Source organism: Phyllobates terribilis, unplaced genomic scaffold (genome assembly GCF_046119375.1).
Source record: "Phyllobates terribilis strain yellow unplaced genomic scaffold, ASM4611937v1 Scaffold_1__5_contigs__length_1240528914, whole genome shotgun sequence".
Lineage (NCBI taxonomy): Eukaryota > Metazoa > Chordata > Amphibia > Anura > Dendrobatidae > Phyllobates > Phyllobates terribilis.
The window spans coordinates 702,210,889-702,282,977 of record NW_027362761.1 but is presented as its reverse complement, the minus strand read 5'-3'; the positions used below and the strand labels follow the sequence as shown (position 1 = coordinate 702,282,977).

The 72,089-nt window shown below is 45.6% G+C and overlaps 2 long non-coding RNA genes across 2 annotated transcripts; both read right to left on the bottom strand.

Annotated features, from left to right (window-relative positions):
• Positions 1-27,731: 27,731 nt before the first annotated feature.
• Positions 27,732-43,703, bottom strand: LOC141170214 (uncharacterized). The gene is made up of 3 exons (XR_012252310.1): positions 43,655-43,703; positions 40,764-40,850; positions 27,732-27,758 (listed from the first exon to the last, which is right to left on the bottom strand). It is a non-coding gene; the product is annotated as an uncharacterized lncRNA (long non-coding RNA).
• On the bottom strand, positions 43,696-68,716 carry LOC141170203 (uncharacterized). The gene is made up of 3 exons (XR_012252309.1): positions 68,594-68,716; positions 43,839-43,944; positions 43,696-43,766 (listed from the first exon to the last, which is right to left on the bottom strand). It is a non-coding gene; the product is annotated as an uncharacterized lncRNA (long non-coding RNA).
• Positions 68,717-72,089: the final 3,373 nt, after the last annotated feature.

Sequence of the window (72,089 nt, the reverse complement as noted above, 5' to 3'; positions counted from 1 at the left end):
GGTAAGGAGAGGGACAGTGTGGGGGTCATATTTTGTGTAGGGAATATAGTGATGGGGCAATCAGTTATTCAGGGGCTCAGTGTAGGGCAGATATTTTTATTCAGGAGCATTATAATGACACAATTATCTTTAAGGGCATCGTGTGGGGATGTGTTGCAGAAGACTGGAGAAGATGGAAGTCTGCAGAGAAGAGCTGTGAATGGGAAAAGTCATCATGGCGTCTAGACAAGTTGAAGAAGAAAACTATGAGAACAACTCCAGAGACCTCATCATCTATAAGGTACCTGGATACAAATGTTATTTGTGATACTGACTTATTCTTATGTTTTTATTTGTTAGGAGCATTAAATGGGTTATCCAAGTTTGTGATGAGTCTTCTGTAATTCTGTGACTGCAGACTTCCGACTTCTCACAGTGCGCACTGCACGCTGTCAGGATTCTCTCGTGCCGGCGATTTAAATACATGTGGTCACATGCTGACTAGACATGCGTATCCTCACTCAATGACAATGAATTGAGTGAGTCCGGACACATCTAGTCAGCATGTGGCCAGAAGTATACAAATCGCATACTTGTGCTGACATGACCGTCCACTCTTGCCACCGGCAAGGGAGAATCCTAAAATTGTGTAGTACATGCACTGTGAGAATTCAGAAGCTTGCAGTCTCTGAGTGACTGCAGACTTTCATCTCAAACTTGGACAAGCCCTTTAATGATAAAATAAAGCCCTGTAGCCAATGCTAACAGCGTGTAATATACTCACTGTAAGGGCAGGGACACACTGCCAAATAACTTGTGCGATTATTGAATCGCACTGAACGGACTGGCTGGAACCTCTCCTGACCTGAACATGACAACGTGAGGTATTTCTATGCAGCTGTCAAGCTCAGGTCAGGAGGACAGAGAGCCAGTACGAGGTTTATGATCTGATCCTCGCACAAGTTATGTGGACGTCTGTCTCTGCCCTTAGGATTCAGCTCTGTCTGCAGGTTCCAGCAGGCATCACACGGCCCCTTCACTCATATGTGATTTTCACACTTACGGTCACGTGATAACGAGCTTTTCATATTGCTTCTCTCAGTTTTTTACTGAATATTGAATTAGTGAGAGCAGCTCATTGGCACGTGACTAAGTGTACAAATCACATGTGTGCTTGGGGGGGGGCGCCAAACTGAATTCTTGCCCCGGGTGCCAGAAAACCTAGGTACACCTCTGATCACCACACCCAGAGCCAGACGGCTTTCCCTTTTGTGTCCTTGTGGGGGATGAGGAGGTAGTGTCCCCTGAGTCGGACATTTCTGAGTTAGGTGTGACCAGCGGGAATTTTGGGTTTGCCCAACATAGGGACCTAACTCTGAAGGAAGCCTTCAATAATGTCACGGTCATAAATGGAGTGGCACAGGAGCCCGGGGCTGACACCAGGTTTCCCTATTTTATATTAAGTGGGGAATTGTTGAACCGGGTCACGACAGTGAGGGAAGAGCTGGTGGAACAGTTAATAGTGCCAAGTCCCTATAGATGGAAGGTGTTGGACATGGCCCATTTGCATATCTTGGGGGACATCTAGGGGTGGAAAAAACACAGGAACGGATTATGCAGAGGTTCTATTGGCCCGGGTGTCACCGGGAAATATTAAAGTATTGCAGGTCCTGCCCTACGTGCCAGATAGACCGCCCCCATCTCTCACTTTCGAAGTCCCCTCGTGCCATTGCCCATTATTGAAGTGCCGTTCGAGAGAATCGCCACGGACTTGGTTGGTCCCCTGGTAATATCTGCTCATGGCCATCAATATATCTTGGTCATCCTGGACTATGCCATACGCTATCGGAAGCAATTCCCCTGAGAAACTCCTCTGCAAAGAGTACAGCCCGCGAATTGGTACACGTTTTTTCGCGGACAGGTTTACCAAGGGAGATTTTGACCGACCAGGGAACACCTTTTATGAGTAAGGTGATGAGCGAGTTATTCAAGGTCTTGCAAATCTCCCAACTGAGGACTTCAGTGTACCATCCTCAGACAGATGGCCTGGTGGAAAGATTTAATAAAATGCTAAAGAATATGCTGAGGAAGGCCATATAAAAAGACGGTAGAGACTGGGACTGTCTCCTCCTGTATCTGTTGATCTCCATCCGAGAGGTTCCACAGGCCTCTACGGGGTTCTCACCATTCGAACTGCTGTATGGCTGACATCCGCGAGGTCTCCTGGATATAGCAAAGGAAAAGCCTAAGTCACACCCTACAAAAGCGTCATCGAGCATGTCGCTCTGATGCAGGAGAGGATTGCAAAGGTGATGCCCATCGTCAAAGAACATCTCCACGCACAAGAGGCGCAGGCCAGGGTTTACAACCGCTCAGTCAGAGTGCGGCAATTCAATCCTGGTGACAGAGTCCTCGTTCTGATACCTACCATGGAAAGCAAGTTCTTGGCCAAGTGGCAAGGACCGTATGAGGTTGTGGAAAAGGTTGGCAAAGTGAATTTCACCATCCGGGATGATGTAAGCCATACCAGATATATCATGTCGACCTCATCAAGCCGTGGCAAAACAGAGATGCAGTGGAAGCTCCATGCTTGCTGGTTAAACCAGAAGGTGAGGTTGGAGGGGTCGCCATAGCGGAGACGCTAACGAAAGAGCAAAAACAGTAGTGTCGGGAGTTGCTGCAGAAGAACAGGGACCTGTTCTCAATTCCTGGGTTGCACAAGCGTCATAGAACACGAGGTTCTGATGGAGCCACATGTGCGGGTGAACTTGAAGCCCTATCGGATACCGGAGGCCCGACGAGAGTTCATCTCTAAAGAGGTGGCTCGTATGCTGAAGCTCAGTGTCATTGAAGAGTTCAAGAGCGGTTGGTCAAGCCCGAAGGCGAGTGGAGATTCTGTAATGACTATCGGAAATTGAATGAAGTCTCCAAATTCGACGCATATCCCATGCCACGCATCGATGACCTGATCGAGAGACTTGGGCAAGGTACATAACCACCTTGGATTTAACAAAAGGATGTTGGAAGATCCCCATGGCAAAGGGAGCCAAGGAGAAGACTGTTTTCTACGCCGAATGGGTGCTTCCATTATGTCCGGATGCTGTTTGGACTGCAGGGGGTCCCTGCAACCTTCCAGAGAGCTATGAATCAAATCCTTGCACCTCATAAGCAATACGCCGCAGCATACCTGGACGATATTGTTATCTTCTCCCGGACTGGGAGAGTAATTTGAAAAAGGTCCAGGCGGTGTTTGATGCTCTAAGGAAGGCGGGGTTTTCAATAAACCTGAAGAAATGTGCTATAGGGAAAGAACAAGCCAAATATCTGGGTTATGTAGTAGAGAGAGACAAGATAAAATCTTAAGTCAGTAAAGTGGAGGCAATCCAAACCTGGCCGAGACCGCTATCAAAGAAACAGGTTAGAGCCTTCCTGGGGATCGTGGGATACTACAGGAGGTTCATCCCAAACTTCGCCATGATGGCAGCACCCCTGACTCACCTCCTTAAGGGGACGAAATCTGCTATGGCCAAGTGGACTGCAGAGGTGGAGTCGGTCTTTCAAGAGATGAAGGTGGCGCTGTGTAAGCAACTGCGTCTTTGTGGCCCCAATTTTAAGAGTTTATACTCCAAAAGGATGCCTCAGATGTCGGTTTGTGAGCAGTCCTTTCCCAGGAGATACACGGGGAAGAGCACCTTGTTCTCTACCGGAGTAGGAAGTTGTCCTCATGTGAGAGGAATTATGCAGTCATAGAGAAGGAGTGCTTGGCCATAAAGTGGGTGGTGGCCACATTACGGTACTATCTGATAGGATGGAAGTTTAGATTGGTATCCGACCATGCCCCACTCAGATGGCTGAGGGAAACAAAGAGTAGAAATGCTAGGGTCACCCACTGGTTTTTAGCCCTACAGGATTTTAACTTCCATGTAGAACATAGAGCAGGGAGGCTACATGGTAATGCTGATGCCCTATCGAAAATCCCCCGTCTGGTAGTAGAAAGTGCCAAGCCCATGGCTTTAGACAGAGGTGCGGAGGTATGTAAGGTGACTAATGGTCGCGTAGTCGATGGGAGGTATGTATCACAGAGATGGCTGGTCTCTGTGAAGTAACCCGGAGTATTTTCTCTAGTGCACGCACGCACTAAGAGGACTAATTGGTGCACCTGGGAGCCGGGTTAGTAGGAGAGAATGGGCCTGTCCAGCAATCCACATACCTCACCTCTGGGTGTGGTTAACAGACTATAAAATGGAGGCTGTTTGGCACATGGTCTGTGTGTTTGGAGGGAGAAGGTCTCTTGTGTATGTTTTGTCTCCAGACCAAGCCAGGACACTGGACGCTGCACCTACCTGTGTGAGCACAGTGCAGGTTAACCAGAGTCTTTGCTAAAAGGACTGTTTTCTTTGCTTTTTGGCTGCACTAAAGGCTGTTTGTTTGCATTTTACTTTCTGGACGGTTTATGAAACCAATAAACCGTTCTGCACATTTAAAGGAACAGGTCTCCTGTTTGCCTCACATCGCACCTGAGTGAGTACAATCCCTACAGTGTATATAGAGTTTATGAGCCTGTGTGTGTATTATACCTTATACCTATATATATGCTGGAGATGTCATGGTCAAGGTCACATAGCAGCCCATTGTCCCCTGACCAGTGAGCAAATGGACTGTAGCATGGGACGCTGGTGTTCCTTCTAGCCTTATCCAGCTTGCAGCGTGGACTGTCCACCCAGCAAGGGGCACTAAGCTTGTCCTGTAACAGTGAATGGCCTGCAAATGACTGGACTGCTGGACTCAAGGAGTTTGGTGACCTTCGTGAGGGACACACTCCCTCTCCAATTGATCCCTGGAAAGAAGGTTGGCGTCCGCTGCATTCACAGGGACGCTAGAGACTATCCGGTGGCCACAGTGGTCATTGAGACGGCCCGAGGTACTGAGTCCCATGAGGTCCCAGATTTGTTGCACCCAATCATCATTGGCCGGGATTGTGTGTTGTTTTGGGACTTGTGGGGGAGGGACAGAGACTTGGATTACTCGAGTAAGAAAAGGGTTAGCCCTGAAAAAGTCTCACCAACTTCAGAGTCTGATGGGTTTCCCTTCTGTGTAAAGGGAAATGAGGAGAAGGTAGTATTCCATGAGGCAGACATTCCAGAGATAGGGGTGACCAGACGAAAATTGGGGCTCACCCAACAGAGACCTTTCACTAAAAGAAGCGTTCAATAAGGTAATCGTCATAAATGGCATAGCACAGGAGTCGGGTGCTGACACCAGGTTTCCCGATTTTATGTTGAGTGGGGACTTATTGTATCGAGTTACTAAGTTGAGGGAGGAGATAGTGGAGCAATTATTGGTATCAGGACCCTATAGACAAAGGGTGTTGGACAAGGCCCATTCACATGTCTTGGGTGGCCATCTGGGGGTGGCTAAAACTCAAGAACAGGTCATGCAGAGGTACTATTGGCCCAGATAGCACTGTGAAATCCTAAAATATTGCAAGTCCTGTCGCACCTGCCAGTTAACCGCTACCACATCTCTATTCCAAAATCCTTTAATGCCAGGGCAACAGAGAAACCAAGTTAAAACTCCATGTGTGCTGGACAAACCAGAAGTTGGCACTAACGGCATCCCTGTGGCAGAGACCCTGTCACCAGCCCAGAAACAACAGTGCCGAGAACTGCCTCAGCGGAACCGGGGCCTGTTTTCGGAGCTACAAAGACGTGCGCAGGTTGATGAACAAGGAATCCTGACAGAACCACATGTGCAGGTGAACCAAATGCCGTATAGAATCCCCAAAGTCTACTGCAAGGTGATTTCGAAGGAAGGAGCTAAAATTTACGCGTATCCGATACCCCGCGAGGATGAACTCATATCAAAGCTAGGTTCAGCCAGATAAATCACCTCCCTGGACCTGACGAAAGGTTGCTGGCAAATCTTCTCTCAAAGTACCAAGAAGGGGATGACCTCCTCCTTTTCACCTGATAGTTGCTTCAAGTATACCAGAAGCCCATTGGGCCTGCAAAGAGACCCAGCTACTTTCCGGAGGGCCATAGACCGGATCTTAGCCCCTCACAAAAAGTAAGCTGCAGCTACCTCGACGATATTCTGATAATTCAGCACGGATTGGGGAAGTCATCTGCAGACGGTCCAGGCCATGCTGGATGCGCTGAGGAAAGTGGGGTTTATCATAAACCCAAAGAAGTGTGCCCAAGAAGGGAAAATACCTGGGCTACAGGACTTCATTTTTCATGTGAAGACAGGCCTGGCAGGCTGCATAGTAATGCAGATGCCAGTGTAGACTCCCCTGTTTGGTGACTGAAGGCTCCAAAACCTACGGCTTTGGGCAGAGGGGGGGGGGGGGAATATGTGACAAAGTCCGTGGCAAAGTACTAGAGGGGAGATGTGTAGCACTGAGATGGATAGCTGCAGTAATTGTGCATATGAAAAAAGTAACAGCACTCGAGTGGGTTAAGCAGCCATCTTGGTGATGATTGAACACCTGTATGGAGGGAGAAGGTCAGAGGAGAAAATACACAGCCTTTCAGGGCATTTGTGTGTGTGGTGGGCTGGAGGTGGAAGCTCTGAGCTGTTGGTGGCACACATGCTGGACATATGGAGATTGCAGGTCTCCTGGTGTGAATTCCTTTGTTAAAAGACATGGACGCTGGACTAAGCCAGGTGTGCTAAATAGCACTAATGTATGGACTTGTTATTTCATGTTTTACCTTCTGCCAGACAAAGGCTGTATTTATGTTTTCTGGTGACGTGATTAATGAGGACTGCAATAAAAAAGCCGCACTTTAAAAAACAGTAACTGTGTCTTCCTCTTTAAGAAGCAGAGTAAATCGATCTACCACAGTATATATAGTATGTGTGCCTGTTTATATACTATGTGCATATATATATAGTATATGTGCCAATGTATGTGTATGTGTGTTTAGTATATGCACATATATGTGACATGCAGAAGTAGTGCTGTTGCTTCAAAATAATCCAGCAACTATTAGAAGTAACACAAGCACAGGAGACAGGAAGTGTTGTGCTTCAGAAGCATCCAGCAACTAGAGGGGTTAACAGTCACAGGAGACAGGGAGGGTTTTAGCAGAGCCCCAGGGGGATTGTGGGGAACTTGTTATTGTAGTCTGGCTAAAGCCGAAGAGAAAGGTAGTGTGTTATCGGTATCTGACAGAAGGCAACTGCGCAGGATTCAGATCAGGAGAGAAAATAAACACAGGTCAGATAAACTCCCTAAACTAACAGTGCAGATTATTATCAGGCAGAAAGATAAGGACTGGAAGGAATTGTGTCACAAGGATCATCTCCCTCATAAAACCCTCCCCCCCTCCATCTCCATGCAGGATAAAGAATGCTGTGTACTATTGTGTCCTTGTGAAGGAAAAGCCTGTGGTTGTGTATGCATAGAAGTGAGCTGCTAAGAGATCTAATCTATGCTGAATCATGCTACTGAAGAGACTGTAATACTGTGCCTTGTGAAGAAACGACTGTATTATTACTGGAGCCGGTTGCTCAAGAAACACAGACTGTACTGTAATTAAGATTGTTGCGGTAATATCCCTGAATTGCACTGGCCGTGCTTCAGATTCCACTGTTAAACTGTTGAAAAAGACTCGTCAGATGTGTCTGGTCAGCAATTGAATCTATTGTGTACCTGAGAGAAGCTGCAGCCTATGGTCGCCCTGAGTAACGGTTCCCCCAGGATTCCAAAGAATTCATAAAACCCATCTCGCCCTATCTGAACCTAGCAGCGTGCGTGTCACATTAGTGGCCTGTGTGGGGAATCTTGAGCGGGAATTAACGTGTAGAGGGAGAAGAGGAAAAGTGTCTGGAAAAACACAGCATAACAGCACCTCAATTCAACTCTGCTACACCAGTTAACCCCTTAATAACATCTGACGTACTAATACGCGTCTGTGCCCTGGGACTTAAGAGCCAGACCCGTATTAGTACGTCATCGCGATCGCGCGCGCACACAGGCACACAGGGTGTCACAGCTGACACCCGGTACTATGTGCAGGGAGCGGTCCTGCACCGTTCCCAGCACATTAACCCCCGCGATGCTGCGATCGAAGTCGATCGCGGCATTGCGGGGGCAAGGGGAGGTGATCGGCGATACTCACCTCCTCTTCCGGCTTCCAGCGCAGTCTGCAAAGGCTTCCCGGGTGTTGCCATGATGACCCGATGTCGTCATGACAACATCCGGGTCACCAGAGAGCAGGAAGATTGCTTGGACATGCGCAGTGCATCTCCAAGCAATCTTCACACTGTGCACTTCTGACAGCCTTCATGGCACAGGGATGGTGCTCCATTCCTGTGCCATGCAGGCGATCAGAAAAAAAAAGTGAAAGTCCCAGAGTGGGACAAAGTAATAAAGTGTATAAACTGTGTGAAAGTGGAAAAAAAAAAAAAAAAAAAAAAAAAAAAAATGTGAAAAAATATTATAAAAAAATAAAAAAAATAATACACCAAAAATAAAAATATAATGTACCCATCAATAAATATTATTATAAAAAAAATAAAAAAAAAACAATAAAAGTACACATATTTGGTATCGCCGCGTCCGGAACAACCTGACCTATAAAACTGTCCCACTAGTTAACCCCTTCAGTGAACACGGTAAAAAAAACAAAAAAAAAAACAAGCAAAAAACAATGCTTTATCACCATACCGCCAAACAAAAAGTGGAATAACACGCGATCAAAAAGACGCATATAAATAAAAATGATACCGCTGAAAACGTCATCTCGTCCCGCAAAAAACAAGCCGCGATACAGCTCCATCAGCCGAAAAATAAAAAAGTTATAGCTCTCAGAATAAAGCGATACAAAAAATATTTTTTTCTATAAAATAGCTTTTATTGTGTATAAGCGCCAAAACATAGAAAAATGATACAAATGTGGTACCGCTGTAAACGTACTGACCCGAAGAATAAAGCTACCTCATCAATTTTACCACACGCGGAACAGAATAAAAAAAAAAAAAAAAAAACAATTCCTGAATTGTTGGTTTTTGTTTATTCTGCCTCCCAAAAATCGGAATAGAAAGCGATCAAAAAATGTCACGTGCCTGAAAATGGCACCAATAACAACGTCAAGTCATCCCGCAAAAAACGAGCCGTCACATGACTGTCTGCCAAAATCTGGAAAATTATAGCTCTCAAAATATGGCGATGCAAAAACTAGATTTTACAAAAAATGCGTCTTTTAGTGTGTGACAGCTGTCAGTCATAAAAACCCCATATGATTCTGGCATTGCTGTAATCACACCGACCCGAAGAATAAAGTCGTCTAATCACTTATACCGCACAAGGAACGGCGTCAAAAATAAACTCTTGGGTTAGGATTGGGCTAGGGTTAGGGCTGGGTTTGGGGCTAGGGTTGTGCTAGGGTTAGGGCTGGGGTTGGGATTTTTTTCAAAAGTAAGAAAAAAAGATGACGATATGGCTACTATTGTTGAGAGCAAGTGCTCGCTACTTGAGTTTGCATCGGGTGCTCTGGTATGCATTGAGTGACATGCTCGAGTCTCTGCCCCATATGCTTCGCAGCCAAAAAACTTTACGGGGATTGCCTGCCATGCACGAGCGATCCCCGCATGTTTTTTTTTGGGTGTCTAATAACCGTGAAACATGCGGAGCAGGGACTCAAGCATGTCACTCGAGCACACGCTGTACATGGTGCATACTTGAGTACCCGATGCAAACTCAAGTAGCGAGCACTTGCGCTCAAGAATAATGACAACTTATTCAATATGATGACCTAATGTAAACAAATTCTGTGTCGTACCTCTGGGTTCAAAATGTTCACTATACACCTTAATAAAATCCTTGAGGGGTATAGTTTCCAAAATGGGGACACTTGTGGGGGAGCTCCACTGCTTAGGCACATCACGGGCTCTCCAAACGCGACATGGTGTCCGCTAACAAATTGAATGGAAAATCGGCTCAAATTGTTAGCGGACGCCATGTTGCTTTTGGAGAGCCCCTGTGTGCCCAAACATTGGAGCTCCCCCACAAGTGACCCCATTTTGGAAACTAGACCCCCCAAGGCACCTATCTAGATGCATAGTGAGCACTTGGAAACCCCAGGTGCTTCACAAATTGATTCGTAAAAATGAAAAAGTGAAAAAAAACCACTTTTTCATTTTTATGAATCAATTTGTGAAGCACCTGGGGTTCCAAGTGCTCACTATGAATCTAGATAGGTGCCTTGGGGGGTCTAGTTTCCAAAATGGGGTCACTTGTGGGGGAGCTCCAATGTTTGGGCACGCAGGGACTCTCTAAATGCAACATGGTATCCGCTAACAAATTGAATGGAAAATCGGCTCAAATTGTTAGCGGACACCACATTGCGTTTGGAGAGCCCCTCTGTGCCCAAACTTTGGAGCTCCCCCACAAGTGACCCCATTTTGGAAACTAGACCCCCCAAGGCACCTATCTAGATGCATAGTGAGCACTTGGAACCCCTAGGTGCTTCACAAATTGATTCGTAAAAATGAAAAAGTGTTTTTTTTTTCACTTTTTCATTTTTACGAATCAATTTGTGAAGCACCTGGGGGTTGCAAGTGCTCACTATGCATCTAGATAGGTGCCTTGGGGGGTCTAGTTTCCAAAATGGGGTCACTTTTGGGGGAGCTCCAATGTTTTGGCACACAGGGGCTCTCTAAACGCAACATGGTGTCCGCTAATTATTCAAGTTAATTTTACAATCAAAAAGTCAAATGGCGCTCCTTCCCTTCCGAGCCCTACAGTGCGCCCAAACAGTGTTTTTTCCCCAAATATTGGGTATCTGCGTGCCCAGGGGAAATTGCACAACAAATTTTGCGGTCCATTTTTTCTAGTTACCCCTGTGAAAATAAAAAGAATTGGGTCTAAAGTAACATTTTTGTGAAAAAAGTTAAATGTTCATTTTTTTCTTCCACATTCAAAAAATTCCTGTGAAGCACCTGAAGGGTTAATAAAGTTCTTGAATGTGGTTTTGAGCACCTTGAGGGGTGCAGTTTTTAGAATGGTGTCACTTTTGGGTATTTTCTGTCATAAAGACCTCTCAAAGTGACTTCAAATGTGATGTGGTCCCTAAAAAAATGGTTTTGTAAATTTTGTTGGAAAAATGAGAAATCGCTGGTCAACTTTTAACCCTTATAGCTCCCTAACAAAAAAAAATTTTGGTTCCAAAATTGTGCTGATGTAAAGTAGACATGTGGGAAATGTTATTTATTAACTCTTTTGTGTGACATATCGCTCTGATTTCAGGGCTTAAAAATTCAAATTTTGAAAATTGCAAAATTTTGAAAATTTTCGCCAAATTTCCGTTTTTTTCACAAATAAACGCAAGTGATATCGAAGAAATTTTTCCACAATCATGAAGTACAATATGTCACGAAAAAACAATCTCAGAATCAGGGGGATCCGTTGAAGCGTTCCAGAGTAATTACCTCATAAAGTGACAGTGGTCAGAATTGTAAAAATTGGCCCGGTCATTAACGTGCAAACCACCCGCGGGGCTTAAGGGGTTAAAGGGGATGTTTCTCCAGGAGCTAACACAGTTTCTAACAAGGTTGAAGCTGGAGGAGGGAGGGGCAGCACCAATTACAAAAAGCGGGAATTTCAGTTCGCAGACAAAACTACAGGAATTGAAATAATTCAAAGCCCTAACAACGGCCCTGCAGGAATCGACCAAAACCTCTGAATGGGTGACACACTTAGAACCTTTACCCTGCTCGGGTTAGATAAATCAGGAAGACAGTCCTCTCTAACACCACAAATCACCATACAGAAAGAATTCAAGATCCTGGGACAGATTAGAGAGTGTGAACAGAAAGAGAAACTGTCTTATATGAACTTGTTGGGACAGATGAGATCGTCCGGGGAAATGGTGAAAGCGATCAGCCCAGGACTGAACCTCCGTAGTATGCTAGAAATGAAGAGTCAATTGACTTTGCAACAGCTGAAGATGATTTTAAAAGGGCACTAGAAAGAAGCGAGTACTTCAGAATTGTTCCACAGACTCATTAACCTCTCACAGAAAAATAATGAATCACCTCAAAGTTTCTTGTTCAGAGCAATTGAACTGAAGGATAGACTGTTGTTTGCATCCAGAGATGTAGAAGCGGAGAAGTTTGATGCTGGACTAGTCCAGAAGAAGTTCTTGAGATCATTGGGAATGGGGTTAATCAGCAAAGACATCAAGTTGCAGCTGAAATAGTACCTAGAAGATCCTGTCAGTCATTCTGGACGAAGTCCTAATTGAAAAAAAATAAATGAGGCAGCTAGTTTGGAGTCAGAGAGAGAACAGAAGTTAAAGAAAGGCTCTGCTCCTAAAATCACCAAAATGTGTCAGTTGAAGTTGGAGACCCCCGTTTGCAGGTCCGAAGATCATCATGGAGACCCTCCAGTGCCACCTCTGAGAGAGAACCTTAAATCACCAACAAAAGAGGACAGCCAGCGCTAACTGGGAGGAAGTAATAGGAGAACTGCGAGCCGAGTTGATTGAGGTGAAAAAGTTGATTCGTTCCAGGCCAGAACACGTATCCCTCAGACCCAGTTGTGGGTTCCAAAACAGAAGATACCCAGCTTGTGAAGTTTGCCGTTCATCAAATCAGAGTACGGTGTGTGTCCACTGTCTAAGATGTGGTGAGGAAGGACATTATGCGAAGGAATGCCAATGGTCACGGTCATTTGGGCTAAAAGACAGGAGGTTGCCAGTGCGGGGCGACTGGTAACCGTGACACGGAGGAGGCCCCAGAAGCAAAACCAAATCTCACCAAACCCCAGAACGGCGCATGAGGTAAAACGGCTGCGTCACTACTATTCCCAAGTGTGTTCCCATCTACAACAGCTGCAAGAGAGATAGGGGCATCAGTTACTTAATGCCCAGTGCGGAGGTCAAATTATATACTCCTGGGAGGAGGATTCCTCAGTCAGTAAAGATAGCCTCATCAGCCTAAATCAGTGAAAGGTACCTTATACAGTGCCAGCTAGATGGACTCCTGGTAAAAGCACTGTGGGACACAGGAGCCCAAGCTAGCCTTTTAAATGAAGAATGGAGAAGGCGCTACGTGCCAGATACCTTACCTTCAGTCGCTAAAAGAACTCTTAGGACCAGTGGAACCCCAAGGCAAAGCTGTCAACCAGACCGAAATCCCTTTCTTAGGCAGGATGGAAGGGACTTTCCAACTGAGGGCCACGAAGACCAGAAACACCATTGAGCTTTTGGTACCTTTTCTTGTGACCAGTGATCAGAACGTGGCAGAGGATCCTATCCTGGGTTATAATGTAATCAGTGAGGTCATCACGAAACACAAGTCAGGGATGCTGGTGGTGGATGCAATTGCCACATCACTTGCCATACCCAACGCCATGGCGGAAAATGTGATTCATAGAGTAAAGAAAGCACAGAATACAATGGACCTGAAAGAAGTCAAGGTAGGCTGGTGCCCAACCATCATCCCTGCAAACCAAATGGTGGGGGTGAGGTGTGGAGTCCGGGTAGAACTGGGAAGAAAAGTCCAGAAAAGACTGTTCGTGTCAAAAGACTCCTCAGAACTTCTGGAAGGCCTAGTTCAAGGTGAGACTGTGCGTACGATTCCTACTGGTAGGTTTGCTCGAGTGACAGTACCGGTAATGAATACTACGAAACAGGAAATTAGACTGGATCCAAAGACTGTGCTAGGTCACATTGAAACCGTTAAAACGGTATATCCAGCCAGTGTGAGGCCCGCCCAGGGGTCTACCGTGAATTCAATCTCCCCACCAAGGAACAGGAGTTGCCCAGGGGAGGAAATTGCACGACCCACCTCAGTGTCCTGGGATCCCCCAGTATCCCCGGAACACTTGTGTGCTGAAGATATAGCGATAGCAAAACAGATGCTGAGAGAAAAGTGTCATGTGTTCTCCAAGATCTAATCAACAGAGGTTGGGTCCAAAAATCAAAGTAGTCTTATTCCTCTCCTATTGTTTGTGTTAGGACGGTGGATGGTACGTTGAGACTCTGCTGTGATTACCAGGAACTAAACCGAAGTCAGTACCTGATCGACACCTGATACCAAAGATTCAAGATATGCTAGATATGCTAGATAGCCTATCAGGAAGTACCTGGTTCTCTGTCCTCGATCAGGGTAAAGCATACCATCAAGGGTTTGTTGAAGAGTCCAGTAGACCTTTGACAGCACTCATCACCTTGGGGGTTATATGAGTGGATCCGCATACCGTTTGGGCTCAGTTCAGCTCCAGCAGAATTTCAGAGGAGCATGGAGATCTGTTTGGAAGGACTGAGGGATATCTGCCAGCTAAACTTGGATGACAATGTGGTACACAGCAAAACCTTCCGGGAGCATGTTGAACACTTGAGGACCGCATTACAGCGGTATCAACAACACAGAGTTAAGTTGACCCCAAAGAAGTGTGAACTGTTCAAAAGGCAAGTCCGATTTCTAGGGAAAATTGTGTCCGGAGAAGGATATACCATGGACCCAGCAGAAATCGCTCTGGTACTGGCCTTAAAAGACAAGCGGCCCTCTACAGTCGGGGAGTTGAGGCAGATCTTAGGATTCCTCGCCTACTATCGTACTTCCATTCGGAACGTCTCCAGGATTGCCGCCCCACTATACCTCCTCTTCGGGGGATGACAGAGTCAACAACACCCACGGAAAAAAGAAGAATGCGGGTAGGACTGGGCTTAAAAGAAAACGCTGTTTCATCCCAACACCCCATTCTCTGGACAGCAGACCACCAGGAGTTATTGGAAGAACTAGAAGACTACCTGGTAAAACCACCCATCTTGGAATATCCTGATTTCAACTTACCATTTGTTCTTCAATGTGACGCTTCTCAAGTTGGACTGGGAGCTGCCCTGTATCAGCATCAAGATGGAAAATTGAGAGTCATCGGTTACGGTTCTAGAACGTTGACAGACGCCGAGAAGAAATACCATCTACATTCCAGAAAATTGGAGTTCCTGGCTTTGAAATGGACCATCTGTGAACGATTTAGAGATCATCTCTACTACTGCAAAGAGTTTGAGGTATACACTGACAACAACCCTTTGACCCATGTCCTCACTGCAGCCAAACTGAATGCAAAGGGTCAGAGATGGGTCGCTGAACTAGCGGATTTCAATTTCAGCATCAAGTACAGGCCAGGAAAATGCAATGCGGATGCTGAGGGATTGTCAAGAATACCAATACAGCCTGAGGAGTTCATGCAAGAATGCTCGAAGGAAGTCAATCTGGAACCAATTGAGAGCACTACCCAAGCAGTGCAAGCTTATCAAGAGGAAGACACACCATTGTGGTGTCCGTTGACGGTGGAAACCACCATAAAAGCAAGAGAACAAGCTCACCCCCAGTCCATTCAACAACTACCAAAATGAAAAATCCGTAGAGCACAACGGGAAGATCAGATAATTGGTAGAATACTACTTTATGTGGACCAAAATAGGCTTCCAAGTAAAAGGGAGAGAGATAATGAGTCACCAGCAGTATCTGTTTTAGTTAAAGAATGGACGAAGCTCTTCCTCAGTGAAGACGATATCCTGTAAAGGAGGACAAAACAGGCAGTTGGTACTACCCAGAGTATTCCGTAGGTTGGTCTTCAAAGAACTCCATGAAAAAATGGGACACCTAGGAGTGGAAAGGAAAACCAACTTGATCCATGAACGTTTATTCTGGCCATACATGCAGAGAAATATTGAGAGGTACGTGACCAGGAAGTGTGGGTTTCTGAAAGATAAACCCAACACATCAACCCGGGCACCTATGGGCAACATCCAAAACTACGTATCCATTTGAGATGGTCTCAAACTTTCTACATCTCGAGACATACAAGGGTGGTTACGAATACATCTTGGTGGTGATGGACCATTTTACTCAATTTGCCCAAGCATATGTCACCACCAATAAATCTGGTCAAACATGGCAGAGAAGATCTTCAATGATTTTGCTTTGAGGTTTGGGTTCCCTATGAGGTTACACCACGATCAAGGAAGAGAATTTGAGAATTAGCTCTTTGCCAAGCTAGAAAACTACTGTAGAATTCAGAGATCCCACACAACGCCCTATCATCCAGAGGATAATGGACAAGTGGGACGTTTTAACCGGACATTATTATCGATGTTGCGCACTATAACAGCTGACGAGAAGAAAGACTGGAAGAGTTCTCTGTCAAAAGTGGTACATACCTACAGTACAGACCAAAAGTTTGGACACACCTTCTCATTTAAAGATTTTTCTGTACTTTCATGACTATGAAAATTGTACATTCACACTGAAGGCATCAAAACTATGAATTAACACATGTGGAATTATATACTTAACAAAAAAGTGTGAAACAACTGAAAATGTGTCTTATATTCTAGGTTCTTCAAAGTAGCCACCTTTTGCTTTGAAGACAGCTTTGCACACTCTTGGCATTCTCTTGATGAGCTTCAAGAGGTAGTCACCGGAAATGGTCTTCCAACAATCTTGAAGGAGTTCCCAGAGATGCTTAGCACTTGTTGGCCCTTTTGCCTTCACTCTGCGGTCCAGCTCACCCCAAACCATCTCGATTGGGTTCAGGTCTGGTGATTGTGGAGGCCAGGTCATCTGGCGTAGCACCCCATCACTCGCCTTCTTGGTCAAATAGCCCTTACACAGCCTGGAGGTGTGTTTGGGGTCATTGCACTGTTGAAAATTAAATGATGGTCCAACTAAATGCAAACTGGATGGAATAGCATGCCGCTGCAAGATGGTGTGGTAGCCATGCTGGTTCAGTATGCCTTAAATTTTGAATAAATCCCCAACAGTGTCACCAGCAAAGCACCCCCACACCATCACACCTCCTCCTCCATGCTTCACGGTGGGAACCAGGCATGTAGAGTCCATCCGTTCACCTTTTCTGCGTCGCACAAAGACACGGTGGTTGGAACCAAAGATCTCAAATTTGGACTCCTCAGACCAAAGCACAGATTTCCACTGGTCTAATGTTCATTCCTTGTGTTCTTTAGCCCAAACAAGTCTATTCTGCTTGTTGCCTGTCCTTAGCAGTGGTTTCCTAGTAGCTATTTTACCATGAAGGCCTGCTGCACAAAGTCTCCTCTTAACAGTTGTTGAAGAGATGTGTCTGCTGCTAGAACTCTGTGTGGCATTGACCTGGTCTCTAATCTGAGCTGCTGTTAACCTGCGATTTCTGAGGCTGGTGACTTGGATAAACTTATCCTCAGAAGCAGAGGTGACTCTTGGCCTTCCTTTCCTGGGGCGGTCCTCATGTGAGCCAGTTTCTTTGTAGCGCTTGATGGTTTTTGCAACTGCACTTGGGGACACTTTCAAAGTTTTCCCAATTTTTCGGACTGACTGACCTTCATCTCTTAAAGTAATGATGGCCACTCATTTTTCTTTACTTAGAATTTGTATTTTGGCAAGAAAAAACTGCTAACAGTCTATTCAGTAGGACTATCAGATGTATATCCACCAGACTTCTGCACAACACAGCTGATGGTCCCAACCCCATTTATAAAGCAAGAAATCCCACTTATTAGGCTGAGTTCACACGATGCGTTTTTCATGCGTTTCCGCGGCGTTTTTGCAGTTGCGTAAACGCCGCGGAAACGCATGAAAAACGCATGGTAGAAGGGCAGCAATGTTCCCCAATGGAAATCCGCATGTGCTGTGCCCATGATGCGGATTTTTCCGCAGCGTAAACGCTGCGGTCAAAAATCCGCAGCATGTCAATTAATTTTGCGGAAACGCTGCTCTTTTGCCGCCATTGACTTGCATTAGACCGCATGGAATCCGCATCACTGTATATGTTGATGCGCTTTTCATGCGGTCTAATGTGCGGATGGTACCCGGGTGTGGATGAGAGGACTCTCATCCAGACCCAGGTACCAAAAGAATAAAATAAAAAATATATATATTCTCACCTTCTGACGGCCCGCGCTGCGTCCTGCCGGCTTCCCGGGCACTTCGCGTTTGAATGAAGAAGGACCTTCGCTGACGTCAGAGTCATGTGACGGGTCACGTGACGCTGACGTCGGAAGGTCCTAAAGTCTTCACTGCCGGCAGCCGGGACCGATGAAGCAGGACACCGGGGGCCATCAGAGGGTAAAGTATAGATTTATTTTTTATTTTTTGACATCACACACTATATAAATCCATGCCGGTTGCATGGATTTATATAGTGTGAAGTTGACAAGCACTTTCCAAGTGATGCTAAAATCGCTTGGGAAGCGCTTGTCAACCCGCATGCGGAAATGAAAGTGAAGACCGCTTCATTTCCGCATGTCCCTGGCAGGAAACCGCATGTACAATCCGCATGCGTTTTTTCCTGCCAGAGAGATGCAGAAACGCTCAGGAAAAAATCCTGAGCATTTCTGCATCGTGTGCACATACCCTTAAACCTGACAAGGCACACCTGTGAAGTGAAAACCATTTCCGGTGACTACCTCTTGAAGCTCATCAAGAGAATGCCAAGAGTGTGCAAAGCAGTCATCAAAGCAAAAGGTGGCTACTTTGAAGAACCTAGAATATAAGACATATTTTCAGTTGTTTTACACTTTTTTGTTAAGTATATAATTCCACATGTGTTAATTCATAGTTTTGATGCCTTCAGTGTGAATGTACAATCTTCATAGTCAAGAAAATACAGAAAAATCTTTAAATGAGAAGGTGTGTCCAAACTTTTGGTCTGTACTGTATAACTGTACAAAGAGCGATGCAATGGGTTGCTCACCCTTCTTCCTATTGTATGGACGATCGCCAAGACTGCCAATCGACATCATGTTCGATACTCCGGTGTCAGAGATTTACAGAACGTATCCGGAGTAAGTTCGGAAATGGAAGGAACGGATGGCAGAGGTGTAAGGTAGAAGACCGGGGTGTAAGTCCTTTCAGACAAGGGATCCAGAACTGCTGAGGCCGTGCCTCAGGGGGAAGACAGACTGCGAGCACAGGAGTCAGGTGACCGGGAAGCTGGGGGCGTGTCGAGAGGCAGAGCTCAGAGGTCAGGAGATCGGAGAGCTGGAAGCGTGTCTAGGAAGAGGGAGAAAAAGGAGTTTTGGGAGTTGACAGTTGGGGGTCAAGCCCCGCTAGAGGGAAAAGAGACGCAGGGTCCATGGAGCCGAGCAAGTGAGGTGCAGCATTATGGACTAGGGGCTCAGCGGGTCAAACCGGAGACCGCCCGCTGCCGCCTGAAGACGGAGCATTGTTTAGGCGGGGGAAGCCAGAAGAAAACAACACTGGCATCAGCTGGCAACTGCCTTGTGGGGAACAAGAGCCAGCTAAGTGTAAAACTGCCGATTACAACCGTATCAACTCTGCTACATCTAGCCAAACTGTGAATTGTCGTTTATAGTCTGTTACCTGCTACTCCCCTTGTTGTCCCCATATTTCCCCTGTTACTCCCTGTGTGGAGATTGACCCTGTTAGAATAAATCCCCCCGTTTATTCACCCTGTACTGGCTGCTCTGTGTTTGTGTCACGGCATCTAAAGTACCTGTGTTACATTTGGCGTAGTCGGCAGGATGTAGTCTTTAGACACAGACACTGCAGATCAGTCCATCCTGGGAGCCCCTAGATCTAGCTTGCCACTGGGGGCCATGCTCAGCAATCTCCCAAAGTTCACTGGGGACAATATGATGCTGTGGGACTGGGTTGAGAGAGTTAGGAGTATGTTATGTATGCATCCGTTGACCCCAGCTATGCAAGCCGAAATAGCCCTACTGGCCCTGGACGGCAAAGCCCGGCACTCCGTGATGTACCGCCATCCTCATGACCGGGATACTGTAGAAAAAGTGGTGCGGATATTGGAGGAGATGGGGATCCCACCAATGTAGGAGAGCTGAGGATACGGCTGTTTCACCAAGTGCAGCAGGAGGGAGAGACTGTGACGCAGTATGTTAATGCATTACAGAGGGTGCATGCCTATATCACTAGAAAAGACGACATGGGGAATTTGGGAATGGGCCCCCCTGACGTGATCATAAGGGACCAATTTGTGGCAGGCCTCAGGGATCTGCAGCTGAGGCAGGCCTTGCAGGAGCGCCGGAGCGCTAACCCACGTATGACTTTTGTAGAAGTGGGGGCTGAGGCACGTGTGAGAGCAGGAGATGGGGGTGACGGCCCTGGCAGGGATGGTCCGGAGTAACGAGGTACCCACCCCACCTGCAGCTGAACCAGAATGGGCTCGAGAGATGAGAAAGGAGATACAGGAGATGCGGGGTGAATGGTCCAGTCTCAAGAAGACCCCTGCACTGACACCAGAGATACCCCGGATCGATTGCCCCAGTTAGGGAAAGAATTGAATTCTGGCCTCGCCCTGCAGAAGAGTTCCATAGAGAAGTGAGGCAACCCTACACAGACAGAGACACGACCTGCTGGAAGTGCGGAGGCGCAGGACATTACGCCAGGGGCTGTGCAAGCCGAGGGAGGCCCCAGTCGTGGCAGCCGTTAAACTAACGGGCTCAGTGTTTGGGGGACACAGCCTGGAGCCTAAGGAAGGGGAAAGAAAAAGAGGAAGTCCCAAAGATCTAGTTTCCACCAGCCCAACTGTCTGGGCCGAAATAAGCGGTCGGGCTGTTCACTGCCTGATTGACACGGGATCCCAGGTGACTACGATCACAGAAGCTTACTTTCAACAGCAATTTCCAGAGATAGTGGGCCTGAATGGGGACCAGTAATTAGACTCACGGCAGCTAATCAATTACCCATCCCGGTCGCAGGGGTGGTATGGATGAAGTTCTGAGTGTATGGAAAAGATGTGGGAAAAAGAGGGGTCGTCTTGGTCACAGGGGAAACCAGAAGTGGACCCCCGGTGACCCTGGGAATGAATGTGCTGAAAGAGATCGGGCAAATCCAGATTAGTGAGCCGAAGGAGATTCCTCTAGACCGGTGGGACCCACAAACCCCCCCAAAGGAGGGTTTTTCAACAATTAATCCGAGCCGCCTAGGCTCAGGAGACGTCGAGTGAAGGGAAGGTCCTGGGCAAAATAATAGTACCAGCAGCTACGGCGCTCATCTTACCGCCAGGACAAACTGTACTCCCGTTACTCGCACGGGCCTGCACACCTCTTGAGGGGGTCGAAGTACAGACAGAACCAACATCGATGGACAAAGTACCCCCCGGACTCCTGGTGGCTCGGAGACTGGCCACCGTCCAGGGTGGCAATGTTATAGTTCGGTGTGTTAATCTGGGCGAAGATGATCTCACACTCCCTCCCACTGCGGAAATAGCCCAGATTCTGGGAATGCCAGAGAAGTTGGTGCGACCTGATGTGGTACAGCTATCCGCTGTACGAGGAGACCCCTGGACTGACAGGTCACAGTGCTGCTGGAATCCCACCGTGCTAGTGCGAAGGGGGGACAAAGAATCCTAGAACAAATGCGGGCTGAATTGACGGGACTTACACCTCGACAGGTGCAGCAGGTTGAGGAGGTACTGGAGCGGTACCAGGAAGTCTTTGCTCAACATGAGGATGATTTTGGCTGCACCGAAGCCATTACCCACGAGATTCCCACGGGGAGCGCTGCCCCAGTGCGGGAGAGATACCGGCAGATACCTCCCCAGATGTATAAAGTGGTTAAGGAAATGCTAGCCCCGATTGTCCTGGTCAGGAAGAAAGATGGGACCCTGCGGTTCTATGTGGACTATAGACGACTAAATGCCTGTACAGCACGAGACACTTACCCACTACCCCGAATCGAAGAGTCCCTGTCGGCCTTAGGGAAGGCAAGATACTTCTCCTCCTTGGATCTGGCCAGCGGGTATTGGCAAGTGCCGTGGCCGAACAGGACCGTGCGAAGACAGCATTCATATTACCCATGGGACTGTTAGAGTTCAATCGGATGCCCTTCGACCTGACTAACGCCCCCGGGACGTTCCAGCATCTGATGGAGAGGTGCCTGGGCGATTTGAACTTTGAGGCGACACTAATTTATCTTGATGACATAATTGTCTATGTTGCCACCTTCGAGGAGCACTTCCAGCGACTGGAGCAAGTACTGCGTCGCCTACAGAGTCATGGCCTAAAGGTGAAGCCCCAGAAGTGCCACCTGTTCCGCAAACAGATCGAATATCTCGGTCATACTGTGTCCGGTGAAGGAGTCAGGCCCACCCGGGAAAAGGTGGCCGCCGTACAGGAGTGGCCTACCCCGGAGACAGTGAAGGACGTTAGGGCCTTCCTGGGACTTGCCGGGTACTACCGAAGATACGTGAAGAATAGCCAACCCATTGCTGGAGCTACTTAAGGGAGTGCTGGCGGGCTCCAAGAATCAGGCGATTAGGTGGGGAAGCAGCCAGGAAGAGGCCTTCCGTGCCTTAAAAATGGCCCTGACTGAGGCCCCAATACTTGCCTATGCGGATTTCTCCCAACCATTCATACTCCACACTGATGGGAGCCTACATGGTCTGGGAGCCGTGTTATCCCAAGTACAGGAGGAGAAAGAGCGCGTGATTGTGTACGCCAGTCGCTCCCTTCACGACTCTGAGAGGAACCCAGATAATTATAGCTCTTTCAAATTAGAGTTGCTGGCTCTGGTTTGGGCAATGACCGAAAAGTTCGCAGAGTATTTGTCCGGGTCCGAAGTACTGGTGAGAACAGATAACAACCCACTGGCTCACCTGGAGAATGTGAAATTGTGGGCCCTGGAGCAGCGATGGGTGGCCCGCATGGCTAGGTACCGGTATAAGATCGCCTACCGGTCTAAGGCAGAGAATACTCACGCCGACACCCTCTCCAGAGTGACATATGAACGGCCTGATCATGACCGCGATGAAGATTTGGAGGCAGATGAGGTCCCTAGCTTCCGAAGTTTCGTGGGACTGCTGGTCGCAGAGCAGGGACAGATCGGAGAGACGTCAGAAGAACAAGTGCTAGGGCAGCCAAGAGACGACTGGGTCCGACTTCAACAGACTGACAAAGAAGTCGCCCAATTACGTCAATGGGTGGCTTTGAGACAGGTCCCCAGTTGAAAGGAGAGGAGTACCCTGTCCCCTGGGGCCCTGAAAATGCTGAGACAATGGGAGAGACTTTGTTTGCTAGACGGGCTACTGTACCGACAGGTACTGCGAGAGTTCGGGATCACTTTGCAAGTGGTGATCCCAGAGAAGTTGGTCGGAGTAGTGGCTAAGGTGGCTCATGAACGAGGGGCTCACTTCAGACCAGAAAAGACATTTCAGTGGTTGCAGAGGCTGGTGTATCACCCCTGACTGCGAGCAACAATAGAAGACACTTGTCGAAGATGTCGGAGCTGTGAGCAGGTTAAGCCCCCGGAGCAGTGGGTCCCCGTCACAATGGTTTGTATTTCTGCCCCCTTGGAGATGCTGATGATCGACTATTTGACTGTTGGACCGGCGGATCTCGGGTATGAACATTGTCTAGTGATGACAGACCACAAAGTTTGCGGTGGTGACCCCAACCACAGACCAGACCGCCGAATCTGCTGCGCAGGGCATCTTCCAAGACTTCATTTGGGTGTACGGCTGGCCAAAGAGGATCCATTCCGATCAAGGAGTCTGATTCCAGGGCCGGGTGATGGAAGAGCTGCACCGGTTGTACAGGATTGAGAAGTCATGGTCTACTCCTTACCACCCTCAAGGAAGTGGGGCCTGTGAACGCTTTAATCGGACACTGATCCAAATGCTCCATACATTGGAGAAAGATCGGAAAGTACGGTGGCCTGAGTTTGTGGCCGAGCTGGTGTGGGTCTACAACAACCGAGTGAATAGTACGACGGGGTTCACTCCTTATACCTTACTGTTCGGGAGAAAGGGGCGAGAGATTACCAAGTTAGAGCTGGACCCCGAGGGGGAATACCCATGGACGGGGATGTCTTCCTGGGTCCGTGAACACCGGCATCGACTGCAGACCCTCCGGCGGTTGGTACAACAAAAGTTTCGGGAGCTCAAACATCATGAGACATTGCCTCTTCTTGGGACAGCTCTAAGGCCTGGGGAGTGGGTGTTGGTTCGAGACAGGCGGCCCCGAGGCAAATTGAGTAGGCAGTGGGAACGGACCCAGCACCGAGTGAAGCGCAGGGTTGGCGTTGAAGGACCTGTGTATAAAGTTCAACCCGAGGGGGCTGAAGGAGCCCCTACCAGAGTGGTTCACCGTAGTATGCTGCGGCCCTGTCTGTCTAAAGATGACGAAGATGAAGAAGGATCACCTGCTTCTAGAGAGGGTCCTGTCACAGTTGCCCCAAACCACAATGTGGATGAAGAAGAATTGTTGATTCTACCTCCGAGCCACAGCACTCGATTACCTGCAGTCCCCAGTGCAGGCGGCAGGGAACACCATCAGTTGAAGCCACCAGGCAGGCAGAGATTGGGAATCCAAGTGTCCCTGCACCCCCCATCGGTCAAACTGAGTTACGCCAGTCAGAACGGACAACAGCAGGAGTGCCTTCTCACCGTTATGAACAAGATCAGTTTATATGGCAACGTATCGTCCAGGAAGTCCAAGAATGTGAACGTTTGGTGAAGGAACTCTCGCCCGTGGAATGGCGAGTTAAAGGAGAGCGGGAGTGTAAGGGGGAAGACCGGGGTGTAAGTCCTTTCAGAACAAGGGATCCGGAACTGCCGGGGCCGTGCCTCTGGTTGCATGGAGAAGACAGACTGTGAGCACAGGAGTCAGGTGACCGGGAAGCTGGGGACGTGTCGAGAGCCAGAGCTCAGGGGTCAGGAGACCGGGGAGCTGGAAGCGTGTCTAGGAAGATGGAGAAAAAGGAGTTTTGCGTGGGAAAGCAGGGAGTTGACAGTTGGGGTCAAGCCCCGCTAGAGGGAGAATAGACGCAAGGTCCGTGGAGCCGAGCAAGTGAGGTACAGTATTATGGACTAGGGGCTCAGCGGGTCATACCAGAGACTGCCAGCTGCCGCCAGAAGACGTGGAGCCGAGCAAGTGAGGTGCAGTATTATGGACTAGGGGCTCAGCGGGTCAAACTGGAGACCGCCCGCTACCGCCATTAGATGGAGCATTGTTTAGGCAGAGAAGCCAGAAGAAAACAACACCGGCATCAGCCGGCAACTGCCTTGTGGGGAACAAGAGTCAGCCAAGTGTAAAACTGCTGATTACAACCGTGTCGACTCTGCTACATCTAGCCAAACTGAATGGTCATTTATAGTCTATTATCTGCTACTCCCCTTGTTGTCCCCATATTTCCCCTTATTTCTCCTGTTACTCCCTGCGTGGAGATTGACCCTGTTACAATAAATCCCCCCTGTTTATTAACCCTGTACTGGCTGCTCTGTGTTTCTGTGTCACTGTGTTACAGAGGCATACAACATAGCATCCAAAGTGGTTAAGCAAGGACAGAGCAAGAGTAAGGAGTACTATGATCACTAGCACAGAGTTTATTTTTCACGCAGATCCTCGTTCAGTATAAGTGATTAGACTACTGTATTCTTTGGGTCGGTGAAATTTCAGCAATGCCAGATTCATAATCGGGTTTTTATGTTTGGCAGCTGTCACACACTGAGAGACGCTTTTTTTTTGCCAAGACTAGTGTTTGTAATTTTTTCTTAATTCGGCCAACAGTCATCTAAGGGCTTGTTTTTTGTGGGACAAGTTGACGTTTTTATTGCTACCATTTTCGGGCACGTGACATTTTTTTATCGCTTTCTATTCCAATTTTTGGCAGAATAAACAAAAACCAACAATTAAGGAATGGTTTGTTTTTTTATGCCGTTGCATGCATGTGGTAAAATTGATAAGGTAGTTTTATTCTTCGGGTCAGTATGTTTACGGCGGTACCACATTTATGTTGTTTTTTATGTTTTGGCGCTTTTACACAAAACTATTTTATAGAAAACATTTTTTTATCGCTTTTTTCTGAGAGCTATAACTTATTTTTGCAGCTGATGGAGCTGTACGGCGACTTGTTTTTTGCGGGACAAGATGACGTTTTCAGCGGTACCATTTATATCTATATTCATCTTTTTGATTGCATTTTATTCCATTTTTTGTTTGGCAGTATGATTATAAAGCATCATTTTTTGCTTTTATTTTTTTTTTTTTAACAGTGTGCACTAAAGGGATTAACTAGTGGGACAGTTTTATAGGGCAGGTCATTCCGGACGTGGCAATACCAAATGTGTGTACTTTTATTGTTTTTTTTCATAATATTTATGGGTACAGTATTTTTATTTCTATTATCTTTTTTTTTTTTTAATATTTTTACAATTTTTTTTATGTTTTTTTTTCACTTTGACACTTTTTTTTTTACTTTTACACTTTCTTCCACTATGGGACTTTAATTTTTTGCAGGCTGATTACTTGCATAGCATAGAGATGCAGCAGCATCTCTATGCTATGCAGCATGTCAGCCCTGCATAGGCACAAGTTAGAACGTGCACTGAGCACAATCTCACTAACTTGCTGAAGCCTGGTGACCCGGATGTCGTCATGACGACATTGGCTCACCATGGCAACTACCGGGACCCAGCACAGACAGCGCGGGACGCCGGAGACCAGGTAAGAGGCGTGCACTTACCTCCCATTGCTTCCATAATGCTGCAATCGATAGACTTTGATCGCAGCATTTCGGGGGTTAATGTGGCGGGAACGGTGAGGGACCGCTCCTGGCACATAGCGCCGGGAGTCTGCTTTGAGAATCAGACACCCGGTGGCGATCGCCCAGTACAGCTTGTGTGCGGGTGCGATCACAACAAAGCAGACAACAAAGTCGTTCCAGTCCTCCATGAACCCAAACCTTTCCTTTCTACACCAATTTCTAAGCCACTTATTTATCTCCCTAAGCTCCCGTTGCCTTTCTAGTCACGCTCGTGGCACCCGCAGTACTTCTGAAAACACCACCTTGGAGGTGCTGGCCTTCAGCTTCTCTCCTAGTTCCCTGTAATCATTTTTATGGACCTTCCACCTCCCTCTAACTTTGTCATTGGTACCGATGTGTACCATGACCACTGGGTTTTCCCCAGCCCCACCCAGCAATCTCTCTATCCAATCTGTAATATACCTAAGACGACCACCCGGCAGACAACACACTGTTCGGCATTCACTGTCTCAGCGGCAGACGACCCTTTCTGTCCTTTTAATTATAGAGTCCCCTACCACCAACATCTGTCTGGCCTGTCAAATTGCAACCAATTAAAATGGACCTTATTCACCACTGTCTAAATGAGGGCTGAGTATTTTTCTTTACTACAAAATGGGTTCTGTGTGTAAACTTGTTAATTATGTTAAACATTGCAGGAAAGGCTCACACAAGGAGGTCTTGTGACAGTTGATATACAGTCTTATTGTGGGGCAAATAAACAGAGCAGATTTACCAATTGATGCACATTATGATTTTTAGATGTGTAAATGTGTCCCAAATCAGCCAACAAAATTGATTTATGCAGGCCTGTAAATAATCATTGTCGAGAGCTTATCTGAATGTATAAATAGGGGACATGTTGAGGAAAACATGACAGCATGCATAGGGACTAAATAGTCCCCCCCCCACCCCCATATACTTTATATTGAACTCTGTAAAATTCCAATCAATTGAGTAGAAATCTGCATGTGTATATGTTGATATAAGGCCATGCACACATGTCAAGTATTTGGTGAGCTTTTTACCTCAGTATTTTTAAGTGAAAACCAGGAGTGGTTCTATTATACTTTTCCTCTGATTATCCCACTCTTGGTTTTGGCTTACAAATAATGGGGTAAAAAACTCACCAAATACCCAATGTGTGCACCTGGCCTTAGGGTCAAGGGTGTTATTAAAGATAGTAAAATAGAGTTCACCTCATATATTTTGCAGAGTGTTTCCAAGAATTCTCTGACATGAGGTCTCAGTTTTAGATACACCTAAAATAGAAGATTTAAAAATTGTAAAATATACTAAAGATGAAAATAAGAGCCTGCCAAAAGTAAAAGATTTAAACTGTAACTGTTTTCATTTTTATTTCATAAATGAATAGAACACATGAAAATAAGTAACTTTGTAAAATCTTCTTGTTGAAATAATGCTTATTGTGTATATTACATCAACTACTATTTACTAGTGTTTAAAATTGCATGGTTTAATGTCTTCAGCAATAGTGTATATGTTGCCAGTAAAGCATGGTTAAAGAAAAAACATAACAGGAAGTTCCTGTTCACTGTGTGTGTAGCTGGAGCACATTTCATTTTCACTTTGCAAGCTGACAGACAAGATACTCCTAAGCTATAAGAAATACTAGTTGTAAGCTGTTATCTTTGTTCCTGAATAAACATTTATTCACTGTTGAACGTCTGGACAGTACAGAGATTAATCCACTGCCAACACTTTCAGAAAAATTCACTGCTTTCTCCAAATTCTCAATTCACGGGTAAAATCTTGAATTGGTTAAGATTAGTGATGAGCGAGCACTAAAATGCACTTAAAAAAAAATAATAGTGTTTTTGTCTCTTTAAAAAAGCCGGCCGGCAATTCATCAGCGGCATACACCGGTGCCAGACAATTTAGAACAGAAAGAATAGAGCATCACACATAGATTAGATAGATAGAAACATGTCAGTCACATATATAATAAGTACAGTGACAGTGTTAGTTACTGTACTTGTCATTTAGTGCTAAAATAAAGAATTTATTAAAAAAAAAAAAAATTGGCGTGGGGTTCCCCGTAATTTTAGTCTCTAGCGGAGGTTAAGCAGACAGCTGGGGCAGATGTTTGAAGCCTGGGAAGGGGGTAATACCCACGGAGATTCCCAGGCTACTAATATCAGCCCCCAGCTGAATACCTAGCCTTTACCAGCTATAAAAATGGGGGACCCAAAAAAAATGACGTGGGGCCCCCCCTATTTTAATAGCTAGCAAAGGCTAGGCAGACAGCTGGGGGCTGATATTAATAGCCCAGGAACGGTGCTATGAATATTGGCCCCCTCCCAGGCTAGAAACACCAGCCGTCATTTGCCCCAGAAATGGCGCATCCATAGGATGCGCCAATTCTGGCACTTAGCCTCGCTCTTCCCACTGCCCTGTAGCGGTGGCAGTGGGGTAATAGGGCTGGGGTTGATGTCCGCTTATAATGCCAGCTGACATCAAGCCCAGGTTAGTAATGGAGAGGCGTCTATAAGACACCCCTATTACTAACCCCATAGTTAAAGTCTGCCTAGCCTTTGCTAGCTATTAAAATAGGGGGGACCCAAAGTCTTTTTTTGGGGTCCCCCATTTTAATAGCTAGTAAAGGCTAGGTATTCAGCTGGGGGCTGATATTAGTAGCCTGGGAAGCTCCGTGGGTAATACCCCCTTCCCAGGCTTCAAACATCTGCCCCAGCCGTCTGCTTAACCTCCGCTAGAGACTAAAATTACGGGGAACCCTACACCAATTTTTTTTTTAATAAATCCTTTATTTTAACACTAAATGACAAGTACAGTAACCACTGTCACTGTACTTATTATATATGTGACTGACATGTTTCTATCTATCTAATCTGTGTGTGATGCTCTATTCTTTCTGTTCTAAATTGTCGGGTATCGGTGTATGCCGCTGATGAATTGCCGGCTTTTCATGTTTCACTGTGAGCACTGTTCCCATCGATTTGGGCAATCACTGTAATGCCACAACCACCATGGCTGTGACATTACAGTGAGTGGCAGACAATCCCTGCATGATTGGTGCTCTAAATAGCGCCAAATATGCAGGTCGGGGACCCGAGCTCCCGCCCGAGCATCTCAAAAGTACTTGGCGAGCTCCGAGCATCTCGAGTACTGAGATGCTCGGGCGAGTACCGAGCAGTGGCGAGCATGCTCGCTCATCACTAGTTAAGATAGATTTTTAAATTACTAAACTAGAATAGGACAGTTGCTACGGACAACATGCTGATACATGGCCACACTGGGAATCAGCATCTACACATTGGACTCCTAAAACATGTGTTCCAGCCCATTTTTTCAGTTTTGCTTTCATTTTTAGTGCATATAAGTACGTGGCTCCCCCTTTTTGTGTTGTGCATTTAGTCTATACAGCTTTCCATGGGCAGGTGTTAAAACAGTCAGGTCTGGGTCTTGCTCTGCCTCCATCTATTATGAGGCCTGCTGGCATATAGCGAGATGAACTACAAAGAGTTAAGGACCATCCTGATTGGGTAGACCTTGCCATGGTGGGATGGCTTTAACGCTCTTCTGTTCAAAACCGTGTCAACAAAGTACTAGTGATGAGCGAACATGATAGCCACTGCTCGGTACTCGCCGGAGCATCATGGTGCTAGACAAGCTCGGCACTCTGAGTATTTCTGGGTTGCTCGGGCGGGAACTCAGGTCTCCTCCCTGCATGTTTGGCACTCTTTAGGGAGCCAATGAACATGCAGGGATTGCCTGCCATGCAATGTAATGCCATAGCCATGTTGGTTGTTGGCATTACAGTGATTGGCTGGCCGCACAGCATCATCAGGTCTATATAAGACCTGGTGCCACTATGCTCGTCACAGTGTACCCCGGAATCAGGCAGAGTAGGGAGAGGTGCTGCCGAGTCAGGAAGAGATTTACTTGTTTATAGTTAGTATAGGTATTCCACAACATATATCTATCCATCTGAACTAACAGTCCTTCTGAGGACTAATCCAGCTACATATAATCAGTGCTAGGCAGGCAGGCAGTGTATGTGGCAGACTGCAGTGTATGATACAGCACAAGAGGGTCCATTGAACGTCCTGTCTGCTGCTGCTGTAATAATTACAGATCTTTGTAGACATAGCCCCAGATATCAGGGGCCAGGGCAATGTTTTTTTTAATCATAATCCTGGTTATTTGCTTAAAAAGCAATCCAGAGTACACCATTTTTCTGCTCCATTTGCTTGTTCTCACTGTAGAATAAAGCCAGATCTGTTCCATATTTCAGCAATAAAAATCCAGAAATTTGAACGGAACCTGGAAAATATTGGCCTCCTTTTGCATTCTGTTGCAGTGTGTCGGTCAAGCTATTCACACTAGATGTCTGTGAAGAATAGTATTAGTAAATTACAGGCCTGCTATTTAAAACCTTGGTTCTCTGTCAGACGTATCACATATACCTGTGTTACAAAATCAGCCATTTCTCGTGAACATGGAAAATATTGTTCTCCATTTAAAATGGGCAAGGTGCGTGGCAAGGGACGGGGAAGTGGACATGATGGTGATGGTGCAGGCAGAGGCTGAGGACGTGGCCATTGGCAAGCTTAAATTGTGCCACAACAAACACCCACATCTTGTCGCTCGACCTTCTTGTCCCAATTACTAGGGGACCGCAGAAAACCACTATTGAACCCAGAGCAGTGTCAAAAGGTTGTTGGTTGGATAGCAGAAAATGCTTCCAGTCACTTTGACACCACCACCCTTGTCTTCCACATAGTCAAGTCTCAGTAGCTGCGAGTCTGAACCGTATATTCCTCACCCTGATCTTACTTCCTCCCACCATGCCGAGCGCCTGGAGACAACTGATCCCACACTTGGACACTCAGAAGAGCTGTTCACTTTTCCATTTGTAGATTCGGGCCTCTCGCCTGTCAAGCGAGTCAAGAGGAGAACACGTGCAGCGATGTCCAAATATTGGAGCAGCCACGGTCACAAGAAGGCAACAGTGGGAAAGTGCAATTACTGTCGCAAGAGGTGGATGATGATGATGAAGAGACACAATTGCCAGAAGGTCAGGAGGAAAACCAGGTGCGGAAGTGGAAGACTAGGTGGTGGATGACATAGTAACTGACCAAACCTGGCAGGGGGACATACAGAGCGAAGACAGCAGCAAACACGTGGAGGGAGGCATAGCACCACATCAGGCAGGAAGAAGCAGTGTGGTGACCGCACACACAAGGCGGGAAAGCATTCCTCGTAAAGCCAACACAACGGAAGTTGCCAGAACAACTGTTAGGTCTTCCAGAGTCTAGTTATTTTTTAACTCTGCCGATAACCCCAAAAAAGCCATTTGCACCACCAGCCAGGCCAGCATCAGCAGGAATAGCAAAACTAGCTGCCTGACCACAACCAGCATGATCAGGCACATAGCAGCAAAGCACCTGACTAAGTGGGCCGAACCCAAGGGTCCAGAAACAGTTGTCTGAGTGTGACACCACTGCTTCTTCCGCTGTTGTGCATGCACACCAATCCCCTGGCCATGGCACATGCAAAGATGCCTCCCGCCCTGCACGTGTCGTTGCACACTCTCAACTAGCACCATCAGCAAGCACGTCCACGTCCTTGTCCCAGTGCAGTGTTCAGTTGTCCCTACCCCAGTCCTTGGAACGCAAACGCGCAGCCAACGCCCCACAGGCCTCACTACTAAATTCACACATTTCGTGAATGCTTGTGCTTGAAATGTTGCCATTTAGGCTCGTGGAGATGGAAGCTTTCCGCAACCTGACAGCGGCGGCTGTCCCACGGTACTCGGTCCCCAGCCACCACTATTTCTGCCGGTGTGCCGTCCCCGCATTACACGAGCACATGTCCCACAACATTAGCCGTGCCCTCAACAACGCAGTTACTGGGAAAGTCCACCTAACCATGGACAGGTGGACAAGTGCTTGTGGGCAGGGATGGTAAATCTCGCTGACGGCACACTGGGTTAATATAGTGGAAGCCGGGACCCAGTCTAACCTTGTGATGGAACTGTTCCTCCCGATGCCGAGGATTGCAGGCCCTGGGTCAATCAGGGTAGACCCCACATTCTACAGCTCCTGCACCTCCTCCTCCTCTTCAGCCTCCATCTCCGAAATGACCACATCAGTCGCAAGCTGGAAGCACTGCAGCACTGCCTTGGCCAAGTGGCAACAGGCTGTGCTGAAGCTAATATGCTTAGGTGACAAACCACACAACGCTGAAGAGTTGTGGACAGCTCTGAAAGAGCAGGCAGATCTGTGGCCAACACCACTGACCCTACAGCCAGGCATGGTCGTGTGTGACAAGGGCCAGAACCTGGTGGCGGCTCTGAGACGAGGCGAGCTCACACATGTACCATGCCTGGCACATGTGCTTAACCTCGTGGTTCCGCGCTTTCTTAAAACCTACCTGGTTCTGATGGATCTGCTTGTCAAAGACTCCACATCCAGACATATGTACCATCCTCCAAAACTTTGAGGACTCCACCAAGATGGTGAGCGACGATGACGCCATAATTAGCATCACCATCCCGCTTCTCTGTCTTCTGAAATGCTCTGTGCTCACAATCAAACAGGATGCATTGCAGGCGGAGCACAATGAGATGGAGAAAGGAACCATACAGGGTGATTTCACACAGCCGAGCCTCATTTCATCCCAACGTGGATTGAGTGACAATGAGAAAGAGGAGGAGGAGGAGGAACAGGAGCTAGTTTCCTGCGCTATAGACGGTACTACCTGCACAACTGTCATACCGTCTGTTCAGTATGGATGGCCTAAGGACAGGGAGGAGGAAGAGAAAAGCATGGTCAGTCGTCCTCTTGGTGAGGACATGGAAGTCTTGTCTCTTTGCAGTCTTGCACACATGGCTGAGTTTATGTTACGCTGCCTTTCCCGTGACCATCGCGTTGTCCAAATTTTGGGTGACAGTCTTTACTGGTTGGTGACACTTCTAGATCCACGCTACAAGGAAAACTTTCTGTCTATTATTCCTGTGCAGGACTGGCCTAATAAAATGGTGCAGTACGAGAAGGCCCTTGTTGCAGAATTATTGAAAAAATTCACATCTGAAAACGCTGGCAACAGAGGTCACAGTTCGTTGGACAACCAAGGAGTACAGGTGAGAGAGACACAAATGCAATCCAGCAGAGGCAGGGGAACACTGTCAAAGTTCTGGGACAGTTTTCTCAGACCCTCCCATCGCACAGGCCCTGAGGCACGGGGTACTCTCACAAGGAGGGAAAAGTTTCGGAAGATGCTGAGGGAGTACCTTTCCAACCGTACCATAGTCCTCTGTGATTCCTCTGTGCCTTATAATTATTGGGTATCCAAGCTGGACACGTGGCATGAACTGGATCTCTACGCCTTGGAGGTCCTGGCATGCTATGCCGCTAGCGTTTTGTCAGAGCGGGTTTTTAGTGAAATGCTGACAGACTGACTCTTATAAAAATGAACAAGGGCTGGATTGGGCCAGACTTCTCAACACCACCAAATGATAGCAGCGTAAAACTCAAATACAGTGTCTTTTTTTAGGGAGGTCTAACTCTATTCCCATGCACCTCTGTCTTCACACCCAGACATGGGTATGCGCTTCCTGATTTTGTCTATTTGCTCTTGTCCTCCTCCTTCTCATCCTCCATATCACCACTATGTCACCATATCTACGTCTCTTGCAAGAGGCATTGGAGTTCCTCCTATTTTTGGCAGCCGTTGCATTCACTGCATAGGAAAACAGTATGGGAGACCCACTCCCTAATAATGGGAACATTGTTTTCAGGAGACCCTCCGACCTCTACGTCTCTTGCAAGGGGCATTGGAGTTCCTCCACATTTTAGGCAGCCGTTGCATTCACTCCATAGGCAAACAGTACGGGAGACCCACTCCTTTTTAATGGGAACATGTCGTACTCGTTACTGTAGCCCAGCTCCATGTGTCTTTAAATTGTTAGTGGGGTTTTTCCTAAATTTTGGCAGCCATTGGACTCTGCATACCCTATAACTGGATAGCAGACCCTCTCCTTTCTAATGGGAATATGTCGTTACTGTGGCCCAGCTGTGTCTTTATATTGTTATTGGAGTTTTTCCCACATTTTAGCAGCCCTTGCAGTCACAGCATGGGTATTACCACTATAGGAGATCATTTCTTTATAATGGGAACATTTTTTTTTTTTACTAAGACCCTCCTCAGTCTCTTCAAAGGGGTATTGGGGTGCGTCAAAATTTTTGGCAGCCCTTACAGTCGCTGCATACGCGATAACAGAATAGGAGACCCACTCTTTCATAATGGGAGCAACAAAGCATAGCCAACTGCTGGCCCTTTAAGAATAGTAAGGCTGCAAAAATAGTGTTTGTGACTTTCACAATCCCTTCTTCATAAAGGGGCACATTCATAACATTATCTCAGCACAGGTCCATTTTATTTATAACACATCCAATTGTGGAAATTATTATCATTAAAATGTACTTTTATTCATGGGAAAGGCCCTTTAATGTCCTTGACTCCAGTGCAGAGTCTCCACCGCTGCTCCCAGTGTCTTATTGTCTGCAGTGCTGACTTCATGTCAATAGTGTTGCAGCTTTGAGCTCCGTGGCTCTGCCCAAGTTGATGGTACAAGCTGCTCAGAGGTTCTCAGTTCACAGATTAGCTGCAGTGCTGTTGACATTACATCAGCACAGCAGACAATAGCATACACTAGAAGCAGTGGAGGAGAGTTAGCGCTGGACCTGAAGAGGGCAAATGTAGCCAGTTTTTTTTTTTTTTAAACAAACAGTAGCTGGGGGCCAAGAATTTTCCAAATAAGTAAAATCCCCTTATGGCACAGTCAGCTGGCCGTCTTACTCGTGCGAGGATTGCATTGCAATGCTCGGACTGGCCGTGGGCTATCCTGACCTGAGCGTGTAAGTATGTGTATATATATATATATATATATATATATATATATATATATATATATATACACACATACATACACACATACTTTCACGCTCAGGTCAGGATAGCCCACGGCCAGTCCGTAAGAAGCATTTCAAGTTCCTGAAGTGACCTAGCCAGTCTCCAGACCTGAACCCAATAGAAAATCTTTGGAGGGAGCTTAAACTCAATGTTGCTCAGTGACAGCCCCGAAACCTTAAAGATCTGGAGAAGAGCTGTATGGAGGAGTGTGCCAAAATCCCTGCTGCAGTGTGTCTAAACTTGGTCAAGGACTACAGGAAACGTCTGACCTGTGTAACTGCAAACAAAGGTTTCTGCACCACATATTATGTTGTTTTTCTATTGTATCAAATACTTATTTCATGCAATAAAATGCAATAATAATAATAATAATGCAAAAATCATACAATGTGATTTTCTGGATTTTTTTTCTTTTAAGATTCTGTCACTCACAGTTGAAGTGTACCTACTAGTGATGAGTGATCATGCTCGTCACTACTCGTGACTCATCTCATCATCACAGTGCTTGAGATTCTTGTTACTTGGCGAGTATTTTTTTGAACGCACGGCCGGGAGCTCGAGTCCCCGCCACACATGTTTTGCGCATATTAGGTAGCCAATTAACATGCAGGGATTGCCTGACAGTCACTGTAATGCCGTAGCCATGTTGGTTGTGGTATTACCAGTGATTGGCTGGCCACATAGCGTCATCAGGTCTATATAAGACCTGGGGACCTAATGCTCGTCACAGTCTTACCCATCAAACAGGCAGATTAGGGAGAGCTGCAGCTGAGCGAGGGAGAGAGTTGGTGCTCATTTTAAACAGTTATTCCACACCACTTGTAAGGGCTTATTCTGATGAATATTAATATTGCTGTTAGCACTAGTTAACAATTGCTGAAAAAATCCTGGGACAGGCTGAAAAGTCCTTTGGAGCAATGAAATTAAAAGAGCAATTATTCACTGAACACGTGAGTGCCGGGAATTACTTCCTTCCTGCATATTTTACTCCACGTGCACCATGCTAACAGAGTGCTGATCCATTATTTCTGTGTCCATATTGGCTGTTGGCAGTCTGGCACACATGGCTGAGTTTATGTTCTGCTGCCTTTCCCGTGACCCTCATGTTGTATGCATTTTTGGGCAATAGTAATTACTGGTTGGTCACACTTCTAGACCCACGCTACAAGGAGAACTTTCTATCTCTCCTTCGCGTGGCAGAGAGGTCTAGTAAAATGTTGCAGTACCAGAAGGCCCTTGTTGAAGAGTTATTAAAACAATTCCCATCTGACAACGCTGGCGGCAGAGGTCACAGTTTCTTGGACAACCAAGGAGTACAGGCGAGGGAGATACAAACCAGATGCAGCAGAGGCAGGGGAACATAGTATAAGGTCTGGGACAGTTTTCTCAAACCCTCCCATCGCCCAGGCCCTGATGCATGAGGTACTCTGACAAGGAGGGAAACGTTTTGGAAGTTGATGAAGGAGTACCTTGATGACCGTACCAGCCTGCTCCGTGATTCCTCTGTGCCTATTGGGTATCCAAGCCGACTCTTTTTAAAATGAACAAGGCTGCTGAACAAACTCAAATCCAGTATTTTTTTTGTGTGGGGCGGGGGTCTATTCCCATGCATCCCTTCACACCCAGACATGTCTATATGCTTCAGGATTTCATCCATTTTAGGTCATCCTCCTCCTTCTCCTCCACCACCATATCACTAGGATGACCATCATACAACACCCAAAAATTTTTTCAAGGGAGTTTATAATGCCCGTAAAGAACTATCTTTAGAGGCCTACCTCTAACATTCTGTAAAATATATATGTATTTCCCCCAGGGGTAAATGTTTTTCAGCCCATGCACTTAGTGCATGGGCATTACTAGTCTGGGAAACCCACTCTAATAATGGGAAAAAATTTTGACTGAGGCCCTCCACTACGTCTCTTCAAAGGGGTATTGGAGTGCGTCCTCATTTTTGGCAGCCCTTGCACTTATTACATACATAATAAGTGTAGATTGATTTCTTCCATAAACCCATTGACTTTAATAAAAGTTAACAAAATGTAATGATTTAATGTGTCATTCACAGTTTCTCTGTAGTTTCGGTATGTAGGAGGTAGTGGTGGGAGTCTTGATGCTACCAAAGCTGGAATTACCAATTCAGAACTCTCCAGTGTTTTGTTTCCATCCATTTATAGGTGCTTCGTGAAGTATGTTTGGGGTCATTGTCCTGCTGGAAGACCCATGACCTAGGATGCAAACCCAGCTTTATGACACTGGTGTCACGAGTGTGTCAGAAGTGACAGACAGTCGCCCTGCAGTTGCTTGCAGGAGATCTCTACGTTTGGCATTACAAACATCTTCTTAGAGGCTGTCTCTAGGACCCAGCGACCACCTTCCTTTTACTAATTAACTCCCTTGTCTGGGTGCATAAATACCTAATGTGTATCAGAGGGAGGTGCGGGTGATATTCATTTCTACTTGTGAAAGCTTTAGCAAGAGCAGTACTTCGTCCTCTCTGGAGCTTGAGGATGTGTGCGCATTTGTCTAAAGCTAAGCAATTTCCCCCTGTTTTTGTCCACACCTGTTGTCTATACTGTTTAGTGGAGATCGACTAGTGCTCATCTTCTCCCTTCCCTAGCTATAGCCATACGGCCATACGCCGGGGAAAGACAGGGCAAGGCACGCGTGCCGCCCACGTGCAGCGATTAGTGAAGAGCCAATACAGGGACGTTAGGGTTGACAGGGTGACGCTAGATCAACCTAGGAAGTCTCCAATTTCCCCCTTTCCCTCTTCCCTTTGTGTTGCACTAAGTCTTTCCCACATCTTGCGTGACAATTGGGCACTACATTGCGACAAAAAAACCTTTGGGAACATTCACATTTCATGATGCCTTCCACACAGTCAAGGCACCCTGTGGTAGAGGCAGCAAAACAATCCCTAAATATCTTTAAACTTCCACCATAAGGCTGAGTTCACACGATGCGTTTTTCATGCGTTTCCGCGGCGCTTTTGCAGTTGCGTAAACGCCGCGGAAACGCATGAAAAACGCATGGTAGAAGGGCAGCAATGTTCCCCAATGGAAATCCGCATGTGCTGTGCCCATGATGCGGATTTTTCCGCAGCGTAAACGCTGCGGTCAAAAATCCGCAGCATGTCAATTAATTTTGCGGAAACGCTGCTCTTTTGCCGCCATTGACTTGCATTAGACCGCATGGAATCCGCATCACTGTATATGTTGATGCGCTTTTCATGCGGTCTAATGTGCGGATGGTACCCGGGTGTGGATGAGAGGACTCTCATCCAGACCCAGGTACCATTAAAAAAAAAAGAATAAAATAAAAAATATATATATTCTCACCTTCTGACAGCCCGCGCTGCGTCCTGCCGGCTTCCCGCGCACTTCGCGGTTGAATGAAGGACCTTCGCTGACGTCAGAGTCATGTGACGGGTCACGTGACGCTGACGTCGGAAGGTCCTACAGTCTTCACTGCCGGCAGCCGGGACCGATGAAGCAGGACACCGGGGGCCATCAGAGGGTAAAGTATAGATTTATTTTTTGACATTCACACACTATATAAATCCATGCCGGTTGCATGGATTTATATAGTGTAAAGTTGACAAGCACTTTCCAAGTGATGCTAAAATCGCTTGGGAAGCGCTTGTCAACCCGCATGCGGAAATGAAAGTGAAGACCGCTTCATTTCCGCATGTCCCTGGCAGGAAACCGCATGTACAATCCGCATGCGTTTTTTCCTGCCAGAGAGATGCAGAAACGCTTAGGAAAAAATCCTGAGCATTTCTGCATCGTGTGCACATACCCTAATTGACTAAGTACTGTGTTCTTTTATTTATATGCCTCATTCCATTTACAGTAAACAGTAGAATGATGTGCTTTAAAAAAAGCTCTATCTTGGTCTCATCTATCCTCAAGATGCCTGCTGGCCCTCTAAAAATAGTGGAGGCCACCTGCTGGCACTCTATAAATTGTGAGGGCCGCCTGCTGTACATCCAAATTTCAAACTTTACAGAATACCAAAATTCTTTATGAAAAATAAACATTTGATCACCTCAGATGGATACGCTATATTGCAGCAGCAATATACGGCTATGCAATGCATAGCTGGCTGATGGCCCTTTAACAACAGTAAGGGCCACCTGATGGCTTTGTAAAAATAGGCTTTGTGACTTTTACTCCCTCCTTCATAAATGAAAAAGGATGTGTCTCGTCATGTCTCACACACCACATAGCCAGATAAGGTAGTAAAATGTTAAAATTACATTTACTGTGAATGTGTGTTTTCACCGTTGAAAGCAATGCAAAAGTGCAAAAGCACATCAAAAACACTACGTGTGAATGTAGCCCAAAGTGTGAAGGAGAATTTTTGTTTTTGGTTATTTATTTTGCCTTATATACAAGTCATTACCCTGGAAAGGATGTTCCTTAACATTTTTTCCAGGAAAATCCATTTTAGCTTCGTTTTTGTATGTTTTATTGTTAGTCCATAAAAGTGGTGTTCTACTCTGAGAACATTGTTCACAGCAATGACCTGGGATTCAGAGATGCTGTTCTCTTGTCATTTCAGCACTGTTTCCATTGATTTGACCAATTTTTAGATCCTCCTCCAGACCTCCGGGGGGTGGGCGTGGGGTGCCGGAAAAATGCTCGAGTTACCCACTGACTTGCATTGTACTTGTTACTTGGGTCGAGCACCCAAGCATTACGATTTACTCGACCCGAGTAACGAATACCTGAGCATTTTAGTGCTCGCTCATCACTAGTTACCTACGATAAAAATTACAGACCTCTCCATTCTTTGTAGGTGGGAAAACTTGCAAAATAGTCAGTTCATCAAATACTTATTTTCCCCAGTGTATGTCACATATTTGGGCGAGCCTTTAGGAACCAAATTGGCCTCATCAGTCACTTTAGAACCCATAGCCGCTGATCCTCCTCTAAACCCTGAAGTTATGGTCATCTTCGTCTACGAAGGACGAACCGCACATTTAAGATGTGCTAAATGAGGAAAAAGTCCAGAAACGCCGCAGGCCGTGGTAGAACCTTTAGGTCACTGAGATTGCTCACAACAGCACGAGCGTCATGTGGCCTGGCATTGTATTGAAAAACAGATCCTGGGCATCTTTAAAATGTTCATCGATCCTGTAATTTCCATAATTCCATGACACTCTGTCTTTATTTTGCAGTTTCAACCTTGACTAGTGTATATACCTCATTGGCTGCCCTATGCAACTTAAATTTTGTCAATATTATCATGTATTGTAAGTATTGCAAAAAGCAACAAAACCTCAATTTATTAAACTGCCCTACCTTGTAATAGGTATCCTGAAAAGGTGTAAGAAATGTGAACTGTGGATCAGGTTGTGGAAGAAGTGAACTCTCAACCAGGACTTCTTCCTGAAGTAAAAAGTGAGCATAATTGTTAAAGGGACCAAGTAGGATCAACACTCCTAAGCCATCTGTATGGGCATCTAGGTAATAGAAAGCTGAATAATAGTATATTTTGATAGCTGCGATCCAATGTCTTATTCCAGAGAAATCCGTGTTTTTATTATATATAAATGAGCTGTTAAGATCTATAGGCAGGACATTTATCTGCATGAAAATCTGCCTCCAGAGCTTATTTTAAATGAAGGGGGGGGGGGTTACCAGTGTGATAAATGTAACTAACACAGTACAGTAGAACTGAACTTTGTCTCAAAACAAACATTTGCTGCCACTCTCAGTTCTGCTGTATTGCAACAATATAACGACCCTGTCTGCCTGTGAAATGGAAGCTGAAGCAGAGAGGAATCTGCAGATCTGTCAGGTGTAATCACACACAGCTCTGCAGTGAGATCAGGAGAGCAAAGAGCATGCATTACATATCACACTGGTAACTACCCCCTTTTATTAATAAACTCTGAACACAGGCTCCCACTGAGATCAGGGTCGGAACCATAGTCCTGGATAAGACATCGGAATACAGTTATCAAGGTATCATTTAATTCAGCATCCTATCACCTGCATATAGAGGGCTTAGGAGGATTGATGTTATTGACAGATTTCTTTTAAAACAATGCTGACACAATGTCAATAGTTGTACAAAAGCAATACAGCAACTAAATCCCACGTTCACCAACATTTATTTGATCAAGATTGTTAGATGTAGCAAGGGATACATTGTAAAAAAAAATATCCACACTTAAAAGGGAATCTGCCAGCAAGTTTTTGCTATGGGATATGATAGCATTCTAATGTAGTGAGATAGACCCTAATTGCAGGGATGTAGTATCACTTACCGGACTGCTTGGTGCAGTTTCAATCGAATCCCTGTCTTGTCTGATGTAGAAGTAGCAGAGCCAAGTTTTCTGTTCTGAACTGTGTATAATCCCACCTACACCCCTGACTAACCGCTTCCTGTATACACTGTGCATTATCAGCAAGCATCTAATCAGTGGTGGAGTTGAGTTTACACAGATTAGACTAAAATTTCCTGCAGTGAGACTAGTACTCTAGTGATAATGTTCTGCTCATAAAACACTAATTGTATTTAAACTACAACACTGTTGGAATAATGCTTATTATTGTACATATTGCATCATCTACCATTTCCTAATGTTTAATCATGCATGAGTTTGTCTCCAACAAGTGTTATATTGCTAATAACACAGTGTAAAAAACAAACAAACAGGAAGATCCTGTTCACTCTGTGTGTGTAGCTTGAGCACATTTTTACTTTCACTTTGCAAGCTGACAGACAAGATACTAGTTGTAATCTGTGTTATGACACATACCTGGTATCAGGATCTCAGCTCCTAAATTTTGCTACTCACAGATTAATTAGCAAACACCTGCTGACAAACTCGCTTTAAGGTGCGTTTACTCTGCAACGTATCCTAGAAAAGCTAGTTCACTATAAAATTTTAGTGTAAATGCACCTAAAATAGGCTACAAATTGCTTGCTTATTGGGTGAAATAATTTTTAGGGAGGCTTAAAATAATAATTCCCGGCAGCACATTGTCCTATGTAAACAGGACTTGCCCTTCCAAAAAACATGGCAGCCTTTGCACACTGAACTATCTATTAGGCCATGGCCCCACTATCAGTCAGTATTTTTTCTCAGGAGTGGGAGCCAAAACCAGGAGTGGGTGATAAATGCAGAATTGGTGACTTGTTTCTATTATACCTTTCCTATGATTGTTCCTCACCTGGTTTTGTCTCCCAGAAAAAATACTGACCGAATATGGATAGTGGGGCCATGGCCTTAGAAATCATTCAGTGTGCATTATTTAGCAGTCATTCTATATAAACAACCTTTTAAACCACCATCGATCAGTTAATATTTACTGATCTAAGTGGTTTAGTGCCAAGGATGGATACATTTAAATGGACTCTTAGGCTTCATTCCTACACTTGAAGTGCTTTTGAATTTGCCGATTTTCTTTACCAATTAGCTAAATTAGGTTATTGCTTTATTAAGTGCATTTTATTGCTGTTTTTTGCTGTGTTTTTTGTCTCTTTCTGGTATGTAGTCATGTTTTAAATAAATAGGCTTAGTTTTGGAATCTTCCCACTACTTAGCTTTGATAAAACTAATGATTAAAGTCATGTGTGGATTACATATGCATTTTCTTTATCTGCAGATATTCCTCATTTCATTTGAATCTATGGGGAAAATCCGCAAATAAAATGCATACTTACAGCAAGCGCGATTGACATGTTGCGACTTTCAAAAATGCACCGCAGATCAGTTTATGTAGCATAAATAAAAAGCACAGGGGGCATGGTATTCCTAAATGACAATTTCAATTTAATGAAAATTTCTATAGAAATACCATCTATATTAAGATCACCTTTAAAAGGGGTTCTTTCAAAAAAGGCAATCTTGTATATATACCCCACAAGAGCATATAATTATTAAAGAGGGGAGTACCGTCTCTTAACCGGAAAAGCAAGCTGCCCTGCAAATCTGGCCCATCCATGCATTATAAATTCCTTCATTTATTTGAAGGATTGCCTGCTAAGCATTCTTTCACAAAAACTACTGATACCCGGCAAGTATCAAATGAGTGCCACGTTGCCAGACCCCCTCACCTCCTAATGCAGTAGTGAGCAGCTCTGGTCAGCCCCTTTAAATACAGATCTTTCTCAGTACAAACTGATCCATTTTTAAATAGAATATTTCGAATCAAGTAAAAATTGAGTAACTAGGTCTTACCAAATCCAACACCAGAGTGCATTCAGGGACACTGCGAGTTTTAAATGGGATGTCATTCTTCCGCTGCTGCATGTAACCCGATGCAGCCTGGGCACTGCATATAAACTTGTATCTGAAATTATATACATTTAGTGACCATTCCTACAATACTAATCTAGTACCAGCATAACAAATTAACACTCACTGACTGAAAGTCTCTGTCACATCTTCTTCAGGGAGGGGGCTAAAATATAGGCAGCCAGGAACGCCATTTTGGTGAATTTCTGTTTCGTTTGTTGGACTACAGACATCTAAAACAGTTGAAAGGAAAGCATAATCTTTATAGAACACATCTCTAAGATATATCTCTACAAGTAAATTAGGGATGTAAAATTAAAGGAGTTGGTAATTTTATCCTTATTTTAACAGATCTGTTGGGTATGATCTGTGGCACCCATATATCGACACAACATCTAGTATTGATCAATCAGTGCACGTCATTTACTTTGGTCTACGTGTAAATAGGTGTAAGGGGAAGCCTGGTTCGATTCATGCCCTTCATCCCTTCCTAGTAAAACGGGTACACTTGTTTGTGGAAGTGTGAATAATATTTATATGTTAACGGTTTATGCATAGTAATGTAAACAATATAATGTGTACAGGTTTCTATGTGGATGACTAATGTGGAATAATAAAAATGTGTTTTATGATAATTTAACAGCATAGGAAAAGGATAGGAAATAAGTGTAGAAAGTAGATAAGGTAATGAGGATAGTTAGGAATTGGGAAAGACAGTGGAGGGCACTGTAGTTCAGGAAGTTAGATCGGTTCAGTGTAGAAGTAGTTGTGCACTACACCAACAGCACATGGGAATAGTTCATGCATTTATGGAATTTCCCAGTTGGGAGGGGTAGGAGTAGATGTAAGAGAGGGACTTTTTAGTTTTAGTCCGAGTTAGTTGGAGAGATAGAGTTGGTGCAGAGTAAGATAGTGTGATCAGAAGGAAAACAGATTAAGCCAAGGGGCTGGATAGCACTGAAGAGTACGGGACTCTAAAGGAAGCAGCATCCGGGAGATTGCTTACGGCCCAAATTGGGTACGGAAGCAGGTGCCCTATTCACCTTCTATAAAGGGAAGACGGATGAGAAACCAGGTCAGAGAGTGGGCCCGAAAGCATGGGAGCTGCAGGGGTGGAAAGAGCGTCTCCAGGGCCAGTGGTGTCAGAAAGTGAAGGGAAAGCCCAGGATGAACATGTGGACACGTACTGTGCTGTATCTGCGATTGACTATCTGAAGTTCAGTAAGGCTATGTGCCCACGATGCAGAAATGAAGCAGAAAATTTCTGCAGCATTTCTGCATCTCCCTGGCAGAAAAAACGCATGCAGATTGTACATGCAGATTGTGCATGCGTTTTTCCTGCGTAATACATGCGGATCCACATGCGGATTCACATGCGTTTCCGCATGCAGATTGACAAGCGCTTTCCAGGCGATAGCATCACTTGGAAAGTGCTTGACAACTAGGTCACACTATATAAATCCATGCAACCAGCATGGATTTATACAGTGTGAACCGTAAAAATGAAAACAAATAAAGCTATACTCATCCCCGAGGCCCCGATGTGGCTGCAGCGCTCGTTCCTGTCTGGTTCCTGGATGCCGGCATATCGCGAGACAGAGCGGTGAAGGGCCTGCGGTCACATGACTGTGACGTCACCGCAGGTCCTCAAGCGATGCTGGCATTCAGAGAGAAGCCTTCGGAAAGGGGAGTATAAACTTTATTTGTTATTTTATTCTTTTTTTACAGGTACAATGGTACCCAGGTCTGGATGAGAGTCTCCTCTCCTCCAGAACTGGGTACCATCCGCACATAGAGACGCATAGAAGCCGCTTGTACAAATGTACAGTCGCGGTTTCTATGCGTTTCAATGCAAGTCAATGGCGGGAGTTCTGCTGCGCTACCGCAAAATTAAATGACATGCTGCGGATTTTTGTGCGCAGCATAAACGCTGCGGAAAAATCCGCAGCATGTGCATAGAACATGCGGAATCCCCTTGGGGACCATGGGGTGCGGATTACCTAGCGTTTCACAAGCGTTTATGCTGCGGAAATTCTGCAGCATAAACGCTTGAAAAACGCTACGTGGGCACCCAGCCTAAAGCTGAGTTATTGAAAAAGGAAACAGTGTCGTTGCCTGTGTGGTAGCTGCCGGATCCTTGGATTGTACAACCAGAGGGATCTCAAGCTCAAACGTGAGTGTGTTATACAGTACACACAAACTGTATACAGGGTTATTATCTATTCTTTGTGGGATGCTTTGGGATAGGAGACCAACAGCCCCTCGCCACTACTACCACCCTGTGTCCCTCACATAGGCATATAAAAGAACGCCCATCAGTAAAAATTTACTGATCGGCGGTTGTATCGTGTCGCTGGCCGGTCTGTGTAAATGGACCCCAAGTTTACACTTACACTTTACATACACTTTAGACAGCGATTTGCCCAACAATAGTTTTGCTGACAGCTATCTTTGCCATCTCTCCCATACTTTGGAGTGTATACTCTGCTGTGAGCTCTTGCTTCTCTCTGAGAGCGCAACTGCCAGACCTATATGGCGGTAGATTGTGTCTTCGAAGACAAAAGGATTGGTAATCTGAAATCAGACATTCTGCATCTGACATAGGAAACTCTTACACATTAGACTGTCTGCAAAACCTATCAATATGAGTGGGTTTGATCAAGGTTAGTTTAATGCTCATGGCGGTCTTTAGATGTCAACAAAATGTTTCTTTTTTTGGAATGGAGTAGGTTATCTCATCTAGTGTTTTTACATTGCCGTGTACATTAGGGGAAGTCTGGAGAAATAACGATTACTGACACATTTTTGTTATTTATGCCTATAGAACACACACATACAAATTTTTTTGCACCATATTCACTTTTCCAATTGTGCCATTTTTTAAGTCTATTTTATGTGTTCGCCAGTCTTTGTTTTATGTATATAAATATGCATCATATTCATATTATTCATTTTTTAAGCCCATTTTCCTTTTTAGTCTTGTAGTATTTGTTGCTATTTTTGCACCAAATATTTAAAAATGGTTGCACGCAGTTCATGAATGTTGCGCAAGTTAAATGATACTTTGTTTTTTTAACCATTATTGTGACTTTTTAGTATAATCTTTTTTATTGAAATAGAAATAGACATTAACATATATAACATACATTAATAAATGCCAGTGTTTAGTCATGGTGATCAAAATAACATATTCTCTATCACTTCTCTGATAAGACTCCTACACCTCTTATCTAATAATGTAAACATTACTTTTTATCATATCCAACAGTGCAGACCATTACATAAATCAACAATACAAACAGTACAAAAACAAAAAGAGAAAAAAGAAAAAAAAAAAAAAGAAGGGGGGGCAGGGGGAAGGAGGAAGAGGAAAAAGAGAAAGAAAGATAAGAAAGGAGTGGAGGATTAGGGGATGGAAAAGGAGAAGTGGAACATAAACTAAGGCTTATTTTTAGACTCTCTAATTAGTTCCCAGCACCAACCCGGATCCAATTCGCCAATTCATCAGTCTCTCACTCAAACAGCCTATGAAACTCCGATGAGTCAAGAAACAGAATCCACACACTCCAGATCTTCCTGAATTTATCAGCACATCCATTATAGTCAGCAGAAAGTTCCTCCATTCTGCAGATATTAACCATTTCATTATACCATTCTGAAATTTGGGGGATTTCCAGTAACGTGGGATCACCGTACGACCTGCTGTTCAACAAAATCTTAAGATATCTTTTTTTTTAGATCCTATTGATGAGGGCAGGATGGAAAGCAGAGCTTTCTCAGGACGATTTTTGACCCTACTTCCGGTGATTAGATTATAATTGGAAAATATTTTGTCCCACAAAGGCTTGACCTTACTACACTCACACCATATGTGAAGCATAGATTCTTTTTCCACTTTACATCGCCAACATAAGTCTGAGGCTGCCGGAAATATGGCGTGAAGTCAGGGCCGGCTCCAGGTTTTTGTGGGCCCTGGGCGAAAGTCTCAGTGGGTCCCTTTAACACATACCATGATTCATGATGCACAGATACCGCAGAAAAAAAATATATATAGTACAATGCAAAGATTTCACTTCTTACATTACATGAGCGATATTTATTGTAAATTCTACAATAGGGATTCACTGACTGAGGACCAACAACTCAAAATATATTAAACCACCAAAATAGACAAAAAACACTGACTGAGGTGGAATAGCAATAGTTAAAAGAAGACGATACTTTATTGTAAATATTAAAATCCTATAAACAAAAGACCTATCTAGACAGAGATCTATCCTGTAATGTATTGAATGACGGCATTTTACCATTTCATCTTAAGAAAGATTCTCGCAGATCTCCAGGAGGAAAGGAAGGATTAGAGAAAAGTGGCGCAAGAGGGCTGAATGTTCGATTCTAGGGTCTGCGCGTCAGCCTCCACAGGTGCTGGGGGAAAGGACACCACCTCCTGGTGGTATGTGATAGCTGGGCGCCGGTGGTAGCACGGCCTGGTGTTGATTCTCGCAGCACCCAGATGGCTCTGTCTTTAAATTGTGCAAAGTCCAGATCAGGGTTTTGCAGAGCCATAATGCGCAGCTGTGTCCTGTGAGCGCTGGACAGGAGCCCCTCAATAAATTGCTCAGTTAGCAATCTGTCCTCATCATGCACACTGTCGGGGTCTATGTTATGTTCTGCTACCAGAGCTAAGGAAAGAGAGGAGATCTGTCCCTACGATAGAACTCAGCTTTATCCCTACGATGTAACAGGGGACCTGATCCTGCGATCAGACCTGCTAAAGTCCTAAGCTAGTCTGTACGGAGACCTATAGATGTGGGGAAGGAATCCCTACAAGTACTAAGGACTGGGAGGAAAATGGGACACCTCCTAACAGAAATAGTAGCAGACAGACAAACAAACAAAATATATAGAACACTGAGGTCCGTAGACCAAGCAAACTAACAGAGTTAGATACAGAGCACAGGCTAGCTAGAAAGTAGTTATACAATGAAGTCCAGCAAAGCCAGAAGGGCGGAGCAGGATTAAATAGGCCAACAAGGTCATGTGACCAGCAAAGGAAAAAACCTAAGAGCAAGGTTCTAACAGTCTACCTGTTTGATGGCCCGCAGCGCCTTCTGCAGGTTTAGAGCATAGTCCCGTACACTGTCCTGCACCCTCTGTTTGCACCCGTAGAACTTCATCTTAATTTCTGCTGAGGAGCAGGTGTCAAAGGTATCCTTCAAATCGGGCCAGTATTTCTTTTACAGTGCCTTTGTCTCTGCCCGGCCAGGACTTCACCTCTCTCTGGGCTGCACCGATTAGCTGGCCTATGAGGATGCTGACCTTTTGCTCCTCAGACAGAGGGTACACTTTAAACAAACTGCGCAGTCTCTCCTCAAAGTCGTTCAGGGTGTGCGACTCCCCTGAGTATTGGGGCAACCACGCCGCCCCCCGTATGTACAGCATAGATAACGGCATTACAGTGGCGGCGGCCACGCCTGCGGCTGAATCCTCCCCCCGGTTGGGCATCTTCCTCCCCCCTAGTGAACCTCAGCCAGGTCCTGGGGGTCTGCTGACGTACCAGTATGCTGCTCTGCAGGCGGAGGGATCTCTTACCCGGCGGTTCCGGATCGGGCCTCTTGCTTTTCCTCGGCGGGCGGCAAACCACGTGATAACACAGTTTAGTAAAGTCTATGGCACACAGGACCCGGTTATACCGGGCTTCGTGAATCCTGTTCGTGACGCCAAGTTGACGCGCCCCCTAGGCCGTGGGGTACTCGGTGCCGGGACGGTCGTTGCTAGGGGAGATGTCACAGAGGCGGTGACCCGGTCCGTGACCCAGGGCGATCAGTAAAAAGGGGATTTTATAGTTTTTATGTACAAAGTTCGTGACGCCACCTGTGGTATGCGGCTAAAGGGAGCCGCCGCTACGGAGCAGGTCCTTTGGAGCTGATGTTGGTACAGCAAAGCTGGTGTGGCTCTCCACAGGTAGAGCTTAGCTCCAGGGCAGTGTAGATGTTATAGGTGATGCTGGGCGTTGTAGTGCAGGGTTTGATGGCGCAGCAATAATCAGTCCACAACTTAATGGCGTTTTCCTCTTATCTTTACTGGCGGTGATTAGGCAAACCGGGACTAGGGTACTGGCTAGAAGTGGAAGTCCGGGCAGCCTGGAAGCAAGTAAGGAATCCACCTCACCAGGTGAAGTTGGAGGCCTTCCCTTTCCACTAATCTCTTTGGCCCTGCTGCTTGTAGCTATGCGGTGGCCCTCGTCCCTGAGTGCAACATCTTTGTGCTCACCCGTATGGCAGGCAGCTCGGGCCTTGCTGATGCGTCGCTCCCATGTGGTGGTGCTGGGCCCTGGGGTGCTGCTGAGCCTCCGGGCGTCTGATGGGGCCAGGAGACCTGCAGTCTCCTGCCCTCCGGTTTCTGCTGCTGGGCCTTCAGTGCCCCACAGCCTCGGACTCCCGTGTCCGGTTCCTCTGTGCTGATTCTTTCTGGGGTGAACTGCCACGCAGCTCCACTCCCCAGCTCCTCTCTCGCCGACGTCCTCACTTCAACTCCTCACACCAAGTCTAACTAACCCCGCCCCCAGATCCCAGTTGCCAAGGGGAGGAGCTCCCCTTGCTGGTCTGGAGCCAGGAAAGTGTTGCATGTTAGTATACCTGACTAGGGGACCCCTGCTTGCTTCCAGGCATGGCATCACCCCTTTGTGAGGGAGGCAATGCCACTGTGGCAACCGGACTCCTGGAGTGCCACAAATGTGTCTGCACAAACTGTTAGAAACCGACTCCATGAGGGTGGTATGAGGGCCCGACGTCCACAGATTGGGGTTGTGCTCACAGCCCAACACCGTGCAGGACGCTTGGCATTTGCCACAGAACACCAGGATTGGCAAAGTCGCCACTGGAGCCCTGTGCTCTTCATAGATGAAAGCAGGTTCACACTGAGCACATGTGACAGATGTGACAGAGTCTGGAGACGCCGTGGAGAGCGATCTGTTGCCTGCAACATCCTTCAGCATGATCGGTTTGTTTGGCAGTGGGTCAATAATGGCGTGGGGTGGCATTTCTTTGGAGGGCCGCACAGCCCTCCATGTGCTCGCCAGAGGTAGCCTGACTGCCATTAGGTACTGAGATGAGATCCTCAGACCCCTTGTGAGACCATATGGTGGTGCGGTTGGCCCTGGGTTCCTCCTAATGCAGGACAATGCCAAACCTCATGTGGCTGGAGTGTCAGCAGTTCCTGCAAGATGAAGGCATTGAACCTATGGACTGGCCTGCCCGTTCCCCAGACCTGAATCCGATTGAGCACAGCTGGGACATCATGTCTCGCTCCATCCACCAACGTCAAGTTGCACCACAGACTCTCCAGGAGTTGGCGGATGCTTTAGTCCAGGTCTGGAGGAGATCCCACAGCAGACCATCTGCAACCTCATCAGGAGCATGCCCAGGCGGTGTAGGGAGGTCATAGAGGCACGTGGAGGCCACACACAATACTGAGCCTCATTTTGACTTGTTTTAAGAACATTACATCAAAGTTGGATCAGCCTGTAGCGTGTTTTTCCACTATAATTTTGGGGGTGACTAGAAATCCAGGCCTCCATTGGTTAATAAATTTGATTTCCATTGATGATTTTTGTGTGATTTTGTTGTCAGCACATTCAACTTTGTACAGAACAAAGTATTCAATGAGAATATTTCATTCATTCAGATCTAGGATGTGTTATTTGAGGTTCCCTTTATTTTTTTGAGCAGTGTATTTAACCCCATGTCTACGTAATAAAGTATGCCATTTTGGTGGTTCAGTCTCTGAGTGAAGTTTTTCAACCAGATTAGCAGATTTGGTTAATTAGCTTCTTTGCATGCACTCGGACATCTTTAATTTGGAGGAGAGCAGTTACCTAGTGTATCTTAAATTGGTGAAACCTCCACAATACTAGTTAAAACACAAGTAGTACACGTGTCTGACCAAATTAAACATTAACAAATCCACCGGCCCAGAAGGCATTCATCCACGGATACTGAAGGAATTGAGCTTAATAATTGACTGACTGATGTATTTCATTCTTACACTCTCTTTTAACAGGGGCGGTGCCACAGGAATGGAGGATAGCTCACGTGGTACCAGTATTTAAGAACGGTAAGAAGGTTGATCCAGGCAACTACCGTCCAGGATGTCTGACATCAGTAATGTGCAAAATTTTGGGGGGCATCATAACAGATGACCTGCAGAAATATATTGCAGAGACTATTATAACAACTGACAACCAAGCACGGATTCATGATAGATCAGTCGTGTCTAATCAACAGGTTGAGTTTCCATGAGGCGATAAGTGCAAATCTGGATGTTGGTAATGCAATTAATGTGAAAGGCATTTGATACTGTACCACATAGCAGCCTTATACTGAAGCAAGGACTTGGGCTAACTATATGTAGGTGGGTAAAGAATTGACTAAAAACCAGTAAACAGTCGTCGTAAATGGTACGTTCTCTATAAGAGATATAGTCAGCAGTGGGGTACCGCAAGTATCTGTGCTAGGACATTCTTTTTAACCTCTTTATTAATGACCTTGTGGATGAGATTGAGAGAGTATCAGTCTTTGCTGACGACACCAAACCATGTCCGATATTTTAATGTTAAAGGTCGGTTTTTAATATTACAAGACTATCTGGATAAGATGTCTAAATGGGCAAACACTTGGCAAATGAGATTTAATGTTGATAAATGTAGAGTAATGCACCTAGGATGGAGTAATCCTATTGCTGCATATACATTAAAAAGGAGTATACTCGGGACTAAAGAACAGGAGAAGGATTTGGGTATTCTGGTTACAAGTAAGCTGAGCAGCAGTACTCAATGTCAAGCAGCAGTTGCAAAAGCAAACAAGATTTTAGGGTGTATAAGTAGAGAGATAAAATCCCCGGATCCCAGCATATTGTTACCCCTCTATAAACCACTTGTAAGGCCACATCTAGAACATAGGATCCAGTTTTTGGCTCCACATTTGGAGTCCATTCAAAGGCGGGCAACTAGATTATTACAAGGGATGGAAGGCCTCTCATATGATGAGAGGTTGGAAAAGTTGGGCTTGTTTAGCTAAGAAAAAGACGTCTAAGAGGAGATCTCATTTACATATATAAATATATGTGTGGTCAATACAAAGGACTGGCATATAAAGTATTCCTTCCATAGACCATACTAAGGACCAGGGGGGCACTCATTAAGGGTGGAGGAAAAGCAATTCTGGCAGCTAAATAGGAAAGGGTTCTTTACAGTTAGAGCAGTCAGACTGTGGAATGCCTTGCCATAAGAGGTAGTGATGGCAGACACTAGCTTTTAAAAATGCCTGTATGATTTCCTCAATACACAACATTGTGGGTTATACTTAATTTTGTGACAATGTACAATGACAATGAACAGTGACAATGGTGGAGAAAGGTTGTAATTGATGGACCTAGGTCTTTTTTCAACCTATGTAACCATGTAAAAATGCTGGGCTTGCTGTTTCTGCATGTTGGCTTGGACTAGAAGCTTAATTAGCTCCTCCGTTTTGTCAGACAGTATTTGCACTGCTTCATCAGCTTTCATCCGGGACATACAGTGCTATCTGGCAACCACCTGTGTCCTCTGGGATTTCAGCCCCATTCGCAGCACCAATTGTATCGATGCTCGCTTTCTAGGCAACTGGTAGCGTTCACACAGGCACGAAGAGTCTTGGTGCAAATTTGAACGTTTATTAAATGTCATAAACTTTCCAAATGAAAGCAAAAACAGCCTTTTCCAGGCAAAAATAGTGAACAGAAGGAAGAGAAAATAAACAGTCCATATATTCATTCATTGACAAGTACGTCCAGGCTTAGTCAGCCCTATAAACGTCTTGTAAGGCCAACTAGTTTCCTACAGGTCCTTCACCCAGATCTAAGGTTCAGAGGTGCTCACACCTCCGCAGCCAGACAGTTATAAGCAGCTCTGCTACCCTTTTAACTCCTGCTGAACCTCATGCATTGGAGGATGGGAATTACCAATCCTGCCCATCACTTGTCAATCAATCATTTGTGACACCTGAACCCGTACTGCTCCACTATATCAAAGCCTCTCAGCACCCAATCAGTGCTGGATTCTTTTTAAGGTGTCACATCAGCGATGCCAGGTGCCTCTGGGACATATCCACTCCATTCCTGACCTGTCGGGAGCAGATGCCATCTTGCTGCCTGTCAACAATATAATGTAATATAATATATACACACACATTCTGAAAATATTCCGGGAATGATTTTTTCTTAAATGACAGTAATCTAGCATTTCAACAGGGTCAAGTACACTTTTATATCCACACTGTATATTAAAATATATCCACATATAAAACATACCCCTCCACCCTCCCTGGACTTTACCAAAGAAACTGGAACATGAAAAATGCTATGTAGGTTGATGTACCAAAAGCAAGCATTTGCATCAGGTCATTGTTTTCAGGTGGCGTGTATTTTATTTATTTTTTTTAAATGAAACAATACTTTGGTGTGGAAGACTGTTCCATTTAATTTTCTTCGATATGTCGTATTTCTTTTTAAAAGATTAAAAAAAAAAAAAAGGGTAGAGGTTTGACTTGCCAGTCTCAAGACAGGAAGCACATTTTCTCTGACATACAAGTCTTGGCTTCGGGATTTTTCTTCAGAGCCAAAATATTATGCATTGGTTATGTAGCACTATCATATTCCGTGGCACTATCATATTCCATAGCGCTTCACATTTACAAGTGCTTCTCACTAAATTAGATCATCAAAAAGTTAATTTCAGTTCTTCAATACAAAAAGTGAGACTCATATATTATATAGAGTCATTACAAACAGAGTGATCTATTTCATGTGTTTATTTCTGTTAATGTTGATGACTATGGATTACAGCCAATGTAAACACAAGTCATTATCTCAGTAAATTAGAATTAACAAAAAACACCTGCTAAGGCTTTGTAAGCGTTCAAAAGGGTCCCTTAGTTAGTTTCAGTAGGCTCCACAATAATGGGGAAGACTACTGAATTGACAGATGTCCAGAAGGCAGTCATTGACGCACTCCACAAGGAGGGTAAACCGCAAAAGGTCATTGCTAAAGAAGCTGGCTGTTCACAGAGTGCTGTATCCAAGCATATTAATGGAAAGTTGAGTGGAAGGAAAAAGTGTGGTAGGAAAAGGTGCACAAGCAACCAGGAAAACTGCAGTCTTGAAAGGATTGTTAAGAAAAGGCCATTCAAAAATTTTGGGGAGATTCACAAGGAGTGGACTTCTGCTGGAGTCATTGCTTCAAGAGCCACCACACACAAACATAGCCAGAACATGGGCTACAAGTGTCGCATTCCTTGTGTCAAGCCACTCATGGCCAATAGACGCCAGAAGCGTCTTACCTGGGCCAAGGAGAAAAAGACCTGGACTGTTGCTCAGTGGTCCAAGGTGTTGTTTTCAGATGAAAGTAAATTTGGCATTTCATTTGGAAATCAAGGTCCCAGAGTCTGGAGGAAGAGTGGAGAGGCACACAATCCAAGCTGCTTGAGGTCTAGTGTGAAGTTTCCTTCCTTTTGCTTCCTCCCAGAGGACAAAATCTGCAGGTTGATTGCGTTAGTCTCGAAGGCCATTCAAGCTCCAGAGATGTCTCTGAGAGAGGCAATGTCCCTCCTGGGTTCTAGGACGGCCTGTCTCCCAGCAGTAATGTGGGCTCAAGGGCATATGAGACGGCTTCAGTGGGAGGTCCTGTCAGCACAGAGGTCCTGCAACGGACATTTAGAAGGCAGGCTCTCTCTCTCCCCAGAAGTAGTAGATTCCCTTTCGTGGTGGACAGTCAGGGGAAATCTGACCACAGGCGTTCAGTGGTCCAGACCAGTAGATCGGATAATTACGACAGACGCAAGCAGTTCCGGATGGGGGGGGTCATCTGGCAGAACTCTCAATACAGGGTCACTGGGCTTACAATGAGGGGGGGGGGGCATCCTCAAACATAAAGGAGCTTTGGGCAGTAGAAAGATCCCTCAGGGGCTTCCTCCCTCATATCCAAGGTCACCATGTCCAGGTCAGGTCCGACAAAAGGACAGCAGTAGCCTATGTAAATCACCAGGGGGGGACAAGGTCACGTTCTCTGATGGTGGTGGCAGACAGGATCCTTCGTCTAGCAGAGCGAAACCTCCCATCCCTCAGCGCCCTTCACATAAAGGGGGTAGAAAATGTGAAAGCAGATTTTCTAAGCCGCTATACCCTAAAACAGGGGGAGTGGGGGTTAAACCCGGAGGTCTTCCATCAGATTGTCCAGTTATGGGGGCAGACAGACAGCAGGCAGCCACAAGGGCAAACAGTAAGGTGCAGAGATTTTGCTCCCTAAATCCGGCAGAGAATCCCCATGCCGTAGATGCCCTCCAGATTCCTTGGGGATTCAGGAAGGCCTATGCCTTTCCACCATTAGTGATGATTCCAGTAGTGGTGAGGAAGATCCGGGAGGAAGGCGCCAGGGTGATTCTGATAGCCCCTTTTTGGCCCAAGAGGCCTTGGTTCTCTCTGCTTCGGCTAATGTCGGTGTCAGATCCCTGGATTCTACCAGAAAGGCCGGACCTTCTCATGCAGGGACCAGTATTCCATGCCCAGGCCAGGGGGTTCCATCTTGCGGCATGGAATTTGAGAGGTCACTATTGAGTAGCAAGGGGTTTTCACCAGGCTTAGTTTCTACTTTATTGGGGAGCAGAAAACCAGTTACAACTAAGATTTATAGTAGGGTTTGGGGTAAATTCCTAGAGTTTATAGATGTCCCGTTATCGAGCAGACCTCCGATCAGAGGGATCCTGGAATTTCTACAAAAGGGGCGGGACCTGGGTCTAGCTACAGGGACTCTTAAGGTTCAGGTTTCAGCTTTGGGGGCACTCTATAATTGTAATCTTGCTGGGAATACGTGGATCTCGAGGTTTATCAAGTCCTGTGCCAGAGCAGGACCGGTTAGGTCCATGGGAGTTCCTCCTTGGGGCCTGAATTTAGTCTTGAACGCTCTTACCAGCGAACCGTTCGAACCCCTACACAGGGTCCCTCCAAAGATTCTCACTCTCAAGACCATCCTCCTAGTGGCCTTAACGTCAGCTCGTAGGGTGGGTGATCTGCAGGCCCTCTCGGTTAATCCTCCTTACACACAAATCTTTGAGGATAGGGTCACCTTGCGGCCAGATCCAGCGTACCTTCCCAAGCTGTTATCTAGATTTCACCGTAGTCAGGAGATTGTGCTACCCTCGTTCTGCAGCAATCCCAAGAACCCAGGGGAAGTCAGGTTCCATAGCCTAGATGTTAGGAGGTCCCTGCTACAGTACATTCACATGACTAGTCTGTGGAAGAAGGACTATTCCTTGTTCCTGGCCTTTCAAGGGAGTAGGAAAGGTCACGGGGTGTCCAAAGGTACCATCTCTAGGTGGCTTAGGGAGGCCATTTGCTTAGCCTATAAGTCCACAGGGGTTCCAGCCCCGGACAATGTGAGGGCTCATTCCACCAGAGCCATCGCAACCTCCTGGGCAGAGAGGGCAGACGTCTCGATCGAGCAGATATGTAGGGCTGCTACTTGGTCTACACCATCCACCTTCTTTAAGCACTATCGGTTGGATCTGTCCTCCTCTGATCTCACCTTTGGGAGAAGGGTACTTCAGGCGGTGGTCCCTCCCTAGGGTGCTCATAAATTCTCCAAAATTCTCTCAAGGTGTGCTGTCATGGGGGAGGGGAAAACACCAAGGTTACTTACCGGTAGCCGGTTTTTCCTGAGCCCATAACAGCACCCATAGTTTCCCCCCCTATTTTTTCTATGTTTATCACACCCTGGTGTGCACTGTTTTGGGTGGTGTGTATATGTATATTGTGGGTGTTGGTTATATGCCTAAGCTGTTTTAGGGAGGTCCTCTCAATGCTCTGTAAACAACTGAAGCGAGGGAGAGGTACCGCCCTTTTATTTCAGACGGTTTCCAGTCCTTGGTGGGGCGGATCCTCTCAAGGTGTGCTGTCATGGGTTCAGGAAAAACCGGCTACCGGTAAGTAACCTTGGTGTTTCTCTGACATAGGCACCAGCTGCATGCGGACGTCATCAAGCCACACGTGCCTGTGTCAGGGAGAAAGCGCCGGGTAGGAAGTAGAGGACAGATCCCTGCAGCTCTGCTATCATTTTCTCCTGTTGGTAGCGGAGCTTCCTGCCCGATGCACATGATGACGGCAATCTGGCCATGGGCCCACCAGAGCCTCGGGCTCAGACAACCAGGCCAAATTGCCCAAAGTATTAGCCGCCCTGCAAGGGCCCCCCTCCACCTTCAGGCCCTGATGCAGCCACATCAGCGTTATGTTTGCCCCTGACTGATGAGATGGATCAGTATCAAGATTGAGATTAGGTACTGGGCTGGTATTAAATATGAGCTATTTGGACCACTTTGGATTGAAGATGGATTCAAAATCAACTCCAATCCTACTGTAGGTTTTTAGACCCTTTCTTAACCCCTTAAGCCCCGAGGGTGGTTTGCACGTTAATGACCAGGCCAATTTTTACAATTCTGACCACTGTCACTTTATGAGGTAATTACTCTGGAACGCTTCAACGGATCCCCCTGATTCTGAGACTGTTTTTTCGTGACATATTGTACTTCATGATTGTGGTAAAATTTCTTCGATATCACTTGCGTTTATTTGTGAAAAAAACGGAAATTTGGCGAAAATTTTGAAAATTTTGCAATTTTCAAAATTTGAATTTTTATGCCCTTAAATCAGAGAGATATGTCACACAAAAGAGTTAATAAATAACATTTCCCACATGTCTACTTGACATCAGCACAATTTTGGAACCAAAATTTTTTTTTGTTAGGGAGCTATAAGGGTTAAAAGTTGACAAGCGATTTCTCATTTTTCCAACAAAATTTACAAAACCATTTTTTTAGGGACCACATCACATTTGAAGTCACTTTGAGAGGTCTTTATGACAGAAAATACCCAAAAGTGACACCATTCTAAAAACTGCACCCCTCAAGGTGCTCAAAACCACATTCAAGAACTTTATTAACCCTTCAGGTGCTTCACAGGAATTTTTTGAATGTGGAAGAAAAAAATGAACATTTAACTTTTTTCACAAAAATGTTACTTTAGACCCAATTTTTTTTTATTTTCACAGGGGTAACAGGAAAAATGGACCCAAAAATTTGTTGTGCAATTTCCCCTGGGCACGCAGATACGCAATATTTGGGGAAAAAACACTGTTTGGGCGCACGGCAGGGCTCGGAAGGGAAGGAGCGCCATTTGACTTTTTGATTGTAAAATTTGCTTGAATAATTAGCGGACGCCATGTTGTGTTTGGAGAGCCCCTGTGTGCCCAAACATTGGAGGTCCCCCACAAGTGACCCCATTTTGGAAACTAGACCTCCCAAGGCACCTATCTAGGTGCATAGTGAGCACTTGGAACCCCCAGGTGCTTCACAAATTGATTCGTAAAAATGAAAAAGTGTTTTTTTCTTTTCACTTTTTCATTTTTACGAATCAATTTGTGAAGCACCTAGGGGTTCCAAGTGCTCACTATGCATCTAGATTGGTGCCTTGGAGGGTCTAGTTTCCAAAATGGGGTCACTTGTGGGGGAGCTCCAATGTTTGGGCACACAGGGACTCTCCAAATGCAACATGGTATCCGCTAACAAATTGAATGGAAAATCGGCTCAAATTGTTAGCGGACAGCATGTTGCGTTTGGAGAGCCCCTGTGTGCCCAAACTTTGGAGCTCCCCCACAAGTGACCCCATTTTGGAAACTAGACCCCCCAAGGCACCTATCTAGATGCATAGTGAGCACTTGGAAACCCCAGGTGCTTCACAAATTGATTCGTAAAAATGAAAAAGTGAAAAAAAAAACACTTTCATTTTTATGAATCAATTTGTGAAGCACCTGGGGTTCCAAGTGCTCACTATGCATCTAGATAGGTGCCTTGGGGGGTCTTGTTTCCAAAATGGGGTCACTTGTGGGGGAGCTCCAATGTTTGGGCACACAGGGACTCTTCAAATGCAACATGGCGTCCGCTAACAATTTGAGACGATTTTCCATTCAATTTGTTAGCGGACACCATGTCGCGTTTGGAGAGCCCGTGATGTGCCTAAACAGTGGAGCTCCCCCACAAGTGACCCCATTTTGGAAACTATACCCCCGAAGGATTTTATTAAGGCGTGAACATTTTGAACCCAGAGGTACGACACAGAATTTGTTTACATTAGGTCATCATATTGAATAAGTTGTCATTCGTCTTGAGCGCAAGTGCTCGCTACTTGAGTTTGCATCGGGTACTCAGGTATGCACCATGTACAGCGTGTGCTCGAGTGACATGCTAGAGTCCCTGCTCCGCATGTTTCACGGTTATTAGACATCCAAAAAAAACATGTGGGGATCGCTCGTGCATGGCAGGCAATCCCTGTAAAGTTTTTTTGGCCGCGAAGCATATGGGGCAGAGACTCGAGCATGTCACTCAAATACCCACGATACTCAATGCATACCAGAGCACCCGATGCAAACTCAAGTAGCGAGCACTTGCGCTCAACACTAGTCGCCATATCGTCATCTTTTTTTCTTACTTTTGAAAAAAATCCCAACCCCATCACAACCCTAACCCCAACCCCAGCCCTAACCGTAGCACAACCCTAGCCCTAGCACAACCCTAGCCCCAAACCCAGCCCTAACCCTAGCCCAATCCTAACCCAAGAGTTTATTTTTGACGCCGTTCCTTGTGCGGTATAAGTGATTAGACGACTTTATTCTTCAGGTCGGTGTGATTACAGCAATACCAGAATCATATGGGGTTTTTATGACTGACAGCTGTCACACACTAAAAGACGCATTTTTTGTAAAATCTAGTTTTTGCATCGCCATATTTTGAGAGCTATAATTTTTCCAGATTTTGGCAGACAGTTATGTGACGGCTCGTTTTTTGCGGGATGACTTGACGTGGTTATTGGTGCCATTTTCAGGCACGTGACATTTTTTGATCGCTTTCTATTCCGATTTTTGGGAGGCAGAATAAACAAAAACCAACAATTCAGGAATTGTTTTTTTTTTTTTTTTTTTTATTCTGTTCCACGTGTGGTAAAATTGATGAGGTAGCTTTATTCTTCGGCTCAGTACGTTTACAGCAGTACCACATTTATATCGTTTTTCTATGTTTTGCACTTTTACATAATAAAAGCAATTTTATAGAAAAAAATATTTTTTAGCATAGCTTTATTCTGAGAGCTAGAACTTTTTTATTTTTCGGATGATGGAGCAATATGGCGGCTTGTTTTTTGCGGGACGAGATGACGTTTTCAGCGGTACCATTTTTATTTATATTTGTCTTTTTGATCGCGTGTTATTCCATTTTTTGTTTGGCGGTATGGTGATAAAGCATTGGTTTTGCTTCGTTTTTTTTTTATAGTGTTCACTGAAGGGGTTAACTAGTGGGACAGTTTTATAGGTCAGGATGTTCCGGACGCGGCGATACCAAATATGTGTACTTTTATTTATTTATTTTTTTTTTTTAGAATAATATTTATTGATGGGTACATTATATTTTTATTTTTGGTGGATTATTTTTTTTATTTTTTTTTTATATTTTTGCAATTTTTTTTTTATTTTTTTTTTCACTTTCTGGAAGCTTATATAGTTTATTACTTTGTCCCACTCTGGGACTTTCACTTTTTTTTCTTTGATCGCCTGCATGGCACAGGAATGCAGCACCATCCCTGTGCCATGCAGGCTGTCAGCGCAGGACAGGGAGAAGATTGTTTGGAGATGCACTGCGCATGTCCAAACAATCTTCCTGCTGTCTGGTGACCCGGATGTTGTCATAACGACATCGGGTCGTCATGGCAACACCCGGGAAGCCTTTGCAGACAGCGCTGGAAGCCGGAAGAGGAGGTGAGTATCTGCGATCACCTCCCCTTGCCCCCGCAATGCTGCGATCGACTTCGATCGCAGCATCGCGGGGGTTAATGTGCTGGGAGCGGTGCAGGACCGCTCCCTGCACATAGTATCGGGTGTCAGCTGTGACAATCAGCTGACACCCGGCGGCGATCGCGCCCGCACAGCCTGTGTGCGCGCGCGATCGCCATGACGTACTAATACGGGTCTGGCTCTTAAGTCCCAGGGCACAGACGCATATTAGTACGTCAGATGTTGTTAAGGGGTTAAAGTAGTGGTAAAGGAAAAAAAATCAGCATCTTTCAAGAAACCATGATTATTATGCTACACTAGATGGTGGCCCGATTCTAACGCATCGGGTATTCTAGAATATGTATGCGGCCGACCGGGCGCAATCAGCAGAACGTTGTTTAAATTTGGCGCCAAAATCGCTGATTGGTCGCGGCCGGCAACTGCGACCAATCAGCAAAATGGTGTTTAAATTTGGCGGCAATATTGGTGATTTGTCGCGGGAGGCGGCCGCGACCAATCAGCGAGCTGTGTTAATGAGGACCGGAGAGCTTGTTTAAATTTGGCGATAAAATCGCTGCTTAGTCGCGACCACTCAGCAAAACGGTGTTTAAATTTGGCGCCAATCTCGCTGATTGGTCGCGATCGTCCGGCGGCCGAGACCAATCAGCAGAGCGGTGTTTAAATTTGGCGCCAATCTCGCTGATTGGTCGCGATCGGCCGGCGGCCGCAACCAATCAGCAGAGCGGTGTTTAAATTTGGCGCCAATAATGCTGATTGGTCGCGGTCGCCGGCCATGACCAATCTGCAAAGCGGTATTTAAATTTGGCGCCAATCTCGCTGATTGGCGCCAAATTTAAACAACACTCTGCTGATTGCTGATTGGCCGCGACCAATCAGCAATCAGCAGAGTGTTGTTTAAATTTGGCGCCAATCAGCGAGATTGGCGCCAAATTTAAACACCGCTCTGCTGATTGGTCGAGGCCGGACCAATGAGCGACGCAGGATTTCCTGGACAGACAGCAGCCGGACCAATGAGCGACGCGGGATTTCCTGGACAGACAGACAGACGGGATAAGACAATTATATATATAGATAATACTTCATCGCATGCATTGAAGTACTCTACTGCTTGGCTGCCAATAAAAGCCTTAAAAATGAAAGAATAATGACATGGCTCCCATCCTCATCTGACATAAACCCTTGTCGTTGGTGCTGCCCAAAAAGTTGATAGTTAACAAATTAAGAAACTGACAGCCTCCATGGATGGAATTTTTAGGACCAATATTGAAAAGAAAGGTGGTTATATTGGTCACTGATATTTTTTTTGAAATGTCAGAAATGTATTTTTGTACAAAATGAGTTGTTTGGTTATTAGTCTCGCTTTAACAGATGACACTAAACAATTGACATTGGAAAATGTATGTTTTTCATTTTGTTTCATAATTATTCTGCACGCTAAAAGTTGCCCAATTATAGACACATATTCTCTTAAAACCAAAACCTCACTTTTAGTTTCTTAAATATTCAGGTTGATTAACCCTTTGGATTGACAGACAGCATTGTAAATGTTCAAAATTTCAATTAATCATCAAGAATAAAAATGGTCTAATAATTGTGCACACAGTGTAGAAGCAGGATTCCACTCTCAGAATGATTTCTACTGCTCGAGAGTCCAGTGGTGGCGTGCTTTACACTATCAGTAGCTTGTCCTTGTACTTGGTGATATAAGGCTATGTGCCCATGTAGCGTTTTTGTAGAGTTTCTGCGGCGTTTTTACGGCCGCAAAAACACTTGTAAAACCGTCTGCCATGCAAAGCAATGTGAATTCGGATGTGCTGTGCACATGATGCACTAATTAGCGCTCCGAATTCGCATTGCGTTGCAAAACGCAGCATTTCTACCGCGATTACGCCGTAAATTCGCGGCCATTGAAACGCAGCAAACCCGCAGGTATATGTGGATTTGCTGCGTTTCAATTAAATTCAATGGCTGCGAATTTGCGGCGTAATCGCGGTGCGTGTGGTACCCGGGATGAAGAGGAGACTACAACTCCTCTTCATCCCGGCTACCACGCGGTGAAAAAAATAAATAAAGTTAAAGAATAAAAAAAAACTGTATACTCACCTCTCGGCGCCCCACGGTGTACTTACAGGACCTGCGGTGACGTCATTTAGTCAGCTGATGGTCACGCGACCGCTGACATCAACGGTCAGGTGATGGTCGCGTGACCATCAGCTGACTAAATGATGTCACCGCAGGTCCTGCCAGTACACAGCGGGACGCCGAGGAGAGAGGATCGCTGCCGGGAGGAGACTGGAGAGGTGAATATACAGTTTTTTTTTATTTTTAACTTTTTAATTCCATTTTTTTTTTATGCTGTTTTAAATTTTAACCCCTTCGCAACCTTGGGTTTTTCCGGTTTTTTTTTTGCGTTTTCGTTTTTTGTTACCCTTCTCCCCAGACCCATATCTTTTTTATTTTTCCGCCAATATGGCTGTGTGAGTGCTTATTTTTTGCGGGACCAGTTATAATTTTGAACTACACCATTGGTTTTACCATATCGTGCACTGGAAAACGGAAAAAAAATTCCAAGTGTGGTGAAATTGCAAAAAAATTGTGCAATTCCACAATTGTTTTTTTTTTTACCATGTTCGCTAAATTCTAAAACTGTCGGTTCTATCTTCGTAATACCAATTGGGATAGTCATGTTTGTGATGTGGTCTTGAAACTACTCACCTACATCCTGACGCATACAATTTTCGTATTTAAGGATGTGTACTATCTGCAGCGGTGCGGCACTGCCATGGGGGCGGTCTGCGCGCCTTCTTTCGCCAACCTCTTCCTCAGCTTTTGGGAGAGGAGGATCTTTGGCGGGGAGAGCGCCCGGGCCGCCGACCATGTGCAGTGCTGGCTACGCTATATAGACAATGTCCAGCATATGAAAAGAAATAGTGAGGCACGAGTCACACTATGCAGCTTTCAGTTGTCGAGCACTAATTGCTGCACTCTGTATATGAAAGGGTGCTAGCCTGGAAACCACGTAGACAGGGCACTAGTCGTGTGCATGCGAGCCAGGTGGTGCAAATTCCATATATAGTGAAACTTGAGCCATAAAAGCTATAGAAATGGAACAGATATCAAGCAACACTGTTGGTGAGTGCATTAATAGTCCTGTTTATTCGGGATTACACATGTGGAGGGGTGGTGCAGGTACTGGGGTGCGGGGGGGGGGGGGGTGTAAGAGGACAAAAGCCGTTTCGCGCGAGTCCTGCGCTTCAACGGTGGTAGTGGACCCGTTGAAGAGCAGGACCCGCGCAAAACGGCCGTTGTCCTCTTACCCCTCGCACCCCAGAACCTGCACCACCCCTCTGCATGTGTAATCCCGGATAAACAAGACTATTATCAAGCAACACTGTTGGAGAGTGCATTATCTGTTCCATTTCTATAGCTTTTATGGCTATATAGACAATGTCTTTATTATTTGGCAAGGTACTGTCCCACAGCTACAGGGATTCATGTGTCAGCTTAACATGAATACATTTAATATTAAATTGACCTACTCATATAGTGCAACTGAGGTGAACTTCCTGGACATTAAGATACAGGTAGATTTACATCGGCAATTGCAGACGGATGTTTATCGGAAGTCCACCTCTGTCAATTCCCTCCTCCATGCTAGCTCAGGCTACCCATATTCCACCATCAGGGGAATCCCCGTGGGTCAATTTATAAGAATGAGGCGTATTTGTTCCTCTGATCTTGAAGCTCAGTCCGCTGACCTACGGGAGAGATTCCAGGCCCGTGGGTATAGCAATAGATGTATTAAAAAGGGTTACACCAGAGCTAGAATGAGTACTAGGGATAGTCTTTTACATCCCTCCCCAAAAAATAGGGAGGAGATTCAGGAGACCAGAAGGTTTTATCTCGTCGTGTGGCGATTGGATCGCCTGCAAAAATGTGTCTCGGACAACAACATTTACATCAGCTGATGGTGTTAAGACACACCAAATAAAACATCATATCATATGCTCTACCACACAGGTAATATACTACGCAATTTGTAGTTGTCCAAAAATTTATATCGGACTGACGTCACGCCAACTTAGAAAACGTACACTGCAGCACGTACGTGACATTATTGCAGCCGAAATGGCTATTGATCCCACGCAACTTAAAACGATACCTCGCCACTATAAAAGGTTCCATCACTGTAATCCACGGTGCTTTATGGTCTGTGGAATAGAGCATATACAGTTGGGCATTAGAGGTGGGGACATCAAACGCCTCCTTGCACAGAAGGAGTGCAGGTGGATAACCATACTGGGCACTATGGTACTTGAATGAATCATTAGGATTCGCAGCTTTTCTGTAGACCTTGAGTGTCTGACTTCTCTTTCGAGTGGATTTTAATATGTAGTCTTGTCCCATTCTTCTGCTTTGTATATTTTATTATTATATTGCCTCTAATTTAGTTTTTAACATCTTGTTCTTTTATTTCAAGACAATATATACCAAACTATGTGTCCGGTACGTCTGGGTGTATGGGCTCAAGACATCGTGCATGCAAGGCTTCTCCACGTTGTACCAACTTACTTCCCTCTTATATGATGTACAACGGGACTACTGACCAGCCTTACATTTGTAATACGGGGAGTATTTGTGATAGACCACGTCATTTATGTATTGTATCGTTTTTCATTATATACGGTGTGTCCATATATGATTGATTATGGGACCTGTTGTGTGATGTCAAATCATTTCCCCCTTTTTGCTGTTTGATTCACTTTGCAATAAAATGTATGATTATAAAGTTATGTATTATGCATTCCATATAATGTACAGCAATTACGTGATATTGTGGTGTGCAATGAATAGGACCTTATGAAACCTTCTATCTATATATTTGTATGTGGATGCGGATAGATATAGATCTAAATATATATGCATCTAGGTCCTGTGCATTATTATATTATATATGCATATCATCACCCCACATACTTCCATGCATGTTGTTGTCGGATAGATCCTGTTTGTGCATATATGACTCCATGCCCTCCTAAACTGATTGTCTGAGTTCCTTGCATTTTGATATATATTATGCACATAAGCACTTTATATCTTTCTATCCTAGCCCATTGTCTGTTACTACACTGGGTGCCCTCACGTGGAGTTTGCTGCGCCCACCTCCCGGTCGTTGAATTGCGGTGTTGTTAGCGTGGTTGCGTTCAGGCGCCGGCCGCGCCATGTGACCATCATGATGACTGACGGGGAGTGGGCAGTGGCGAATCCATGTTGCGGGTACGCATGCGTCAGACACATTTACAGGATTGGACCATACCGACCATGTGATCGGCAGGTCCTTGTATTTAGAATGAGACCAATGATGGCTTTGAGAAATGCCCCTTGAGGAAGCATTACAGCGAAATCGAGCGTTCGGGGTCTGGGCTGGAGACCCACCTCTGCAATTGACATTTTTAATTTACTACTTAGCTCTCTGACACTTTGTCTAAATATTTCTCAGTTGGAGCTGTAGGTGTTTTGTGGGATTCTATAGGATTGCCTGTGATTTTGATCCCTTCCTAATGTACCATCTGCACCAATTTTACATGTGACTTTGTTTAGGTGGTGGTATATTAGTCTAGGAGAGTAGTCTCCAATACGGAACCTCTTTCTATAGATCTGATCTGACCTTACCCTAGGTTGCCCTCTGTGTCACTGTGCACATGCATTTAACCTTTGTAATGGTGCAGATCAGACTTCCTACATAAGGTATCTGATCCCACACTTGCACCTCTTACTCCCTAACTAATTTCAATTAAGCTTGGTTCTTCTTGCCCTCCCACTGGGCTCTCCATACTGTTTCACTTGCGCAAATTCTGTTATATGTTAATTGAATCATGCAATATAATTTTTAATGAAATTAGTTAAAACTAAAAAATATTGTTTTATTCATGTCCTCTGTTTTGTAAATGCTAAGACGGACTGCAATTCTGATTCATGACATGTATAGGTCCTTTTTTATTTAAGTGGTAAAAAAAAATCCAAATTTAGTAAAAAAAAAAAAAAATGCCGCCATATACCAAGACCTGTAGCATCTCCATTTTTCGTGATCTGGGGCCAGGTGAGGGCTTATTTTTTGCTCGCCGAACTAACGTTTTTATTGATACCATTTTGGGGTAGATACAATGTTTTGATCGTCCGTTATTGCATTTTATTGCAATGTTGTGGTGACCAAAAAACGCAATTCTGGAGTTTTAATTTTTTTCTTGTTACGCCGTTAACCGATCAAATTAATTATTCTTCTTTTATATTGATAGGTTGGGCGATTCTGAACGCGGCGATACCAAACATGTATTTTTTATTTATTTTGAATGGGGCAAATGGGGGGTGATTTGAACATTTATCTATTTTACATTTTTACATTTTTTTTTTACTTTACACTTGCTTTAATAGTCTCCATGGGATACTAGAAGCTGCAATCAGCTGATCATCTGTGCTACGCACAGCAGGGCTTCAGCTGTGTAGCTAAAATGCTCACTTACTATGAGCAACGATCGCTGGGCGGCGCTCATAGCATCCCGGCAATGACAACCGCAGGGGTCTCCTGCCAACTCATTGGTTACCCGCAGTTATGCGACACTGATCAGATCAGCTGTCATGTGCCTGGAAAGGTGCGGGCTCATCGCCGGAGCCCGCGCTAAAGAGGGGGATGCGACCTTGGGCGTACTAATATGTCCAAGGTCATAAAGGAGTCACTACAGTTTCTTTTTATATCATTGTGCATGTGTCTACCACAAACGTATTTACTTTATTTTTTTAATTGCATTTCCCATCCATGTCGATAAGATGAGATTTTTATGCTGATTGAACATAAAGTTGTGGGTGAATACTTTAAACTATTGCCTTCCATCTTTTCAGCGAAGATGCTGTTACATCAGACATGATGGGAAACTAGAGGACAAAATAAAATAGTTATTTACCTTCATCATTTAAAAAATCTTGCAGCTTTTGGGTCTGTCGGATGGTGTGTATTTTGCTGGATGGCATCACAGTATCATCCTGAGCAGTTACATCATCAACAACAAGTGACTGCAATGGAGCCTAAAAAATTAAGTTATTATCAAAAAGCCGTTCAATAAATTTTTACCAATTTAAAGGTTAAGTAACACACTTAAAGAAAACCTGGTCATCCATAAAATGCACTGATTGTCTGTATTAATGGGAATCTCTTACTAGGATCAACACCCCCTTTCATATATAATAAGCACTGGAGGCAGATTCTCAGGGAGATCAGTGTCCAGCCCATAGTCCAGAACAGCTCATTTACATATAAAAAAAGTGGATTTCTCTGGAATAAGACATCGAATCACATATCAAGGTATCATTTCATTCAGCTTCCTATAACCTACATGTCCATATAGACTGCTTAGGAGGGTTAATCCTACTGACAGATTCCCTTCAAGTTCTGCTGTGCCTTGCTGTCATCTTGTGGTGCTTTCTTTCTATAAAATACACTTAACATAAACCTCCCTAAGCTGTAATAGACATTTTTTTTTATCAAAAATAGTTCACCAAGTACCCTATTTTTCATATGCAACTTTGCTTTACATTTATATATAATGATGGTAGGGTATGTGATATATTTTTTGTCTTTTGTAGGTTTTGTATCCCTGGAGAGAAGTGGCTCCCCCAGTACAGCGGCAAATCAGATACCTTGTCTGGATTTAAGCGGAAAATATGCGGTATACTGGACATGTACTCTATGACAGGCAAGCAAAGAGCCGCTGTTGTATTAGGACAATTGACTGGTGCTGCGGAGCGAGAAGTAGAAACCTGGTCGGCCGCAGACCAGGAGTCACTGTCCGCAATCTTTAAAAAGTTAGACTGTCTTTGAAAATGGTACTGAGACAGACCTCCGGATGAGGTTCTACAACTGCTCTCAGCAACCGGAGGACAGTGTTCGGGACTATGCCTGGCGTTTACAAGGGGCCCTGCGAGCTCTGAAACAGGTTAGTCCAACCAGCATCAATGATGAAAATAAAATGCTGAAAGAACAGTTTATCCGGGGACTGAGGTCTCAAGAGGAGAGGAGGACTGTGCGTTGGTGGTGCCACCTTTGACACCCTTAAGGACATGGCTGTAAAAGGACTGCAGCCCCAGGAGACAACTTCTATCCAATGTTACCAGGGTGGGGCCACCCCACTGCCTGCAGCGTCCACCTTTTCCCCGGTGGCTGCTGAAGCCAAGGTTCCAGCAACGCCCCCTAGTGAGCTGGATAGCCTGCGCTCTGAAGTGCGTCAGTTGAGCAAAACCCTGACCACTGTACTGAGTGCCCTGCAGCTGCGGACGGAGCCCGAGGAGGAAGGAAGGATCCTGCTAGCTGACAGCCCTGAGGATGTCCCCTGGATGAGAAGGAAGAAGAGGACAACACCACCCCCTGGAAGGATCAGCGACCAACGCCGTCCACCGAGGGACCCTGTCTGCCACAGTTGCCACAAGTCAGGTCACACCATCCAGAGCTGTCCTTTAAACGAGAAAACCCTGGGGCCGAGGGCCGACACCCAGGAGTAGACCCCCCAGGCCCAACAGACTGGTACAACAGGTTCGTGGGAGGAAGACCTTTCCTGTCCGTTGTGCTGGACGGCATAGCGACATCCTCTCTGCTGGACACAGGATCTCAGGTAACCATCATGCCTGACATCCTCTACAAAAGGGTTCTGGTCCATGGATGACCTAAGCCCACCAGCTCCAAACCTTTCCATTTATGCCTCAAACGGCCTCCCCCTTAACCTAGTCGGGGTTAAGGATGTGGCAGTAAAGGTGGGAAGAGTGGAATTGAAGGACCAGGGACTAATTGTAGTAGAGACTAATCCTGATGATACAAACTTGTATATGGTACTTGCCACTAACATTGTTAGTAACTGTTTGGGAGAAGTTGTGTTCTTGCTCCAACAGATAGCTGACACTGCCAGACCAGGGCAGAGAAGGGCGCTGCAGAAAGAGATCCGAGCCCTTATGTACAAGCAACAGGTAAAGCTAACAGGCGGTGAAATTGGTAATGTACGGGTGACAGACCCGGTACCCATTGTGATTCCCCCGATGAGTGAAATGCTGATATGGTGTAGAGCAGCAATAGGTCTAAAAGGACGGAGCTACCAGGCGGTAGTAGAGCCCCTTAGCTCGGAACATAGGCCTACACTCTTGACTGCCAGGGGGTAGTGGATGTACGCAATGGGAGGGTGCCCGTACGCCTCCTAAACTATGGGGAGGACAAGGTTAGATTACCACGCTAAACCACTGTTGCCAAACTGTACACAGTAGATAACAACTGCATACACACGGCGGAGTCCTTAACCTCACCAGACGAAGTGGAGGATAATGACCCGGCAACCCAGGTGGAGGATTGGTGTCAACAGCTCCATGTTGGGACAGACACCACTCCTGCCCATCAGAAGCAGGGTGTACACCGGGTGGTTCAGGAATACGCGCAGGTATTCAGTAAACATCCACTTGACTATGGGAGGATTAAGGGGGTTCAACACCATATCCCCACAGGTGACCATCCACCCATCAAAGAACGTTACAGGCCTATACCACCAGCACACTACCAGAAGGCGAAGGAGATGTTGCACGACATGAAGAAGGCAGGGGTAGTAAGGGACAGTTGTAGTCCCTGGGCAGCTCCCCTAGTTCTAGTCAGGAAAAAGGACGGAAGCATGAGAATGTGTGTAGATTACAGACAAGTAAATCGCATTACACATAAAGATGCATACCCTTTACCACGTATAGAGGAATCCCTGGCTGCCTTAAAGTCTGTAAATTACTTCTCCACCCTTGACCTCACTAGTGGGTACTGGCAAGTAGCTGTTGCTGAGGAGGATCGGGAGAAGACGGCCTTGACCACCCCGATGGGACTCTGCGAGTTCAATAGTATGCCGTTTGGACTCTGCAACGCCCCCGGAACGTTCCAGAGATTGATGGAGTGCTGCCTGGGACACCGCAACTTCGAGACTGTACTACTATACCTGGACGACGTGATAGTGTACTCCAAAAAGTATAAGGACCACTTGAAGCACTTGGCAGAGGTATTTGAGTCGCTGTCCCGGTATGGGATGAAACTGAAGCCCTCAAAGTGCCACCTGCTCAAGAGAAAGGTACAGTACCTGGGGCACATTGTTAGTCCAGAGGGAGTAGCACCAGACCCGGAGAAGGTCACTGCAATCCAGAAATGGCCAGAGCCGAAGAGCCTCAAGGAGGTACGTCAGTTCCTGGGACTAGTCGGGTATTACCGGAGGTTTGTGAAGGACTATACCAAGAAAGCGGTGCCTCTGCAAGACCTCCTGGTAGGACAGTCCCCCAGAGGCAGAAACCCCCCGTTCCAGTGGGTTAAGGAGCAAGCTGAATCCTTTAATGTGATGAAGGAGATTCTGACCGGCGAAGAGATCCTAACCTACCCTGACTACAGCCAACCGTTCC